The 69,870-nt window shown below is 58.7% G+C and overlaps 1 protein-coding gene across 1 annotated transcript; it reads right to left on the bottom strand.

Annotated features, from left to right (window-relative positions):
• Window positions 1-35,473: 35,473 nt before the first annotated feature.
• Window positions 35,474-39,444, bottom strand: HMX1 (H6 family homeobox 1). The gene is made up of 2 exons (XM_061145141.1): window positions 38,967-39,444; window positions 35,474-36,123 (listed from the first exon to the last, which is right to left on the bottom strand). Exons 1-2 carry the CDS (start codon window positions 39,358-39,360, stop codon window positions 35,474-35,476), a joined length of 1,044 nt encoding a protein of 347 aa, XP_061001124.1. The 5' UTR covers window positions 39,361-39,444.
• Between the last annotated feature and the right edge of the window lie 30,426 nt (window positions 39,445-69,870).

The following is a 69,870-nucleotide window of genomic DNA, read 5'->3' as shown; positions in this document are numbered from 1 at the left end:
GTCTGCTCTTCGGCTTCAGGGTCTGTGAAATGGTCTTACTAACCCAGCACCACCCTTAAAGTGAGCCTGCCACCCACAGCCCCGCCTGCCCGCCCTGACTTAATTCCTCCAGGGCCACCGTGTGTGTCTAGACCATTCCTCTGCTAAGCCGTGGGCGATGAGCTTGGCACAGTCTGCCCGGGGCACTCCCATTTCCCTTATGCGTCGGTCTCATCGGGGGCTCCATTAAGCCCAGCTTACAATTAAAGAAATGTGATCAGAAAATTAGCTGGCGTGTGAGACCTGGGTCTCGGTACAGTGACAAGAGACAGTGTCTTCTACACACTGATTAGCCCACTCAGCCCGCCGCGAGGTTAAGCGGAAGGACACCCGGATTAATCCAGATTGACAATTATGACCATTTTTTTCTCCACCATCGAGCTTTCTCTTGTGGCTCCCTGCCAGGAAGGTATTGTGTTCCGAGACGAAAATACTTTTCATTTTTTCTACAATTTCCGTTTAAAAAGTTCCAAATGTTCAGCCATATGATGTGAAAACTGAACTTCAAGAAAATCCTACGGGGGTTTTGACGGTGGAGAAAGCGTGGGGGTCTGCTCCCCTGACCCCCAGGCCGACAGAGGATACAGTTTCAGCCTTTCTTCTCCGCCCACCCCTGCCGCCCTAAGGAGACAGGCAAGCTGGATCCTCCTTGCAGAATATGGGAGCCTCGTGGGGAGGGGGGACTTGGGGTGGAATCCACCAAGATGCTCAGGCTTGGGAAACTGGCCCCCAGGGTGTGGGTTTCCAGGGCAGAGCCCTCGAGTCTGGGAGCCGGGAGACCTGGGTTCTGAGCTCTTGCCTCTGCTCACCTCGATTTCCTTGGCCCAGTTCAGTTCAGTACATCACTGTGTTGGGCAGTCTTCCAGAAGCACAATTAACTCGCTTAATCCTCTCAAAATTGCATACGGCAGAGTTCTTATTTCCACTTTATGGATGGGTAAACTGAGGCCCAGAGGGCTTAACAGCTTGTTCAGGGCCCACAACAAGCAAGAGAAGTCTGAATTCAACTCTAAGATGTGATTCTAGTGCATTGATTGTCCAGATGCTTGCAGGTGTCAGGGGTCGCTCCAGGCATCTCTGCAGCCCCACTGGGACCTAATGTCTGTCTCTATGGTTCAGTGTGCAAGGCCCCTTCATCTGAATTCTGTGAAGAGGAGAAGATGGGCAGTCACATATGACTCTGCAACACCATGGACTGCAGCATGCCAGGCTTCCCTGTCCTTCGCTATCACCTGGAGTTTGCTCAAACGCTTGTCTATTGAGTTGGTGTCAACCAACCATCTCATCCTCTGTCACCCACTTCTCCTCCTGCCCTCAATCTCTCCCAGCATCAGGGTCTTTTCCAATGAGTTGACTCTTCACATCAGGTGGCCAAAGTATTGGAGCTTCAGCTTCAGCATCAGTCCTTCCAGTGAATATTCAAGGTTGATTTCCTTTAGGATGGACTGGTTGGATCTCCTTGCAGTCCAAGGGGCTCTCAAGAGTCTTCTCCAGCACCACAGTTCAAAAGCATCAGCCCTTCAGTGCTCAGCCTTCTTTGTACAGGTCGCAAAAATCAGACAGCACTTAGTGACTGAACAGCAACAAAGGCGTGCGTTGCTCATTGTCAGTTTCTCTGAAGTGAGCTGGACAAGACAACATGTGTATTTTGCACCTACTGCTATAAAGGTGCAGATGCAGCTGACATGAGATAGAGCTTGTGGGTCCTGCAGGAACTAGGGCAAGACCCAGGAACCTCACCAGTTGTGAAGCCTTAGCCATTATTTCCAGCTCAACCATGATCAATCGCGTCAATTAACGTCAGGTACGGAGTCTGACTCAGAGGAGTGCTCAGTGTCTGCTGAGTGAACAAGTGAGTGAAGGGCCCATCATTTCTTCACCCCTAGAAACCGCCAGGGTCCACAGGGGGTCACAGGGCCATTGCTCTCCTCGAGGTCCCCAGGGCCTGGCACCTCCACGCTTCACCTGGGTCTCCTGTGTTTCCGTTTGTGTGTGTGTCAGTGTCCGAGCAACCCTGGACAACAGCGAGAGGACAGGAAGTGACCGCAGCACGGGGACCCCGCCAAGCGCCCTGAAGATACCCAGCTGAGCCCACGGAGCAGAAGGAAAGCCCCCTGGTCAGGCATGGCCTTGGCTGCACCCCAGGAAGTGGCCGGGCTGGCGCCCCTCGCCCCTAGGTACTTCCTCCTTGAGGGGGAACCCCGGGGGCATCACCACTGCACAGGGAAGGCAGGGGGGCTCAGGGGAGTTCGAGGACGGACCCCAGGGATGGAAGCAGCACTTGCGCTCCCAGTGTGACCCAGGCGTGCAGACGGCCTGTGGCTGGGTTTTCTCGTGGTGTCTCCTCCCCCAGGCTCACCCTGTGGGATCTATGCCCTCCGTGCCACCAGAGCCATGAGCTGCCGCCTGTTTAGACGCTCACAGGACGTCCTCCCCTACACCCGGACTCCCCACCCCAGCCGTGGCAGAATCCCCTCTGCTTTCATACCAGTCTGGGCCCCGGGGATTCCACTGGCGAGCGGTTCCCCTGCTCCCATCAAGGCTCGGGTCACCACTCAGCGGATCATTCAGGCTGAAGCCAGAATCTCCCCCTAAATGTCCCACTAATTCAGACCAGGCCTGAGCTGCTGAACTCTGTCTGGGGAGCCTCAAGGAGTCACGGATGCAATGCATCAAATGAGGAGCACGTTTGCACTGCTTGGCCCCGAACAGACAAATGGAATTCTAGACTCTCTGGGGTGGAAAGATCTTAAAAGGCATGCTATCAAGCCATCCCCATCTACCCCACCACCATCCAGGGCTTGGCATGCCCCACATGACCGAGAAAATTTAACACCGATGCCCAGCCTCTTACACACCTCCAGGGATGGGGAGCTCACTACGTCACGGAGCACCACTGTCAGCACCTGAGACCTGTATCTCCACTTGCAGTCCTCAGGGTGTGCGTATTCCCTCTTCCCAGACATGGAGCTGCCAGGGCCCGAAGTCCCCAAGGTGGCGAGACCCTGTTCCTAAAGTGTCTTCACTCCGCACCCTGGGAGCAGGGTGAGGACTGAGCGCCAGGCACAGCCCAATCACCCTCAACCTCTGAGCAACTTAGCTACCAAGAAGAACCTGTAACCGGCCTCTCACTGGGGCAGCGTGCCTGACCCGAGCCTGACTCTGACCCAGCTACAGACCACGCACGCTGCAAGTACTCTCGGGAATGCCCCTGCCGGGAGCTGACACTTTATCCACAGCGCCTGGGCTAAGCTCCACAGACAGATCTAGGAGTGACTACCTTTCTTCCCATTGCACGGGAGAGGAAACCAAGCCTCAGAGAGGGACAGCAACTTGCCTGAGGCCACCCAGCCGGCGGTGACAGACCCCCTTCTGCCAATGCTTAACCAGAGGGTGGGCTGAGTCTGTGTGGCCCGCTCAGCAGACCCCGAGTTCCCACTGTTGCAGCTGCCTCGGTGCCCTGGCTGCCAACTGCCAGCAGCTAGGTCCCTTTGCCTGGGGGCGCTCTCTCACTGCCCGATTTTCTCTGCCTGTGCGTGGCCAGAAGCACCAGGGCATCCATCACGTCCCCGCACCCCTCTGCCCCCTCCTGGGAACAGCCCTGACAGGAGTTGGCAGGAGTTGGTGGGTCCACGGGGACTCACCCCACCTGCCCGCCTGGAGGCCTATCTGACAGCGTAGGGCTTGCCGGGGTCCTCCCCACCCCCACCCCCATGCTTCCCGGGACCCCATCCCAGTAAGCACTTGTCCATCAGTTTGTATCTCAGTGTCCGCCTCTGAGAACCCAACCCAAGACACCAAAGGTCTGAGACTGAAGACTCTGAGATACCCCAAACTCCACATCAGTAACGTGAGCCTTGTGGGCTGTTTCTGCTTGCTTTGTGTGTGTGTACTCTGAAACTTCACATCGAAGCTTTGGGGTCTCACTTGACCTCTGGAAGTGAACAGAAATATCTTGAAAGGGAGTTTGGGGTGGAAGTGACCCGAAGGTGGTGGGTTGTCCCCAGTTCTAGGAGAGTTCCTCAAGTTCACCTCCAAAGTCAGAATGGGGCTTCCCTGGGGGTCCAGTGTTAAGAATCCACCTGCCAATGCAGAGGACACCGGTTCAATCCCTGGTCCTGGAAGATCCCTCGAGTCCCAGAGCAACTCAGCCCAGGAGCCACAGCTACTGAGCCTGTGCTCTAGAGCCTGGAAACCATGACTCACTGCAACCAGAGAAAAAGCCTGAGCGGCAACAAAGACCCGGGCAGCCAAAAATTAATAATTAATTACATCTTTCAAAAAGTAATAGTGGAAAGAAACCCTTGATGTCAGCGTCAATGGTTTATCACGTAAATGTCAGAAGATGTGGAATGTGCCCTGGTTCTGGGCTCTTCCAACAGAGACGAGACAGACAAGGGCCGGCGGGGCAGGGCCCTGCTTGTAGACGCTCCAGGACCCGGCCTTGGAGAATGAATGGGGGCCCTGGGGGCCCCAAGTGGAGCCCACGCGCCACAGATTTGCTCAAGGGGTCACACGGATTCCCAGGGCCCACTCAGCTGGCACCATCAGGGAACCTCAGCGGGCCACCTGACCTTCCGAAGTTGCAATTTCCTTGTAGGTTTGTCATGAGGGTAAGACAAACCTTGTAGCATCCTGCATCTAAATGGGGGAGAAAGAAAGAAAAGAAAGAAAGTGAAGTCACTCAGTCGTGTCCAACTCTTCGTGACCACATGGACTGTAGCCCGCCAGGCTCCTCTGTCCCTGGGATTTTCCAGGCAGAATACTGGAGCAGGTTGCCATTTCCTTCTCCAGGGGATCTTCCCAACCCAGGGATTGAACCCAGGTCTCCCACATTGCGAGCAGACACTTCACCGTCTGAGCCACCAGGGAAGGAAGTCCCAGAGGAGCGCAAAAGGGAGTGGACTAGATGAGGGTGGACTGGAAGCTTCTGGGGCCCCACGGAGCTCCCTGTCTGCAGAGAAGGGCTGGAACCCATCAGACCAGCCCTCACGGACCTCATGCAGGGGATGGAGCTGATGGCTTGGTTGGGAGCTCCTGGTCCCCGCGGTCATTTGTCGGTTTCTCAGGCTGGCCGCCCTCCCCGGCTCCCCTTCCAAGCACCTACTACGCGCCAGGCACGGTGCCCGCCGCGCACAGCCACGTACCCTCAGCTGACACTTCCCTGAGAGCATCTGCCAGAAGGGATTAAGAAGTTGCCGGAGGAAGCCCTGGCTTTGTTTGGGAACTTTCCCCCAGCTGAGAGGGAGAGGCAGGGGGAGGAAAGAATGACCAATTATGCGCTGTGCTGTCTTCAGATGAAAGGCCCTTTTTGTGGCCTTCCCCGTCTCCTGTTTGGGCTGTCAGCAGCAATTTGACGAGGAATGTTACTTGGCCTGACCTGTTTTTTCAAGACGGTAACCTATATTGTGTATCATCTCAGCCCGGGAGATAACCAACCAGCACCCGCCCTCACACAGTCCCCTCCGGTTGAACTTCAACTTCTAAAACCAGGAAAATTGATTGGAAAAAAATTGCAGGGAAATCTCCCACTAATGATATTTTGAGTTTAGAAGGGAGGGGGGGCAGGCGGGGGAATTAAAGTGGCTTTAATCTGATGCTCCCAACATGGATTTCAGTGCTGAATGGTCAATTGTTACTAAATTCTAATTGGTTCTGGGTCACTCCCTTTGAAATACTGGCTGCGTTCTGTTCATTTTTTCAATTAAATCTTAACAATTCACATCTGACAAAACTCAAAAATCTTGTCAAAAATTGTTCAGATTTGTGTAGTGAGAATGTGCAAGAGGCAAGATGGAGCTGGGACCAGGGGAAACTTTTATACCGAGGAACAATTTAAGGGCTAATTATGAGAATGCTGATTTTATTGTTTCCAGACTCCCATCCTTTTACGACATAAAATGAGTCTTTCTCATCAGCTTACTGAACAAAAACAAAAAACACTTTGGAGGAAACCGTAAAAGGCCACAAATACCATTGCCTAAGTGATGATTGTTGTCTGGATTTAGAAATTCAAGCGCTTTTCACATTTCATCTCTCCTTGTGAGAAAGTTTTATTTGATTACCTGAGGTAACACAGAAGTTGGTGAGATGCAGAAAAAAAAAAAAAAAACAAGGGCATTGCAGCAAGCAGACTCGGGTTCAAAGCTGGCTTAGCCCCGCTAAAAAGCTGGGTGAAAGTTTCCCGCAGAAGACCTTGCCTCTCTGGGCCTGAGTTTTCCCTTGCTTCCCAGGTGGTGTGGTAGTAAAGAATACACCTGCCCCAGGCAGGAGCTGCAGGAGATGCAAGTTCGATCCCTGGGTTGGGAAGATCCTCTGGAGGAGGAAATGGCAACCTGCTCCAGTAATCTTGCCTGGAAAGCCCCATGGACAAAGGAGCCTGGCCGGCTACAGTCCGAGGGGATTGCAAAGAGTTGGACACGAATGAGCACACACGTATGACTGAATCGCTTTGCTATATACCTGAAACTAACACAGCGATGTAAATCAACCATACTCCACTAAACTTTTTTTAAATAGCCCAGCCAGCTCTGAGAAGGCCTGGGCCCCCTCTGACCCCTGGGGTTGGGCGAGGCTTGAGCCCTGTGCCGAAGGACTGGGCAGCCCCAGAGAGGATGGCAACTCTTTGCCTGGGGGGGCGGGAACTGGTGCAGGAAACAACCCCCGGGCCAGCAGCTCTTAGCCAAGGACTGGAAGGCTAGGCTCAGACCCCGGCTCCCTGGCGCCTCGGAGGGGCAGCTCCAAGATGGCAGGAGGGCTCCTTGCCCAGGGGGTAACTGGCTGCCCCCCACTCCTGCCTCAACTCCCCACTCCCGATGCTGTTGTGCCCTGCACCCCTAAATCAACCCTTTACATTCAGCTCTTTCTGGGGAACCCAGCTTTTGGCTGCCCTTGCCCTCCCAACTGGAGAGGGAGGTGAGGCAGTCAGGGAGGTGCAGGGCGCTTTCCGAGATGTAAGAACAGAGGGTGGCGGGAGGCTGTGGAGCGTGTCTGCCGGGCGGGTTTGGGTTTGGAGGTGTTTCTGGGTGCCACATGGAGGACTGAGGTCAGGTGGGGGTCAGGGTGGAGAGGGGAAGGGGCAGGCAGAGAGATGACAGGGTGGCTGGGAGGAGGGAGAGGGCTGGAATTGGCAGGACCTGGGGACGGGGCGACAGAGGAGGAGGGCAGGAGGGTGCCAAGGTTGACTTTGCACTATTTACCCAGCTCTCATCATCTGGGCCAGTTTCAAATGCAAACATCATTAGGGACCTGTAAGTTAAATCAGTGATGAAATATGAACTATGCACCTAACAGAAGGGCTAAAATTCCGAACACTGGCAATACCAAATGCTGGCAAAGACATGGAGCAACAGGAACTCTCATCACTGGTGAGAATGCAACATGGTACATCCACTCGGGAAGAGCAGGGCGGGGGTTTCTTAGCAAACCAAACGTCCTCTTACCAGACGACCCAGCCCTGGCACTCAGTATTTACCCAAATGAATTGAAAATTTATATGCACATAAAAACCTGCTCACAGATGTTCACTGCACCTTTATTCCTAATCACCACAAATTGGAAGCAACCAAGATGCTCTTTAGGAGGTGAATGGATAAATAAACTGAGGTACCTCCAGACAACTGAAAAGAAATGAGCTATGGAGCCAAGAAAAGACATAAGGGGACCTTAAAGGCATGTCACCAAATGAAAGAAACCAATCTCAAATGGCTACAGAGTGTATGATTCCAACTCTGCGACATTCTGGAAAAGGGGAAAATTGTAGCAGGTTGCCCCGTGGGTGGGAGTAGGCGTGAACAGACCGGGTGCAGAGGAGCATTAGGGACGTGAACCAACTCTCTGTGGTCCTGCGACGGTGGCTGCACGCCAGGGGTACATTTGTCCAAACCCATTATATGTGCAGCCCTGAGTCAACCCTCAGGTACACTAAGGCCTTTGGCTAACAACGATGTATCAGTACTGGCTCATCAGTGTAACAGTGCACCGACGGTGAGGGTGTGGGGTAGGCAGAGGAGGGGGCAGAGGCTATCAACAGAGGAATCTGTGGAAAGCAGGAGGGAACTCCAGATTTCCTGTTCAATTGTTCTGTAAACCTAGTAGCCTTGTAGTACGCTAGCTGTTCAGTCGCGTCTGACTCTTCACGATCCCAAGGACACATAGCCCACCAGGCTCCTCTGTCCATGGGAATCTCCAGGCAGAAACACGGGAGTAGGCTGCTATGCCCTCCCTCCAGGGGATCTTTCCAGCCCAGGGGTTGCACCCAGGTCTTCTGCATTGCAGGCAGATTGTTTTACCATCTGAGTTACCAGGAAGCCCCTGTAAACTTAAAAGTTGCTCTAAAAGTAAAGTCTTATTATTATTATTATTTTAATTCCTTAGTTGGTTGCCCCAGAGCTGCTGCACGAGGAGGCCAGAGCTGGATGAAGCCCGCTCACAGACCAGGGCCCAGGAGCCCGCACTGTTCAGGGACCCTGAAGAAATCCCACCCAGCTAGGGGGTAGGGGGTGGTGCTGGGAAGTGAGGGGGCCCTGATGCCTGGAGCCCTGAGAAAGAGGGAGAGGCCACTGGGAAAACTGGGATGGGGACAGGGCAGGGGAGGTGATGAGGCCCCAGAGACAGGCAGTAGCAGAACTGGAAGGCTTCCTGGAGGAGGGGTGCTTTGGTTGAAACTCGAGGGCCAGTGAAGAGGCTGCCTTCGCTCAGACCAGTCCCAAGTGCTGACCGTAGTCCCAGCCAAGGTCTAGCACATTTGTGCCTCCTCCCCATCCCCCCACCACTACAGGCCAGGCTTAGGACCCCTCCCCACCCCCCACTGAGGCTTCTCCTGGCTCCCTCAACCTCTGAAGCATCCTCCTTCAGTGCTGCTATCCTACAGTACAGACCTTGCTGGGGCTTCCCATCACCCTCAGGGGAAAGCCCAGTGCCTGGCCTGTCTTCCAGCCCAGCGCCCACCACACACACCTTCCCCGGGACACAGCCAGGTACGTGCCAGCTGGATGAAGACACAGGAGCCTCTCCAGGCAGCTGGGAGCTGCCAGTCAGGGCCCACTGGCCACGGGCTTGAGCTGCCCCAGGCGGCATGTCCTGCTCTAGGACCTTCAGGGACACAAACCCCTCTCATCCTGGCAGAGATGCAAGGTGGGCAGGTGAGCTCCCCGTCTCCCCATCCTATCGAGGAAGGGACCGGGGTCTTCATGGAGGTCCCGCCTGACCGAGTGCTTCCTGGGGAGGGGGGCTTAAGCCCCCAGAGCTCAGCCCACTTGTGAGAAAAGGGCTTTTGTCCCAGGGGAATGGACTCCCAGGGTTTTACTCAAGGACCTGGGCCTCTGGTCTGGTGACCCGCTTTCCCCCAGGTTGTGGCCAGGTAGGCCCGGAGCCGTGTTTTCTCAGTCCTGGGAGGTGGCTGGGGGCACCAGGGCGGGGGGCGGCGGGGGGTGCAGAGCCTGGCAGGGCTGGGCTGCCCTGGGAGCGGAGGCATCCCCGGAGCACTTGGCCTTGACCCTGGGAGGTGGAGGCCACCTCTGCAGCAGCTGCAGCGCTCCGCTAATCAATTACTGAGCACCTCAGCTGGCCACCAGGCAATCAGCGTGGGGCCTCCATCCTGATGGCTAATTGCACTAATTGATGGGGTCGGCATGGTCCCCCCCCACCCTCCCCCTCATCCAGTATGGCTTCATGCCTGGGAGCCAGGCCTCCAGCCTCCCTGTCTCAGGGTTCTCTGGAGCATCTCCTCCTGGACGCCACAGTCCGCAGACCACTCGGCCAGCCCGCAGCTCTGGCCAGGACCCGACCCCAGCGGCCCCTCCCCTCTCTTCACCTCCGACACACTCGTCTCTGCGAGACGAGTCAGGGAACTTGACCAAGAATAAAGGCAGAGGCCAGAGGCCTGAGTGAAGTTTCCATGAGGCGCTGGGATGCGTAGGTGGCCGTGACTCTCCCAGCCTCAGGATACCTGCAGGGCACTTGGGTGCTTCAGTAGGTGGGAGTTGTGGAGCTCCAGGCATGGTCCCAAGTGAGGAGCTTGGCAGACTGTCTGGGAGCCTTGACAGTGATGATGGTGGTGGAGCGCCAAAGAACTGATGCTTTTGAACTGTGGTGCTGGAGAAGACTCTTGAGAGTCCCTTGGACAACAAGGTGATCCAACCAGCCCATCCTAAAGGTGATCAGTCCTGAATATTCATTGGAAGGACTGATACTGAAGCTGCAGCTCCAATACTTTGGCCACCTGATGCAAAGAACTGACTCGTTTGAAAAGACCCTGATGCTGGGAAAGATGGAAGGCATGAGGAGAAGGGGATGACAGAAGATGAGATAGTTGGATGGCATCACTGACTCGATGGACATGAATCTGAGTAAACTCTGGGAGCTGGTGATGGACAGGGAGGCCTGGCATGCTGCAGTCCATGGGGTTGCAAAGAATCGGACATGACTGAGCGACTGAACTGAACTGAACTGATGGTGGTGATGATGGTGGTGATGGTGGTGATGGTGAGGATGATGAGAATGAGTTTGGTGGTGTGGATGATCTCGGGGTGATGGTGGTGGTGGTGGTGGAGGGGATGGGGACGATGCTGGTGACAGGAGGCCAGTGATGGAGGGGATGGTGAGAACATCAGGGTAAGATGATGGCGATGGTGGCGAGGGTGAGAACATCAGGGTAAGATGATGCTGGGCATGGGGATGGGGGCGATGAAGATGAAGTTGATAATGCTGAGAACAAAGAGACACTGAGGGCGATGATGATGCTTCCCTGTCCATGGTAAAGGTTATAGAGAAGAGCCTCTCCTAAGCAGTGATTAAAAACCTGAGCTCTGGACAAAGCTGGCTTATTAAAACTCTGCCTCAGTCATGTAGTGGCCTCATGACTTTGAACCTCTTTCTTGATCTGTCTGTGCTTCTGTTCTCCCAACTATACCCAGAGGACAATGGCAGTCCTAACCTCACTGGTTGGTGTGAGTCAATAAATACCCTACTATGGCACATGGCAGCTGCCACTGTTTTTTATTATCTTAGATTTAAGAATCTCCTCACTAGCTACATCAGAGTTGAAAGATTTTTGCTACAAAGGACTCTATCAACAAAGTAAAAAGATAACACAAAGAATGGCAGAAAATATTTGCAGAACATTTATATGTCAAGAGACAAGTATCCAGAATTTATAAAGAGCTTTTGCAACTCAGAATAAAAAGGACAGGTAAACCAAATTAAAAATGGCCAAACGGTACAAATAGACATTTCTCCAAAGAAGTCATGCAAAATCAACAGATGTATGTGAAGAGCTCCCATGTCATTAGTCGTCAGGAAAATGCCAATCAAAACCACAATGAGGCATCACTTCCCACCCACTAGGGCGACTGTTAATAGAATCAAAAAGACAAATAATATTAAGTGTTGGTGAAGTTGTAGAGAAATTGGAACCCTCGTGCATTGCTGAAAGTAAAATGACGCAGTCGTTCTGGAAGAGTCCAGCAGTTCCTCAGACACGTTAGAGTTGCCACTGGATGCAGGAATCCACCTCTTAGGCACGTACCCAGGAGAACTGGAAGCGTACATCCACACAAAAGCTTATATACAAACGTTCACAGCAGCAATACTCATAATAGCTAAAAAGTAGAAGGCACCCAAATGTGCATATATTGATTGCTGAACAAACAAAATGGTATATCCAGGCAATAGAATATTATTTGGCCATAAAAAGGAATGAAGTTCTGATTCCTGTTCTGATTCTGATTCCAATATGAATGACTTTTGAAAACATTATGCTAAGTTACGGCAACCAGATAGACACAGCTGCACATTGTATGGTTCATGTCTATGAAATGTACAGGATTAGCAAGGATGCAGAGATAGAAAAATCAGTGGCTTTGGGGACTGGGGGCAAGGAGACTGGAGGGCTGGGTTTCTTTTGTTGTTCAGTCACTCAGTCATGTCCGACCCTCTTTGTGACCCCATGGACTGCAGCAAGGCAGGCTTCCCTGTCCTTCACTATCACTTGGAGTTTGCTCAAATGCATGTCTATGGAGCCGGTGATGCCATCCAACTGTCTCATCCTCTGTCACCCCCTTCTCCTGCCCTCAACCTTTCCCAGCATCAGAGTCTTTTCCAATGAGTCAACTCAGAAGGCCAAACTTTGCAGCTTCAGCATCAGTCCTTCCAGTTAATATTCGAGGTTGATTTCCTTTAGGATGGACTGGCTGGATCTTCTGGTTGTCCAAGGGACTCTCGAGAGTCTTCCCCAGCACCACAGTTCAAAAGCATCAATTCTTTAGCACTCAGCCTTTTTAACCTGGGTCTCTTTTAGGGGTAATAAAAGTGTTCTGAAATTTGAGATGAAAGAAAGTGAAAGTCACTCAGTCGTGTCCAACTCTTTGTGACCCCATGGACTATACAGTTCATGGAATTCTCCAGGTCAGAATACTGGAGTGGGTAGCCTTTCTCTTCTCCAGGGGATCTTGCCAACCCAGGATCAAACCCAGGTCTCCCACGTTGCAGGCAGATTCTTTACCAACTGACCCAGCAGAGAAGCCCAAGAATACTGGAGTGGGTAGCCTATCTCTTCTCCAGCAGGTCTTCCCGACCCAGGAATCAAACCGGGGTCTCCTGCATGGCAGGAGGATTCTTCACCAACTGAGCTACCTAAATCTAAATACATTAGCAACCACTGAACTGTACACTTTAAAATGGGGTGATTTTATGATACGTGACTTATATCTCAATAAAGCTGTTATTTTAAAAGAGTTCCCCAATACATCTTGACAGATTAAGGGGAAGGAATCTTTTTCCAAGTGAGAAACGAGGGCTCGCTGTGATTCTGTGCTGCGAAAGGGCTTCCTCAGCCTTGAGCCCTGCGGCTGGGTGGCTCCGCAGCACTCTCTGCCTTGCTTGTGGTCCAAGCTGGACCCTCACTGCAGTGTCTCCTTTCAGGGTTCTGATGCCAGCGACAGATGAACACAGCAGGTGGGAAGGGATATTGGAGAGGAATGTCCTTCTGCGGTGGAGACCCCAATGCCACAGAACCCCTCCCTCCTTTGAGAATCTTAAGGAACATACCCCTCACCAACAGCAAGATCCTGCTGAGCAGGAGAAAAGCATTCGGAAAGGTCTATCAGGTTTTTCTTTTCCCCAGTTCCCACCTCACCTTTTCCATCTACCTGCTGGAGATTTCCCAGGCCCGGAACTCAATGGTCTTTCTCTCCCCCTCCCCTCCCCTCTCCTCGTCTCTCCCAGTGTCCTCTGCTCCCCGCAGAGGAATGGTTGAGCCTCCCCATATGGTTGTGCGGGTCGTGCACTGCTCAAAGGTGCCTGGCCGAGGGGGCGGGTCAAGGCTGAAGTCCAGCTCGCTGTCTGCTCACTCTCACCAAGCCGAGCAGCCCAGACAGCAAGCCTTCTCGTAATTCTCACGAGGGTGCCATCCAGGCTAGCTGCCACTCTGGAGGGAGGGACAAGGAAGGAGGGAGGGGGTGTGAACCATCTTAACTGCTCAGAATCGAGTGCACACAAACATTTTGAAATGTGCCCCCTGGAGCGACTAGAAGCGGATGGATGTGTATTCATCGTAACAGGCTGAGTTACACAGCAATAACGAGCAGAATCTCAGGTAGGTTAGCACAACTAAGGCATATTTCTTGCTCACGCTGCATGGCCCATGTGGAGACACTGCTGCATGTGGTCACCCAGGGACCCGGGCTGATGAAGGCTCTACCCAGGGACCCGGGCTGATGGAGGCTCTACCCAGGGACCCGGGCTGATGGAGGCTCTACCCAGGGATGAAGGCTGATGGAGGCTCTACCCAGGGATGAAGGCTGATGGAGGCTCTACCCAGGGATGAAGGCTGATGGAGGCTCTACCCAGGGATGAAGGCTGATGGAGGCTCTACCCAGGGATGAAGGCTGATGGAGGCTCTACCTGGGGACCCAGGCTGATGGAGGCTCTACCCAGGGACCTGGGCTGATGGAGGCTCTACCATGCTGTAACTGCTCCATCTGGTACCTGCAGAGCCCTCAGCCTCCAGAGCCAGGGGAGAGAGGTCAGAGCATTGTCCAGAATTTTCCACCACTCCATTCTTTCCACTTCATATTCGTCAGGATCAGTCACCTGCTGCCCCCACTGAGAGATGCAATCGTCTATGTGTCTGTCAGGGAGAAAATCAGACACAGGGCCTGGAGTCCCCTGGGAGCTTGTCAGCATGCAGCTTCTCAGGCTGGGGAGTCCGGGTTTAGCAAACTCCCGGGGATTCCAGGGCAGGACCGTTCCCCCACCCACCCCGCCAGGGGAGCACTGACCCACACAGAGTGAGGGGTGAACCACGATGCCCTGCGTCCCAGGCAGCCTCTCACACTCCCCTACTGACACCTCACACACCTCTCTGGGCATCAGACCATGCACAGGGCTCCTCTGGGTCTTCAGGTGTCAGAAGTATCTTCCCCGTCCCTTACCCTATTCTTGGTAGGTTTACCCTTCAGGCTCAGTTCAGATGTCACCTCCTCCAGGCAGTCTTCCCTGATCTTCTAAGCAGAGGATCTGACCCTTCCCATGAGCTTTAATGTATCTTTGTTGTCGCTCTTCTCTTTAGCCCAATTTTTAAAAATATGTTTGTTTTTGGCTGTGCTGGGTCTGTGCTGTTGGGGGGGCTTTCTCTAGCTGCAGTGAGTGGGGGCTGCCCTCTGGTTGCGGTGTGTGGGCTTCTCTGTGGCAGAACACGGGCTCTGGAACACAGGCTCAGCAGTTGGGGCACACGGACTTAGTTACTTGGCAGCAGGTGGGATCCTGCTGGACCAGGGATCCAGCCGGCATCTTCCTGAATTGTCAAGTGGATTCTTAACCAATGGACCAGCAGGGAAGTCCTTTAGCCAGATTTTTTTTTTATTCATAACGACTGGTCTCTGCCAGGTCCCTGCTGTGGGTAGGGTATACCTAGGGGGCCACTCTGTGCCAAAGTGGCCTGGAGACACAGGGATAAGTTTGACTCAGTTCTTGCCTAAGAGTATCAGGCCCAGGGTTCTCAATGTGCTGGCCGCAAGGGGACTGCCTACCTCACTTACTTACAATTCTCATGGCCACATCAAAGGCTCTGAGAAGTCCTGCAATCAAAGCAAAAGCTGCTGAGTTTCATTTGACCAGACGTCTCCCAAGAAAGAGGCTTCCCAGGTGGTGCTAGTGGGAAAGAACCCACCTGCCAATGCCAGAGATGACGTAAGAGACAAGGGTTCAGTCCCTGGGTGGGGAAGACCCCCTGGAGGAGGGCACAGCAACCCACTCCAGTATTCTTGCCTGGAGAATCTCATGGACAGAGGAGCCTGGTGGGCTACAGTCCATAAGGTCTCAAAGAGTCGGACACGATCGAAGCGACTTAGCACACATGCTCCCAAGAAAATCTGATTCAAGTAGTGACTTGAGAACCACCTGTTCACACAACCGGGAACGTGGTTTGGAAGATGCTGTCCCAGGTGAGGCCACAGGTAACCCGCTGCTTCCATAGGGAACAGCACCAGTGGACCGGATGCACCAAGCCACACTTCCGGGAGGTGCTGTTCTGAGAGCCAGGGCGGGGCTGCTGGCCAAGTATTTCCAGTGAAATTTCCGCCTCTGAACTGAGATGTGCACAAGTGTGAAGCACATGTCAGATTCCAAAGATGGCACCAAGAATATAAACTGTCCCCAATCTTGATGTTGATTACACTCCGAAATGATAATGATCTAGAACTCATTAGAGGAAATGATGGTTTAATTATCTGCACCTGTGTCTTTTTACTTCTTTAGTGCAGCTACCAGAAAATTTAACTTGCGTATGTGACCTCATTATATTTTCTGTTGGACAGCGTTGCCTATGATACTTTAATAAAATGGAAGTGAAGAGTTTGTAGAAAGCTTCTACAATTTTTTTGGCATATCTGGAGAGAGACCTTGGAATGCCCTTGTTTAACAAAGGAGAAAACGCAGGCCCAGAGAGGGCCAGTCAGCATCCTGGGACCACATAGCTTGTTGTGGATGGAGCCAGGCCCAGAACTTAGCACTTGCTCCAGACTGGCTTGGAGGGGTCAACCACACTGGGACAAACCTAGACTGGGCTCCCCAGACACCCCAGGGGGACTCGGGTCTGCAGGCCACCAGAGACAAGGCAAGGATGACATCTGACCCTGGTCTAAAGATTACCCCAGGGCCATTAACAAGGCAGCCAGGAGACATCACTGGGCTTCCCTGGTGGCTCAGACGGTAAAGAATCTGCCTGCAATGCGGGAGACCTGGGTTCAATCCCTGGGTCAGGAAGACCCCCTGGAGAAGGAAATGACAACCCACTCCAGTATTCTTGCCTGGAGAATCCCATGGACAGAGGAGCCCGGCGGGCTGCAGTCCATAGGGTCGCAGAGAGTCAGGCATGACAGAGTGACTAACACACTGGCAGGAGACATCATCAGGGCTTTGGCAAGCCCTGCAGACCAAAGCCTGTGCCCAGAGAGGGGCCCAGGGCCCTTAGCACGCAGCCATCTGGCACACGGCCCCACCTTCCTGGTGAGCAGCAGGGGGCCTCTCACTACAAACAGAAAACTGTTCCCCTCTGTTACAGAGAGGCTCTTCCAAACGTGGGGTCTCCTGAGCAGCTCATGTTACACCAAGACAGAAATTCCTTTCCTCCAAACAGAACAGTCTGTGCCCCCCCACCCGCCGGGCATGGAGGTGCAGGGCCTGGAGGCAGGTGCCTTGACCCAGAAGTCACGAGGAGGGGCTGCCTCCTTGTGATGTGGGGTCTTGATTTTCCTGCTTCTGCAATGGGGACAACTGCCGTGTGAAGGCATGTGACAAGGGCGCATGCCCAGAACCACGGCAGCTGTGGAAGGCTGAACCGAGCCTCCACATTCACAGGCTGGAAGAGTCCTCACGCCCAGGACTTGGGAATGCGACCTGACGCTGAGAAAGGGCCTTTGCAGAGGGGATCAAGTTAAACTAAGGTCACTCGGGTGGGCCCTCAGCCCACAAGCCAGGGTGCTGATGAGAAGGGGAAATCTGGGCGCAGAGAGAGGATGACGTGCAGACCGGGGAGAAGACGGCTGCGGGACAGGCCCTGGGGAGCGCCAAGAGCGGGTGGGAGCCAGGAGGACTCTCTCCGGGAGCCTCGTGAGGGCGCAGGGCCTGGCTGACACTCTGACTTCCGACTTTGGCTCCCAGAGCCGTGACAGGTGAAATCTGGGTGTTCTAGCAGCCCCGGGACACTCACACATCAGCAGCGGTGGGCCCCAGGCCACAGCAAGCCCCCAGGTCAACCCCACCAGACCCACGTCCCCCACCCCGTGGCTTCCTCCAGCCCCCCAGCCCCTCCCGACTTGTCACTCGAAGCCCCCCACCCTGCGGGCCATGCAGGGGAAAACAGGGAGCTCAGAGGGGCTCCGAGTGTGAGCACCCCTTTTCCAGGGGCTGCGCTGGCCGTGGACCCAGCCTAGTCACCCTGTGTGGCCTGTGGCTTGTCCCCGACTCCGCTAGCAATGCCGGGTCGGGCCAGGTCCTCAGCCTTTGTTTCCGGCCACGTGGATTCCGTGGGGGGGCCATGCGGTGTGCGATATGTGGGTCCCCTGGGCCTGGCCCACCCCCTGGTCCCTCTGGGCCTCCTTGGTCCACGGCTCCCTCACTCCAGCCTCCCCTGTCCGACCACGTTCTGGAGATGACCCCGTGAGGGACCCCCGGGGCTGGCACCCACGGGGCAGGCCGTGAGAATGTCAGAGGCGTCAGCGGTGCCGACGGCACTGGCGGTGAGCGGCTGGAAGGGCGGGGCACCCACCCAGGGCGTGGAGGTCACAGCCCCTCAGGGCACGTGCTGCTCTGGAAGGGGGCAGGAGGGAGCCCCAAGCTGAGATGAACACTCACTCAATGCACTGGGCCCCCAGACCTCACACCTGAGCGCACACCCGTCCCCCCTCCACCGCGGGGAGCCCCTGCATGACTTGGGGAGTCCCAGACACCTCCTGGGCTGCTCAGCTCTGCCCTCTGACACCCTGTCTAACTTTGGAAATACTCCACCTCCTGGGTTTTCTGCATCCAGGGGCCCTGCTGACATGCCTCATGGCCCCTCAAGGCCAGAGGGATTCAAACCAAGGACTGCCCCCTCCCCTGACCTGTACTCTTGGAATGATGCCCAGACTCCTGGCCAGGGGTCAAGACCACGCTTTCCTGCAGGCCTGGCCCCAATGCCCAGCCATTCCCGCTGCACCCAAGCACCACCCACGCCTGCCCTCATTCACCCCCTGACCTTGGGTCCACCAGCTCCTCCGTCTGGAACATTCTACCAGCTCCCCGCCCCCAAATCTGGGTAATTCCCTGTCACCCTGGGTGCCGGCTCCACCTCCTCGGGAGCTCCCCCGCCCCTTCTCCCAGCATCTATCTACACCTGCGGCCACACTTACAGCCCCGTGGCCCCATCTGTGTTCCCTCCATCCGCCCTCTCTCCTGCTAGACTGAGACTCCCTATGGTGGGGACTGGGGTCCCTGTACGCAGTGGACGCCCAGAAAGTCACAACACCCGGTGGCAGGGTGGTAGGCTGCAGCCTTTAGGCTCATCCGACTCCGCGGCAGGACCAAGGGGCCCTCGAGTCCTGGGCTGACCCCCCGGTGTCCAGTCCCGACCCCGCGGCGGGCACTCTGGACATACAGAGGTCTGCGGATGCAGAAACCGCGTGGGGAGGGATAGTTCGCGCCCCCTCCCAGGGAGACACCGTTCCTGAGCAGGGAAACAGGGCCCGCGTGTATCTGATCCAGGCCCATGCACCACCCTCCCAGGTGGGAAGGACGGGAGGGACCAGGGTCTTCACGGGAAAGCAAATGACCTGGGGTGGCAGGGACCTGATTCTCTCATCCCGAGTCCTTTTCTCTGGAGCCTGGACGCAGGGACAGCCCGGGGTCCCCGGGCCAGGAAGGCAGGCCCTGCAGCCCTGCGGTCTCCACCCCACGTGGGACTCACCGGCCTGCTCGGCCCCAGTTCCTGGAAATCCACACGAAAGCTGCAATCTCTAGACCATCTGCAGGGGAGGTTGGGGAGCACCCCACCAGCCCCTGCCCTCACATCTCCCAGCCTCAGATTCGGACTTGGGGGAGCCCCCCGAGGAGCCCCAAGGCCAGGCCAGGAGCGGGCACTAGAACCCAGGCCCTGTCTCAAGGTGGCACCAACAAGAAACCCGGTCTCTGAAATCCTCGGGGGAACAGACAGAACCTTTACAAGGGGCTGGTCCCCCGGCCCTGGGAGAGAGTGACTCAGGCCCCCCGTGGGAGCTCCCTGGGGCCGTGGGTGACAAGCGTGGAAGGAGCATTGAGCCTGGGTTCGCAAGCAATCACTCAGGTTATTTGGGGTAACAGGCTTTGGGTTAAGCCAAGTGAGTGGCAATTTGTAATAAAAATGACAGATGGGCTCAGCCAGTGGGGCAGACGTCCAGCCCACATGGTTCAAGGGAGGAAATGAACCAGCCAGGATGCTGGAGAAGCGGCCTGCGTCTCAGGGTCTGCTCCTAGTGCTCGGCCAAGGAACAGGGGGGCGACGCTGCTGTGGCTTCTTGGGCACCCCACTGTGGCCCGGCGGCGAGGAGGTGTTTGCACTGCTTTTTTCCCTTATTTCCTGGGATCCCCTCAGTGCCGCAAGAGCTAAGGGAGGAAGGAATAGCTCAGAGAGGTTAAGGACTTTGTCCAAAGCCACACAGCCAGAGAACGGGGGTCCTGACTCCTCCTGGTCTGTCTGACAGTAGCCAGGCTCCCATCCCTGTACCACCCAGTCTCAAAGGAAGCTGCACCCCCTTTGGCACACGAGAGCTCTAGCCTGGCCTGGGTGTGGGGACTGAACACACCTCACCGCACTGGCTGAGTTCAGTGGAGCCGCTGGCGGGGCAGTGGCCAGGGGAGAACTGGGGAAGTTGGTTCCAACTGGAGGTCTTGGTCTTGTTGCTGATCTGCGGCTCTAGTTCACAACTTTCTCTGGACAAGGCTTCCTAGTTGCCTCCCAATACCCATTCCCCATTCTGCTGTAGTAACAAAGTTCTCTCTGAAATGTAGGTGTGGTGAAAGAGATAAAGGTGGAAGTCAGTGAAAGGAGCCTCTGGGAATTCCTAAAAGAGGGGAAGAAGCCCCTTTGCCTATTGCTTTTGCCCTTCTTCATGAATGGAACAAAGATGGGAGGGCTGGAGCATCAGCAGCTGTTTTGTGACCTGGAAGATGGAGCCCATGTATTAGGATGGCAGATCAGAAAGGCAGGAGTCCCTGGGTCCCTGGTGTCTTCACAGAACACCACCCAAGCCCACTACCTCCAGATCTGTTTTATGCTGCTGTGGCCAGTGCTCAGTCATCAGCAGCCAAGTGCAAATGCTGATCAGCCCAGCTGAGAAAGGCCTCCCGTATTAGTTAGGACACTGACTCAGTTTCCTAAGGAGATACCGAGTCATAGTGGCTTATGTAAGACAGAAGGTCTTATCTCACACAAAAATGCAAGCTGATAAATGGCCCAGGGGGAGGGGCAGCTCTGCTTTGCTCTGAGGGGCATGTCCCCACCAGACCTTCACAAGCCATCTCCCCCTCCTCAGGACGGGGAGAGGAGGGTGGCAAGGGTTGCCCACTTCCTAGCTAAGAGAAAGGTCTAGAGTTGCAGGCAGCACTGGTCAGAACCTTGTCAGCCAGCCAGGTGAAGACCTGAAAGGGTGACTGGGAGCCATGGCCTCGAGCTGAGTGATCGGCGACACTTGGTGAAAGGCGGAAGGGGAGAATCCGCACACCTCCCCTCACCTGGGATCAGGGGGAAACTTAGGAGCACTCTCGGTCTTTTTATGCCTTTTCATCTTACATTTGCATCTTGAATGGACCTGAAATAAACAAAACCTTCCTGGTGGCTCAGTGCTTAAGAATCCACCTGCAGTGCAGGAAACACAGGTTCAATCCCTGGGTCGGGTCGGGAAGATCCCCTGGAGAAGAGAATGGCACCCCCTCCAGTATTCTCGCCTGGAGAATCCCACGGACAGAGGGGCCTGGCGGGCTGCAGTCCATGGGGTCGCAAAAGAGTCAGACACGATTGAGCGACTAAACGACGACAGAGCACAAGTGTGGGCCTATCTCACGGCCCCTCCTCCCTCCTGCCCCCCTCCACGGCCGCCACCCAGATGACGAGAGAGAAACAGGCCCCCAGCCACACGCCCACTCTCCCTGGACCCGCCTTTGGTGGCTCCTGGTGACCCAGATGTGATGTGATGGACACACATCCCCGCCATCCAGAAGCTCACTGGACGGTCAGATGGCTGCCAAGCAGGCTGAGAAGCGCTGTAGCTGACCCCAAGGTGCGCGGGCCGTCCTACTCCCCGCACGGACAGCCTTGCACCCGGAAGACCCCACGTGGACTGAAGAGCCCTGCGGCGCACAGAGGCTGCTCGAATGCACCCACACACTCCCCTTATGCCACTGAAAGTACCAGCACAAGGGTGACCTCTCCCTTCCTGACCTGGAGGGAGGAGGTCAAAATTCAGACAGAGGCCGGACACCAGCGATGGTTAAGGCTCTGCATGAACCGGGCTGGGTGTGTGCGCCCTTCACACTCCAGCCTGGACGTCACGGTGAAGGCCTATTGCAGTAAGAGTCACGCTTAAATCAACAGATTTTTGAGGGAAGCAGATTACCTTCCACAGTGTGGGTGGGCCACATCCAACCAGTTGAAGGCCTTAAGGGCAAAGGGCAGCATATTAAAAAGGTAGAGATATCACTGAGCCGACAAAGGTCCGTCTAGTCAAAGCTATGGTTTTCCCGGTAGTCATGTACGGATGTGAGAGTTGGGCCATAAAGAAGGCTGAGAGCCACAGAACTGATGCTTTTGAATTGTGGTGATGGAGAAGGCGCTTGAGAGTCCCTTGGACAGTAAGGAGACCAAACCAGTCCATCCTAAAGGAAGTCAACCCTGAATATTCATTGGAAGGACTGATGCTGAAGCTCCAATATTTTGGCCACCTGATGCAAAAAGCTGACTCATTGGAAAAGACCCTGATGTGGGAAAGACTGAGGGCAGGAGAAGGAGGTGACAGGGGATGAGATGGTTGGATGGCATCACCGACTCAATGGACACGAGTTTGAGCAAACTCCAGGAGACAGTGGAGGACAGGGGAGCCTGGCGTGCTGCCATCCGTGGGGTCGCAGAGTCGGTCACGACTTAGCAACTGAACAACAGCGGTGCGAAGACTGAGGGCCCCTGAAGTAGCAGGGATTCCTGAGATCGCATCCTAGAAACACTGCCTGCGGTTCCAGCCTGCTGCCTCCAGGATTTGGGCGATATCCTCTCTTGAACAGATCTGCAGCCTGTCAGTTACCCTTCAGGACTCAGAGTTGCCAGCCCCACAGTCACATGCACCAACTTCTTAAAGTAAATTCCCTCTCTCCCCGTCACTCATATATACACACATGTGTGGTGTGCATATGCTGTTCTTGGTCGCTCAGTCGTGTCCAACTCCTTGCGACCCCATGGAGCCCACCAGGCTCCTCTCTCCACGGGAATTCTCCAGGCAAGAATACTGGAGTGGGTAGCCATGCTCTCCTCCAGGGGATCTTCCCAACCCAGGGATCAAACCCAGCTCTCCTGCATTGCAGGTGGATTCCTTACCAGCTGAGCTGCCCGGGAAGCCCATATATACATATATATATATATGTATATCCTATATTTTTCTATATGTACATTTCTTTTTCTCCTTCTTTTGTTTCTCTGGAGAACTCTAAGACCTAAGAACAATACGAAGAAAACTATGTATTGCTTCTCCTGCCAAGTTAAAAATCTTAAGAGTGTACGAAAACAAAAATAATCACAACACCATCCAGCAAACTTCAAACTCTTCCTGTAGATATAACCACAGTAAGAAATGCATTTTACATCCTGAAATAAATCTACACATACGGAAGTGGGAAAAGCAACTTCAGTCAACAATGCTGATCCTAAAAGCTGAGAAGCACTGGATTCCTTTTTCCCCTAGCATCTTTATTATTCACAGAACACACATGTGCAGGGCGGCACTGATACCCAGGCCGCCCCCGACTGTGAAAGCTGGACAGTGCCTGTGCCCCACCCCTGGGCTTTCTCCACCGCACCTGAATGTCTCTGCCCCCCAGTTCCACACAGATGTATTTGCCAGTCTCCACTGGCTCATGACAAACCAGAAGAACCAAAACAATTATTTGCTTTATAGATCTGGATTTCCTTCCCCAGCTTGCTGGCCACACAGACTTCATCCACATCACATGGCTGATAGGAGAATTAAACCACGATCTCATTCACTATTTATCCAACAACTATTGCTTAAGCGCCCATTGGGGACAGCCTCTAAGTGGCCTGATTGGATGGCAGAGCCCCAAAGAGCTCACAGCCTCATAAAGGAGTCAGATAAGAAGTAGCAGTGACCCCAGGGACTAAGTGAGGCTGCAGGGATGGAAGGGGTCATCTGGCCCAGTGGTGGGGGTGGGACAGGGTGGGAAGGGGTTGGGGAGCCAGGATAGGCTCATTGCATGGTGAACCCTGGTTGAAGGAGTCCCACTGGAGATAAGGAATGTTGGCTTTCCCTGGAACTGGGTGCCTGGCACCTTCATTAAACAGGGTTTTCCAGGGAGACCACTAGGGCATTCATGCTCACCCTTGGGGAACCAGCCCCAGTGAGAGGCCACATTCCAGTAGGACCCTTCAAAATTCAGAGTCCACGTTGGGCAAACCCACCTGCTCCTTGCAGATGGGAACCAGAGTGGAACAAGTCCCAGGGGCCGCAGGGAAAGACTGAAAAGCCTTTGGAGCTAAGACCCTGGGAATGATGCATCTGGACCCTCTAAAAACTCCTGGTGGGTGTTTGGAGAATGGGAGGGGCCAGGAGTGAGGGCAGCTGATTGGCCGGCAGAGCTGCCTAAAGCCTTGGGGATTGGAGCCAGGCTGGAAATCAAATGGTCTTGTGTAGAAGCCCCAGCCTGCATCTCCCACCCGTGGGTTGGAGGTCTCTGGGTGTTAATGCCCCCTAGAGCGGACTGGTCCTCTGGAAGGGAGTTTGGAGACAGATGAATGGCAAGTATAGAGAAAGCCAAGCAGAAACACTAGTAGGAAAGAAAAAGACCGATCCAAACTCACAGCCAGCTGTGGAGGGCATGTGTGGCAGGCGGCACTGGGAAGCCTTGGTCCCCGTCTCCCCACAGAGGTTGGCATTTTGAGGAGGGGGTAGGAAAGGGCTGTGACTACTGCACTGACTTGTGAGCAAATCACTTCCCATCCTCCAAACCCCAGAGGCCATAGGCACAAGGCAGATTTCTTCTCCTTTTTTAAAAATATTTATTTGGCTGTGCCAAGTCTTAGCTGTAGCATGTGGGATCCAGTTCCCCGACCAGGGACCAAACCCCGGCCCCTAGCACTGGGAGCTCTGAGCCCCAGCCACTGGGCCACCTGGGAAATCTCTAGATTTCTTTTTCAAAATGAAATCAAGAAATAGTGTAAGGGTGCCGTTTAGAAATGTGAGCAGGTTAGGAGCAGGAAGAGCTGGCAAGGTGAACAGCTGTGTCTTCTGCTGGGAGTTGCGGTGGGAACTCTTTTCTGGTTGGCGTTTTTTATTCTTTTTGTGGAAACAGAGGACATTTGAAATTGTGTGCATGCCTCACTGACAAATTTTAAAAAGAGAGAGAACAGTGGTTCTCCCAGTTTAAATCTTTCAGACATGTCTGTGTGTGCTTTCCTTTCTTTATAAAGAAAAGATTTGGATGATGGTACACGAGTGTGTACACGTGTCCAAGCTCATTTAACTGTACTCTGAAGACCTGTATTTTTCTCTGTAGGTAAATTTAGCTTCATTTTTAAAAAGGATGAGAGAAGGGAGAGTCCTCCTACAGCAAACTTGGTTCCATCTGGGACGTTCCCAGGTGACTCAGTGATAAAGAATCCCCTACCAACGCAGGAGACACCAGTTCCATCCCAGCGTGGGGGAGATCCCCTGGAAGAAGAAATGGCAACCCACTCCAGTGTTCTTGCCTGGGAAATCCTAGGGACAGAGGAGCCTGGCGGGCTACAGTCCATGGGGTCGCAAGAGTCCAACATGACTGAACACGCATGCACAATGTATTGCTTATAAATAATAAGGAAAAAAGCCCATACCATTGAAAACTATTTCTGGGTAGTTAACTAGGTTTGTGGTGCCCTAACCTTTTTTTTCTGGCCTATATATTTTGAATTTTCTACAACAAACGAATAAGAAACGAAGGGCGTTTCCTCGTGGTCCAGCCTGGAGGTGTCAGGGCAGATCGTGCTGGGAGCCTTTGGCGCAGGGCTGGGGCCGCAGGGCCTAGCGGGCTCCCGGTTTCGCCCTGGAAGGCAGGGCCATCTGGAATCGGCCCGTCGCGAAGGTTGGGGCCCTCCTGAGCCGGCGCAGGTCGAAGGCGGTCCCTGGCCTCCCCTTGTCCAGGCCGTGCGCGTCCTCGGTTTTGCGCTCAGGCCCAGCTCCGTTCCCGTGTGACAGCCGACCTGGAGCCCGTCGGCGGACCTCGGCCTCCCCGCTGATGGAATGGGCAACGGAGGCGCCGCGAGGGTGCGGGACTTAGTTTCTGGATCCTTCTACGGTTCTTCCTAAGTCCGAGTCTGGAAGGCCGAGGATCTGACCTCGTAAGTGTCCGGATGACCGCGATCTAAGCTCCGCATTTTACGCGCCAGGGAGCGCAGGGTCCCCAAGGGTCCCCAGACCGCCGCAGGCCCTCCGCCCACCCCGCCCTCGCCCCTGCCGGCGGGGAGCGGGCTCCTCTTGAGGCATCTACGCGCCCTGGGCGACGGACCCGGGTTGCAGGAACCGCGTCTCTACCGGCCAAGAAAGCTCTGGGCGGGCGCGCCGCCGAGGGGCCCGCGGCCGGCAGAGGCGGAGGCAGGGGAGCGGTGAGGACCGAGGGGCGGCTTTTAACGAAAAAGTTGAATCATCAGCAAAACCATTAGGACTAATGCGATGTGTACAGGCTGCGGGATCAATGCCAGGCCTCGAGGGTCGCGCTGGGGGTGGGGAGGGGGAGGCCGGGGCGACCGCCCCTGGACGAAGCGAGGCTCAGCTCCTGCCCGTTTGGAGAAATGGATTTTCACGATTTAAGAAAACTCGGAACTCGAGCGGGCGAGGCCCGGATGTGCTGACGCTGCGGTTCCGGGAGCTGGAGCCCCGAGAGCGGCTCCGGGAAGGGGGGCGGCCTGAGGCCGAGAAGCGGAGACGAGGCAGGGGGCGCGGCGGGCGGGGAATCAGAGCGGCGCGCGGTGACCTTGGGCAGAACCAACCGGGCAGTGAGACTGAGGCTGCGCTCCTGGGCCAGTGTCGGTAGGGCCCGGGCAGTCCCTGGGCCCAGGTCCTCGGCGCCCGCCGGCTCGAGCCCCTGTGCGGCCCCGGAGTAGCCGAGGCAGCCCCCTCGCGCGGCGACAGCAGGACTTGAGAGGCTCGGTGGGGACGCACCCTGAGTTCACCACCTCCTCCAGCCGCCGGGTCAAGCCTCCCTCTCTGCGGCTGGGAGAGGTCTGCAGACACACACACACAGACGCACACACAGATACACACAGAGGCACGCGTACCCAGATGCACACACACACACACAGAGGCACGCACACCCAATCCCCTGGTCTTTTTTCAGCACTGCCAGCCCCAGGCTCAGATCATTGGCTGGGGGTCCTGCAGGAGGATGACTTCCAGGGAAGCGACTCTCGGGACGTCCCGGAGGAAAGCCGGATGAGAGCAAAGGGCACCAGCATGGTCATGGGCTGCTTCTGAGATGCATCCACCAGGGCCTCCCGGCCCCCTCCTCTCTTCCACTCCTGGGATGGGGCCTGCCCCCTGGCCCTGCAGGGAGACATGGCCGCAGGCTCCCGGGGTGCCGGCCTCCGCCTTTCTTGGGGCCGCATTGGGTGTATCTGTGAAATGGGCACAGGAAATGAGATTGAGACTAGCAAGGGTCCCTTGCAGGAAGCTGGAGATTTTCTGGGAAAGAGGCCCAGAGGCTGTCACCAACCGCTCCCCCAACAGAGCAGTGGAACATTTTTAAGGGGCCCCTGTCTACATAAACAATTTGAATCATCACGAATCACTGTGGCAGCATCAGTCCGGCGGCCCAACCTCTCCCATCCTGCAGCTGGCCGGGCTGCCCCCAGGAGTCCTCCCCCACGCAGGACCCCGAGGGGCTGGGGCTCTCCTCTCAGACCCCACTAAAACCCTGGTGGGTCCCCACCATTCCAAAGGGGCTTAGAAAATCCCAAGGTGGGCGCTCCACCGTGTGGGGCCTTCCCTGGGGCAGCCTGGGTACAGAGGCACCGCCCCCAACCCACGTGGGGGACAGAGGTAGGGAAAGGAAGTCCACTGGAATAGGGAGAGGTGGGCTGTTGGGGGGGCGAGGTGGGCTGTTGGGGGGAGCAGCGAGGAGGGCTGGGGTGGGAGGAACTGAACCACGGAAGCCATCTCTCTTCTGAGCGGGCTGGCTGCCCTCACCCCGCATCTTCCCAGAGCCCCACCAAGGCAGCCGGCCAGGCACAGGGCTGAGCTCTGGAGCACACGCAATGGCTTGTGTCATTTCCTCACTGGAAAGAGTGCTGGACCCAGCTCTGTCTTCCCCCACGCTCTGGTCTGCGTGACCTGGAGTCGGGTGGGGCCTGAATCCTCATTCATAAACCTGGGACACTGCTCACCAGCCAGGTGTTATGGGGATGCCCTGAGACAATTTGGGTAAAGAGCTAGATCAGCTCCCAGCTCCAAGAAAGCCCCAAGGTAACGTGGATGAGAGCAAGGGCCATCCACCACGAGCTCCTGAAAGAAACAGCGGAGCAGGGCCCCTTGGCCCAATGCTCTGGGCCAGGGTCTGTGTCCACCTCTGGAGGTCAAATCTCTGAGGCCAGTTGGGCGGGCCAGTTGGAAAGGAAGAGGACCTGGGAGGCTCAGGCAGCTCCCCAGCTCCAGCCCCAGCCCCAGCCCCTTGGCTATAGCTCGCAGTTGCCTGTGGTGGGTGTGGCGGACCAGGCGTGGGGGACACAGGCGCGTGGACAGCCTGGGTCTCCGCTGGGAAGGAGGCAAAGGTCAGACGATTTATGGGTGCGGGAGTGTGGGAGCTTGGGCCCTGGAGGGGCAGACAGTGCTGGCTTTTGGGGTGCAGCTGTCGTTCCCGGGCCTGTTGCTCATACAATGCACCCTCCTGCGGGGCCAGGGTGGGCGGGCAGGTGGGCTCTGGTGTCCCTGGAGCCCCAGTGCGATCATGACTAGGCCCGCCAATGGGGGTGGGAGCGACTGGACTCGCGCTCAGGACCCAGCCGGAACCACGTGGCCTGCCCTGCACAGGCGAAGGAAAGGGAACCTGTGAGTTGACCTGTGAGTTGAGCGGGTGGGCGGTAGGCGGCCCGCCTTGCTGTCGGTGCAGAAGGCTGTGTGCCCAGCAGCAAGCCTTGAGCCCGCGCTCTTGCCATTAGGCCGCACGACCTTCACCACTGCCGCCCACCCACTCCACAGATGGGCAAGGTGAGCTCAGAAAGGGGAAATGACTTTCCTGAATCCACGCAGACGGCCGGCGAAGGCTGAGCACGGTTGGGCACTCTTAAATCCGCACCCCATCTTTCCGGGAGAGAAGAGTGCTTGGGGGGGGTGGGGCGGGAGGCGACCCGAGGGCCAGCGGCACAGAGCGGAGGGTGGAGGGGAGATGCCCACAACAAGGTCCAAGACTCGAGGCGAACTGCCGTCTCCACCTGCGCACGGCCGCCCGCAGCTCCTCCCCTCTCTGCGGGTTTAATACTGCCTCCTCCGAGAAGCCTTCAGGGACCCGGGAGGGCTCAGGCACCTCCCTCCTCCCCGGCCCCAGCCCCAGGCCTCTGGGCTAGAGCTTGGCGTCAGAGGTGCCGGCTCGGGGACCGCGTGGACGCGCGCGCGGAGCCCGAGGGGGGAGGGGAGCGGGAAGGGGCGAGGTGAGAACCGAGGGGCGGGGCGCGAAGGCCGAGCCAGACTCCGAGACGCCAAGGCGACGCCAGGTGAGCCGGGCGGGGGGCGGGGGGCGCCTGCGGGAAGCGGGGAGGCGGGGCCGGAAGGATTGCGGGGAGGGGGCGCCCCCCCTCCGCCCGACAAGGCCGCGGGCTCGGAGGGTCCACAGCGAGGCCGGCCTAGCGCTCCGAAGCCCGGCGGCCCGGGAGCAGAAGGCGGCCGCTCCGCGCCAGCCGCCCGCCGGTTCCCGGGAGCCGCGGAGCTGGCGCCACTGCCCGTGACTCTCCTTTAAGCTCGGTCAGCCCGGGGCGGGGAAGGGGGACACTCGGGCCAGGCGAGGGGAGAACCTGGATCGAGAGCCCCCAGAGGGGCAGGCGCGGGGTCCGGACTCGAGGCGGCGACCCCGACTCCCAGCAGCCCGATCGAGGCGACGCGGGGGTCCTTGCGCCGCCGCGTCCGAGGGGCGCGCTCTTCCGCCCTTTCAAGGCGGGGGTCCCAGCCTCCCAGACTCCTACCTGGGGCCGTTCGAATGGGGAGGTAATCGTGTCCCGGAGAGGGGGGCGACGGAGCCCAGGAGACCGCGCGACAGCAGAGACGACGCACCGGCCGACTCCCGAGCCCCGGAGGAGGAAAACGCGCGGAGAAGAATGGAGACGAGAGACGCAGAGGCGGAGGGGACCGAAGCAGAGACGCGGAGCGGGCAGGGAAGCGCGCGGCCGGCCGGGCGGGGCCGAGGTCCTGCGGGTTGGGCTAGTCGGACCCCGCTCCGGGGGCGGGGGCAGCGAGACCCCGGAGAGTCCTGCAATTAGGGGCTTGGTCGCCCGCATCCCAGAAGCCCCCCGCCCCGCCAGGGGCTTCGCGGGCCGACGCCGAGAGCGCACCGCGTCTCCCAGGGATGGAGAGCGCCCTTCTAACCGGTCTGTCTCTCCAGACGGAGCTCAGAGCACGTGAGCCTCTCCCCCACACGTCCTCCAGGGATCTGCCCCCGCCCCCCCAGCCTTAGTCACACACACACACCCCGCCCCCCAGTTTACACTTAGTCTCGGCGCCGCGGACCCAGGCGCCGAGAGCGTCAAGGAGGCTCCAAGACACCGCACACGCGAACCCAGGGCCAGAGGGGCGGCCGCGGGGCTTAGTCTCCCGAACCGGCAGCGGGGTCGGACCTGGGACCTGCGCTGCACGGGCTGCGGGGGACCCCGGTCCGCGGGCGACTCCCACCGCGAGGGCCGGGAGGCGGCGCCAGCGACCCCCGGCAGCGCAGACCAGTCCTCCGCGGCTCTCGGAGGCCTCCCGGGCGGAGGAGATGGCGGCCCCGGCCTTCCGGACCCAGAGGGGCGGCAGGGCCAGTGGGGGAGAGATGTGCGCAGGGACAGGTTCCGGGAGAGAGAGAGGTTGAAGACTTAATGAAGCATGTCTGCGGAGACCGAATTAATGGGTTTTAATGCGCACTTCGAAGTAAGGATGGGGAGAAAAAAAAAAAGCAAGCGGGGTGCAAACAAGGTCAGATGGCGATCTGATGAAAATAAACCTGTAACGAAAACGGCCCAGGGCGGAGAATCCGCCGCTAGGAGTACACACCGGTGACGTTTCTGCGAAGTCAGGTGTTAAAGCATTTTTATTCTGGAAGCTTTCAAATATAAAACAAAATAGAGGAAGCCTTGAAATGAACCCCCCCCCCCACCATGTACCCACCTCTGTTCAACAATGATCAATGCCTGGCTAATCCTGTGTGTCTCCCTCCTATTTACTATTCAATTACTTTGTTTTTGTTGCAGTACTCTTCAAACAAACGCAGACATCACATCATTTTACTGATAAATAGTTGAGTGCATCTTCAACTGACAAGAATTTTAAAATTAACAATACAACTATAAATTGCCTCACAATAAATCCACAGCTTCATCTCACACTTGGAAGCAGTTGACTTTTGATGGTGGAAATGCAGGGAAATTATTTTTGTTTTGACTTTTCTGCAGTTGCCAGATAATAATAAGCAATATCACTTTTATAGCAAAACAAACAAACATACACTGAAGCCAACAGCTGCGGGATCTGGCCAGGGATGAGCCCTCCACTCACCTGGTTGCTCTCCAAGTGGTGAACCCAGAGACTAACTCTTCCAGATCTTTCTCTCTGCATCTTTGGCCCAAGTGTCTGGATCCAAAGTTCAGTGCTATCAGAACAAGGGTGGCCCCCTTTCCAATCCATCCGTATAGAAGAGTCTCTCTCCCCTCAAGAGCAGCTGGTCTTTGTATGCAGTTGTGGGGTGAGCCGCCTTGGGGACCCGCCTTGGAACCCTGGGTTCAGGCATCATAGCTAACGCATGCAGGGGGCTAGGGACCCTTCTCTTGTGGACGCCTGCAGTGAGGGTGGCCACAGGATATGATCCAGTTGATTCCGGTTGGCCCTGGGAAGAGTGACCCCCGGACAGGGCACCCGGCCTCCATAGTAGCAGTGCCAGGTGCAGGAAAGGGCATCTGGGCCTGAGCGGCCGAGTGACTTACTTCATGGAGTCCCTGCCTCAGGGTCTCTGGCCTCAAAGCCCCAGTTTCCCTTTGGGAGAATCTCCAGGTGAGGCCAGAAGGCCTTAAAGGATGGTTGGGAGACACCTGCAGACGGGAGCTGGCCCGGCCCTGGTGTCTCCCTCTCGGGCCCCAGCTGACCACTCTCAGCCCCTTCCTTCTCGCCCAGGTGGGTCCCCTTCTTCTGGGTAGGTTCAGAGTGCCAAGACTCTGGGGAATCTTCTCCTCCTGAAGCCAAGCTAAGCTTTTGGGGAGGAGGTTGGGGGTGGGGCATGGACAGCCCCTGACCTGTACCTGATGAGGAAGGGAGACCCTGGTTGGGTAGGAGTCGGTGGATCCCCACGGGCAGAGTGCGGGTGGGAAACTGCCAGCTAGGGGAAGGGCAATTCCTGGAGAATTCATCAGCCCCTCACCAGGGCTTTGGACGAGGTGGGTGGAGGTGAGCTCAGGTGCTGCCTGCTAGCTCTCAACCAGGATCTGGAGTGGCCGGGTGGGGGGGGGGGGGGGCGGCGCACAGAGCAACAGTTGGGGGAGGGGGATGGGGGAGGGCGGTGGGGTGGAAAACGGGACCTGCCTGTCCCTTTCAGCAGGTCTGATTCTGCGCGAACTCAGTAAGGAAACTTGCAGGTCTGCCCAGGTGTTCAAAGCCTGGTAGACCCAGCCGGGCTCGGGGACTCTGCAGTAGAAGCCCCTAGGCAACCCACGGTGGCTGGAATCAGGCTTCCTGTAAGGAGAAGCTAGAGTTGGAGGGCTGGAGAGAGCCAGGGCACGCGGGGCAGAAACAGACCAAAGTCATTCATCCCTCACCAGGAGCGGAGCCAACATGCACTTGGGTGAGGCCGAGGGGCGCTGATGGCGCTGGAGCTTGGAGCCCAGCTCGTCCCCAGCCTGGCCCCCGACCCCGCTCGGGCTGCCTGTTCCGCTCCGGCTTCGCTGTGGTTTGTGCGGCCCCTGGTGGGACACTCCGCACGCTGGGTAATTACGGGGTAAAACCAGCTTCCCGGAGTCCCGCTGGCCCGATCCCCGTTTGGATCCACTTTCTGTACTTCAGCGTTAGACTTCTAGCTCCCGACCCTTCCCTCAAAGAGGGAACAAGCCTCCCTTCCACCTCCCGCTTCCTTCCCACCCAGCGGAGCTTGGAGCTGGCGGGCAAGGAAGCGGCTCCCCGGCCCACCTTGTCTCTGCCTCCGCGGAACCAGGCAGTCCTTCAGCCGCGCAGAAACCTCCTCTCTGACCCCGGCGGCAGTCCCAGGCCGGGCGGCCAGGTTCGCTCCTTCCGGGTGGACAGATCCGAGGGTCTGGACACGGGGCCCACAGCCCCTCGCTGCCTGTGGCCCCGGCGCCACGCGGCTCCCCAGCCGGCCTGGAGCCATGATTGGTGCGGACCGACCCGCCGCGGCGGGCGAGCCGCCCTGGGACGTGGGCGCCACACCGTGCTCCGCTGCGCCCTGCGGTCGGTCTGGTCGCCACGACCTGGGGACCGCGCCAGCATGAGCCACCAAAGAGTCCAACGGTTGCATCGCTGGCAACACGTCTTTAACCTGCGTTTTAACGATCCCATTCGTGGTCCTTGTGCCCGGGATACCGGAAGTAGCCGAATCCCCCCCACCCCCACCCCGCCGCTGCTGCAGTGTATCCGCGGGTGTGCGGTGCCGCGGGCCAGGAGCAGAGCCGCGACACCGCCCGGCTGCCCGCCTCGCGCGCAGCTGGGGACCTGCGCTGGCCCGTGCGGCCCGCTCTGCACAGGCATGCTGGTGCACACCTCTCGGAGAGCCGGCAGCGGTATGTCTGCTGACCGTGTGAGGCCACCCCCAGAGAGTCAGAGGGCCAGGGTCCCACGTGGAGCCCCAGCCAAGGTGCGCAGAGGCCCAGTGGGAGAGAGAGAGGGAGGAAGGAGAGATGCCACTGCTGCTGAGAGGTCTTCTTGGCACACACTTCCGCCCGTGGCCTCTGGTCTGGACCAAAGGCTTCTGGAGATAGCTAGGAGCCAGTTCACTGTAGGGAAACAGATGGTAAGTCCCTCCTGACAAAGTCCAGTGAAAGCGATGGGGAAAGGGCAGCTCTTCCCTTCTCCGGGAAGAGCAGACCCCACCCTCAAAGGGAGGAACTGCAGCAATGGGAGGGGCAGGTTGGAGGTGAGTTGTGAGGCTCTCAGGGGCCTGCTGTGGTTGGGCCTTGGGAGCCTGAAGGTGGGGACCACCTAGGCCCCGGGCTGCCAACTCCCACCGTCCCCCTAGAGGAACCCCACCCCCCAGCTTGCCCCCAGCCTCAGGGCACAGGGAACCAACTGGAAGGCTGGGGCAGGGGATGATTCTGGGTCAGGGAGCTGGGCCGCAGGGGCAGACAGATGGACCTCCTTCCCCCCACCCCGGGGCAGTGGGGGCGGGGAAACCCCCGTGGCGCCTTCTCCTGGGCTGTCTGGCGCCACCGCTGAAAACTGCACGGGCCAGACCTAGGGACCGAGCTGTACATCTCAGCCCGAATCTCAGCCCAGGAGTGTCTGCTCCACCCGAAGACCCCGAAGCCAGCGGGGTGGAGACAAGTTTGGGGGGGGGTTCCATTCTGTCTCAGGAGTGACCCTTTCAAGCAACTGAATGGCTTCTTTCCCCAGGCTTGAGCAGCACACCCCATAAAGCATCTTTCCCTCACGCAGGAGACCACTATCTCCACCCTGCAACAGGCTGGCTGCAGAGATGCAGCCAGGGCAACGAGCTAAGCAATAAGCATTCGCTCAGAGCCCGTAAACTCAGGACCTTGCCCAGGGTCTGAGTCCCTCAGTTCAAGAGAGACTGCTGATGGTCCAGGGGGTGAGGCCCCGGCCAGAGAACCCTGCTCCTAGCCGCGCCCCCCCCCCCCCCCCCCCCGCCGCCATGTCAGAGATGACTTTCAGCTCCAGGGCAGGAAGGAGCTGTGGGTGCAGGGGCTCACGTAGCTGGCAGCCCCCTGGGCCAAGTGCTAGGTTCTGCCTTCGCCCGACTCCTGACTTCTGGTTGTACTGAAGGTCCCAGAACTGAGCGACACGGGATTGGGGGGCGTCCCTTCTTCCACTCTAGGTCCCTCTCCCCAACCCTGACTTCCCCTAAGGCCTCGCTGGGCCCCCCTGTCCAGGGAAAGTGGGGGCTTGCCCTGCCCACCTACCCACCTGCCCCCAGCCAGTATCGGAACGTGCTCCGGAAGGCTGGGGATGGCGCCCACCACAGTGCATCACCAGAGAGGAGCTCAGCCCCAGGGATCAGAAAGCAGCAGCAACTGTCCAGAAAATGTCCCTTTTTATTCCATACGCAAATAAGTAGATTCGTTTAAAAAAAAAAAAAAAGTCTTCACCGGGATAATCAGGGACCGAAGCCCAGGAGAGGAGCCCTGCCTTCAGGATGGACGATCTGATCTGACGGAAGAACCACCTGGCAGGATCTTCATCCCCTCCCCTCACCAGGACTCGCTCCCTGGGAATCTCTCTCTCTCTCTCTCTGCCGGGAGGCAAGGTCAAGGCCATTAGGCTGATCACAGTGCTCCCCAGGTCGTGGGTGCATAGTCCGGGGCAAGGTAGTTGAGCCTGGAAGAGTGGGCCCTTCCACAAAGCATCCTGGACAGCCTGGATTTGCCGCGGATGCGCCCAGCTGCTGACTCCGGAGGGGCGGGAGCTGGGTTTGCTCAGAGGTTGAGGCCTGTCCCCGGGAGCGGGGGACCCTGGGCTGCAAGGCCGACTGTCTGTGAGGCTGTCTTCCCAGCGGGGAGCCAGCCTGGCGACTGTCTGTGGAGCCACAATCACCTGCGTCTCTGGTACATTCTGGCCGATCCTCGGATAGGCGTAGAGCATGGCCCGGAGGCGGCAGCCTGCGCTCCGGAGGCTCAGGGGGTGCACCGGAGCGCCCCCTAACCCCCGATCGACCGAAGGCCCCCAGGCTCCACCGCTGCCGCCACGCCCCCGGCGGGCGCTTCCGCACAAGTCCCAATTGGCCTCCGGGCGTGGGCCCGGCGGGCCGGGGATGCTCACACCAGGCCGGGCATCTGCGCCCGCAGGAAGGGCGCGGAGGCGGCAGCCGGGAAGGCGGCCAGCGGGTAGGCGAGGGCCCCGGAGAAGCCGAGCAGCGGCGGCGGCGGCGCGGGCGCGGCGGGGGCCAGCGGGAAGGGCAGAGCGGCGGCGGCGGCCCCGGCGGCCGGGGGGCTTTCATGGTAGAGCACCGGCACGCGGACCAGGCGCTGCGTGCCCGGCGGGGACAGGCTGGCCGCCTCCAGCTCGGCTGCCAGCTGCCGCTTCCACTTGTTGCGTCGGTTCTGGAACCAGATCTTGACCTGCGTCTCGGTGAGCTGCAGGGACGCGGCCAGGCCAGCGCGCTCGGCGCTGCTCAGGTAGCGCTTCAGGTCGAAGGTGGACTCAAGCTGGAAGACCTGGCTGCGCGAGAAGACGGTGCGCGTCTTCTTCTTGCGGCCGCCGACCCCGCCGCGGGCCTCCCCGGCCGCCGCCGCCGCCGCCGCAGGGGCCTCGGCCAGCTCCGCCGCCTCCTCCGCGCCGGCCGCCGGTCCCCGCGCCGCCAGCTCCGCCGCCTCTCGCTGCACTGCTCGCGGCCCGGAGCCCCTCGGCCAGGCGCCCTCTGCGCGGCCCATCTCCTCGCCCGTCTCCGGTGAGTCCCGGTCGCTGGCTGCAGGGGGGAAAGGAGAAGGAACACGGGTTGGTTCTGGAGGCTGATTCCCAGCGCCACCCCCGCCCCCCAGCCCGAACCTGTCGCTGAAGCCAGCTGCTCCCCGCACCCCGTGAGGTCTCCCACGACCACAGCAAGGGAACAGTCCCCAGACAGCTCCACCGATGGCGGCGGTCGTCCTCCACCACGCTCGGTAGATCTCACCCCCCCAGAACCAAGAGAGGCTGGACATCCAGAGGTGAACTTGAAGACCTGAGTTAGGCTCCAAACCAACACGCTGGGAACATGCTCCAGGCGCATCCACAGAGGGAAGAAAAAAGGGAAGAAAAGAAACACCAAAACACAAACAGAAACACACGAAAAAGACTGGCTCCCATAATCACTGGCTTCGAATCAAAACAACACTCAACAGCCCCAGGGGTTCACCTCACAGAGGAAAGAAAGGTCCTTCTGAGAAATATACACCTGGAAAACCAGCAGAGAGACCACCTCACCCCTGGCACTCAGCCCTCTGCCAAGACCCCCAGACCCAGAAATAAAGACTTGCCATGATCCCTCCCCACTCACTCCTAGGAGAAGATGCAGAATTCCCGCTTGCATGGAAACATTCCCATCAATGGAGAATAAGCGGATGCAGATGACCGGCCAATAAAACTCCCTGGTGACACGGGTGGTCTGTTCACCCCCGTTTCCTGTGCCCCTAATCCAGATGTCCACAGAGGTGTGCCCTCTCTGCCCACAGTCAGCTCAGAAGGCTCTGGCTGTGCAGAAACACTCAGCTCCCACACACCACCCGAAGCCCATGAGGCCTTGATTGAACCTGAGTGTGTGGGGTACAGAAGCCCACAGAATCCCCCCCACCCCAGCTCATGCAAGAACCAAGCTCCACCTCCAGAAGTGAGGTGATGCCTCGCCCCCCCCCCCACCCCTAGGGCTGGCAAAGGATGATGGTTCAGGTGACAGAGCCTGCCCAGGACCCAGATGCTGGTCCAGACTCCAAGCCCAGCTTGAAAGGGGGCAGCTGCCTGACTTCCGGGCTTGTGAGGCCGACTCAGGCCAGCGTCCCTTCCGCCTCTGCATGAGCACAGGCCTTGGGCCGGCATTCCTACAGTCAACAAGTCTGGCCAGGCCGGCCCACCGAAAGCAGCGGTGTGCCCCCAGAGTGAGTGCCTGACTGACACTGGTGAGCTGCTGTGAGCAGCTTGGTGCATACACCCCACACTCAGCAGCCGCGCAGGTGCCAGGGGTGTGAGCCCTCACTGTGTCCAAAGAGGGGTCAGGTTCCAGGCTGGCATGTGCACCATTGAGCGGGTAGTCCCCAAATTCAGAGACCCTTGCTTTGCCAGAGGAAGCCGAGCCGGGCCTGCCAGCTCTGATACAAAACAGGGACCCCCAACCCGCATTATACGAACTAGGAAGGAGCTTGTCTCTGAGGGCTGCGCCTGGGGCTGGGGCTGCGCCTGGGGCTGGGGCAAAACTCCAGGGGCAGGAGGGGAACACATTTCACCCTGTGAGACCCTTTCAGAAACACCCCCAGAAGGTCACTACATTTGATCACTCAATTTCAGGGCAAATAACCAAAGAGGCCTGCTCAAGTTTCCTGGAAGCGAAATGAAGAGGGTAGGGGGTCCTGGACCTTCTGGGCATAGGTTCTGAGAGGTGGGTCCCTTTGCAAAGTGCTCACTCCTACACCAAGGAGAGGGTTATCCCAGAGGTGACAGGGGTCTGACCCCCACCCCCACCCACAGCACTCTTTTTGTGCTAACTTTTGCTAGGAGCTGAAAGCATTACAGAGCAGGGGCCTGAGTCCTCCGCTGGCCTCGAAGGGCACACTCTGGGGTGCATGGGGCGGGGGCCGGCAAAGCCCAGGGCTGAGGTTAGCATAGTTTCCTAGTCCTGCTCCTGGGGGTCATCCTCCAAGGGGCAGGGCCCCAAGGGAGGCAGCCACCCTGGGGAGGGGGAGAGCAGAACGCACCTACAGAATGCCCGGGCAAGAGGGGTGAGTGGTTTCTGGGGCTGCAAACCGCCACCCCCAGCCTGGGAGCTCTCAGCAGGGAACAAAGGCAAGGGAGGGGGAGGGGCAGAGAAAGGAGAGAGAGGGGGGCTTCGGAACACAGCCTCCTAGCCTGCCACAGCCATGGCCAGGGGGCCGTGGAGATCCAACAGGGAAATCTAGGCCCCTGCCCCAGGCCCGGTCTGTGGCTTCAAGAGGAGACGGAGCTTTGCAGACACAGATTCTGTGGAAGACCACCGTCCCCTACCCGGAGCTCCCCCCCCCCACCCGCCCCCGCACCGTGCCCCCTTCATTTTGCTGAGTTTGACTCTACCGCGTCTTCTGGTCCCCTGTCCTTCCGCCCTTTATCTTTTCTCTGTCTCCCCATCACTTAGGGCTTTCTTTTCGGTTTTCTATTTTTCATCTTCTCTTTCCCCACGTCTCCTTCCTCCTCTCCCAACATCTTTCTTCTGTTCTTCCCTCTTCGCTTCTGCCTCTCCCCACCGTTCCCCACCCCCCAACGTGTCCTGTTGTTGTTGGTTCTATTTCACCCTCCCTTTCTTTCCTCTTCTTAGCTGTTGTCCCCTGTCCCCAGATTGCTCTCCCAAGGCTGTGGGCGAAACCCAGACCCTGCCAAAGCTTCTCCCTGCGTGGGGGACCTTGCCCTGGAGAATGGGCCTCCAAACCTGCTCAACCAGGGGCTCTCCCCACACGACCCCAGAGCCCACCACAGACACAGGAGGAGGGCGGCCCAGAAAGGGCGCCAACGAACCCAAAGTCCCCGGAGCAAATGCGACGGGAGGAAGCCGGGCCCCACCACCCGGGCCACCCTTCCCCACGCCCCACTCACTGTCAGGGCTGAGGCCGCCTCCGTAGCCTCCGTGCGACCGCGAGTACCAGCGCGCGGCGCCGCCGCAGCCCAGCGCGTACGGCGGCCCGGGACCCGGGGGCGGCCGGGGACCGAGGCCCAGCGCGCCCGGCCCAAGCAGCGCGCGGGTCCGCGCCTCCCCGCTCGGCCCGGAGCCCGCGCGCAGCTGTCTCCGCCGCTGCAGCCGCCGCCGCCTCGCCCGCTCCGCGTCCTCGTCCTCCGGATCATCGTCGTCGTCCTCTTCCTCCTCGCGGCCGCCGCCGCCCTGGGCCCCGCGCCCGGCGCCCTTGGCCTCGGCCGCCAGCAGGTTCTCGATGAGGAAGGAAGAGGCGCGGGCCGGCGTGGCGCGCCCGGGCTCCGTCAGCTCGTCCGGCATCGCGGCCGCGGGTCCGTCGGACTCTGCCGGACTCTTTGGGGTTCTGGGGGCCCGGGGCGCGGCCTCTCCTGGTTCCCTCTGGGGACCGTGGCGCGCGACTTTCTGGCGCACGCGCGGGCCGGCCCTAGAGCCGCGGCCCGGAGCGCTGGCGTCGGGCCCCGCGGGGCAGACAGCGGCCTCCTTGCCGGACTGCAATCGGCCGGGAGCGGGTGCGTGCCGACAGCCGGCCGGGCAGCCGCCTCGCTCGCCTTTCCCGTCGCCGCGCTGGTCGCCGCCCGGGCCGGCCCCGCTGGGGGCGGGGAGCGGAGGGGAGGGGCCAGCAGGGGCGGGGCGGCGCGGGCCCGGCGGCCGCCGACTCAGCTCGAGGACGCAGCGCAAGCCCCGCGCGCCGCCACTGCCCGGAGACACCGCCCGGACCTGGGCGCGCAGGCAGTCTTGCGGCCGAGGGCAGGCGGCCTGAGGCCCAGGCGTGGGGTCACGGCCAGTCCGGCCCCGCGTGATGCATTCCCCGGGCCCGAGCCACCCGCGCCGGGCGGGGAGCGGGGGGGGGCGGAATAGGGGGGAGCGGGGCGGGGCCTCGGCCGGGGGTCCACCCATTGGCTGCGGGGCCCCGATGAGAAACAGACTGGCCAATCACCGTCCGGCAAGGACCGTAATTACCTCGTCGCGGGGAGATTGTTGGACGAAGCGTGAGGAACTCTGTGTGTGTGTGTGTGTGTGTGTGTGTGTGTGTGTGTGTGTGTGTGTGTGTGTGTGTGTGTGTGTGTGTGTGTGTGTGTGTGTGTGTGTGCGCGCGCGCGCGCGGGAGCGTGTGTGGTATGTGTATGTGTGCACGTGTGTGTGTGTGTGCGTGCGCTTGTATGTGTATTTGTGCTTGCATATACCCGGGCAGGAAGACCCGGGGCCTTCCTAGAAACCGCAAGAGAATGGGCTGGTCACTGTTGTTTTTTTTTTTTTAAAGATCCCGGGTGTCAAAGCTGCACAATTAAGGCATATCTTAATATTTACACTTAATGAAATATGCTTTTAATTCCAAAAGTAGGGCTGTACGACAGAACTCTGCGGTTCTCAGATTCAGAGTCAAAATGTAAGAAAATGCTCCCCCCACCCCAATCCCATTCCGCAGGGCCACGCGTCCGGGGTCACACCCGAGTCACGCTGAGTTGCGGGGGAGGGGGCGCGTCTCCAGCTCCTCCTGAGGCCCCAGCCTTAGTAGAGAAGCGACAGCCACCACCCCTGGCCGCAGAGGTGTTGGGGGCAGGCCCGAATGTCAGCAGCGGGGAGTCCCCTCCCACTTCTGCCGCGGGGAGCGCGGCGACGACAGTGCATCGCGGCCCACGCCGTTGCCCTCGGCGCTGTGGCCGCTCAGGAGTAAATCTTCTGACGGACTCACCGGGACGCAGCGCGGACGCGCGCGGGCGCAGCCGGCTTCACCCGATGAGGGTTATCGCGGAGAGATACAGCCGCCTCCCAGGGCCAGCCCGCGGCCGCGTGCAACTGAGGGCAGCCCGCAGCCTGGATTTAGTTTTCAGAACAACCACGGTGGAGGGAGCATCAACCCCATTTTCCAGAGGGGAAAACGGAGGCGAGGAGAGACTGTCCCAGATGGTAAGTGGTTCTGGCCAGCCTGGGATTCCGACACTCAGGGCCTAAGACCCTTCTGGTACCGACACTCCCCCCGAAGTCGAACCGGAGCGAAGAGCAGCGGGTCAGGAGGCCGGGCGGGGCTGAGGCCTAGCAGAGGGAGGCAGCCGGCCTGTGGCTGGGAAACAAAACAGCGAGTACCGGAAAGGACCTCTGGTGCCCTGCGGCCTGGAGACCTCGCTTCTTTTATGCAGACTCCAGGGCCGGCTCCCCGACCTTCACGTCCCGCCGCCGCAGGAGGGCCTGAAATGACCAACCACAGGCACTTACTGCTTTGTTTAACTCCATTGCCTGGGTGAGGACCCGGAGACAAAGCTGGCGAGCCTGGGTCTCAGGGAAGAGCTGTGGTCCCCCACGCCCTGCTCCCTGGGGCGCCCGTGGTCTGGGAGACGCCAGGGTAGAGGTCCCCAGCCAGGGGAGGGTGGCCAAGGGGAGAAACGACTGCCCCGTCTGTTTGAGAGAGACGCACTATTCTCCTTCTAACCCCACCATCGAATTCGAGGGGCTTCTGAGAGATGGAGAAACTGAGGCCAAAGAGAGACCTGGAGGAAGCGACACGGGCGAGGAAGATGCCCTCCAGGTGCCCGCCTGCCCTACGCGGGTTTCCCTGGGCCTGGCTGTCAGTGGCGCCGAAGCGCACAGATTTTCAGACCAAGAGCCAGCTGTCACTTCCGCGGTTTCCTAGCACCTTCAGAAGGGCGGGGGCGCGGGGGCGGGGAGAGCGTTCCTCAGAGTCTGGATTTCAATTCTTTGACGCCAGGGCTGAGTGGCCCTGGGCAGGGTGCCTCGCCTCTCTGATCCTGTTTCCTCTCCTGTAAACCTCCGGTGGTAAGCGTCCCGTCCCTGCCTGTGCCAGGCTGTGGGGAGTGGGGCCGGGGCGGCTCGGGCCACATATTGGGGGGAGGCTGCCTGATTTCTTTCCACCGCCTCTGGGGAGCACGTGCACAGGGGCGGAGTGAGGGGAACCGGATGGAAGAGAGCCGGCCTTTCTCCCAAGCACTGGCCTTCGGGGGCTTGAAGCACGCATCCCCTCCGCGGGCCTGGGCGCTGGGTCCCGGCACTGCGGATGCTCCTCCTGGCGGCAGAGCGGGGGTCTCGCGGGGCCTCCGCGGCGAGTGGAGTCGCCGGGTCGGGTAGGGAGGCGTGAAACAGCCGCCGAGGCGCTAACCCAGGCCGTAGCCTCTGTGCTCCATGCGGTCCCGGAGCGGATCCTGCCCCACTTGGAGGGGAGAGGAGCCCGAGCTCGGCGGCGGGGCTTGTGGGCAGAGGCTTGGCGCGCAGGGGCAGACCCGGCTGGCGGCTCCGGTTGATCACACTCAACCCAGGAGGGTATCTTGCAGTGGGGTGCTCGCCGGAGATGGGCTCCGAAGTCTCACAGCCCTGAGCAGGTTTCTGACGCTCCCAGGGAAGTTTCTGGTCACCTTCAGGCAGCGCGCAGAACGGCAGGTGAGTGGAGACTCCTCCGGCCCGCAGGTTGGCACCTCTGGGCGGCGTGTCTCTGAGGCACCCCGCACCCCCGAGCCACGGCCGCCCTCCCTTACTGCCCGGTCCACTCTCATCTTTCCTTATCCTCCGTCCACCACCAGGTCCCCGCTCTGCGGTGGGACCACCGGAAAGCCCTCAGCGACACAGCCTAAGGGGCTCTCTTCTTAACTGGGCACCGAGAACCTGTCACCTCCCACCCCAGCCCTAGTGTTCAAAGGTGCCGCCTGAACCAGGGGGAGGGAGCTGGTGGGCATAACCCCAAGAACATAAATCAGAAGTCAGCAAGCTGCAGCAGCCACTGCCTGTCATGTATTGTTTTTCTCTCTTTTTTAAAAATTTTTTTATTTTTTCATTTATTTTTATTAGTTGGAGGCTAATTACTTTACAATATTGTAGTGGTTTTTGCCATACATTGACGTGAATCAGCCATGGATTTACATGTGTTCCCCATCCTGATCCCCCCTCCCATGTCGTGTATTTTTTTAATAAACTTTTTCCTTTCAGAATAATTTTAGAGAATGCCCGCTTACAATTCAGATTTCACCTTGCTTTTGCTTCCTTTCATCCCTCATCTGAATTCCAATTGTCCTCACCTCACTGCATGCCACCCCACATCCCTGCTGTTGGCGATAAATCTACAGAAGCAGTATCTACTGTATACCCCCTCCATCTCGCAGTTTTATCACCTGAAACTAGGAATTTGATACTGATAAATGTAGCAGTGATTTTCTAACCACTGCGTACTAACCCCGCAGTCAGAGATGCCTTTGTTCCAGTCACCACGGACCAATCACACATCTCCCCTCAACTCAGGGTGTAAAGCAACCATTTACCAGCGTGTTCATGGCGTATATGGATTGGAGTGGGTTGTCTCTGCTGCATGGGGTCTGGGCCCCAGCTTAGGGGGAGGGGGACTTTCCTGAAGGCTCCTTTATCTGGGAGCTTATGCTGGTGTCAGAGAAGGGACCCCTCTGCCTGGGCTTTGTCACACCGGTTCTCAGTACCCTGGGTGCGGAGGGCAGGGTGTGTGTGGGAGGGGCATGGAATGTCTTGGGAATTCCGAGCCCTACTCTGCTTTCACGTCACAGCTCCCACGGGGTGCAAGGGGAGGGGCTTACACCCCATCTCTCTGGCCGGTGGATGGATGGTCAGATCATAGGATAAAAAATCCAGGAAGAGACGTGCCCCCAGGATAGTGGGCCCCCTATTAGGGGACTTCGGGGTTGCTGCCAGCTCTCCACTGCTGCGGATCATGTCAGGATGAACAGGACTGTGGGCTGGAGAGTCGTCTGGGGGTGCGTGTCCCCCTGAGCAGCACTCCCGGGGTACGGATCTACACAGACTCTGGATCCCGAGCACTTCAGAAAGACTCTCCAGACTGGCTGTGTCAGTTTCCCTTTTCTCACCTCTTGTGGGCACCTGGTCTTTCTGGACCTTCGTCTGGCTGACTGGCTCGGTGAAGAGTATAAGAAGGAAACCAGGGTGTTTTGGGTCTTGATTCTCTGGCTGCGAACAGGGTGAGGCTGCTTCGCTCTGCGGCCAGAGTCACGGAGATGAGGGGACGGTGAGGGAGGTCCCGTGCGGCCCCTGATGGGAGGACCTGGGCGGGGTGGAGGGCTGGAGAACAGGGACGCAGTTTGTGCTGGGAAGCTGAAGGACAGGGTTCTTAGTTTGCAAAGTGATGGGGAACCACTGAGGCTGCTGAGCTGGGGAAGGGCCAGGGCTGGAGCTGGGCGTCAGGACCAGTACCTGAATGCACCAGCTTGTGCAGGACGCAGGGAGACAGTAAGGTCCAAGGGGGTCTTGCCACTGTCCTAGCGGCAAGCAGTGAAGCCTCAGGAGGGCAGTGGCCATGGAAAGGAGCCACACTCGTCTCAGGTGTCCACACGGTGGCCCACAGGCTGGACAGGGGCGGGCAGGGTGGCGGAGCCTCTGGACGTGCTTATGGGCTTGTCCAAGGGTCCGCTCCCCACATCCCAGCCACAGACCGCGGCCTTGCAGCTGTGCAGGTGTGCCCGCAGGCTCCGGCTCCAGTCCAGGACTCCAGCTGCTGAGTCCCACTGTGGTCACGAGCAAGTCACCACCTTCTGCGGACCTCAGCGTCCTAAGTGGCAAAGTGGGAATAACAGACCTGCCCGGTGCAGGGGCTGACCCGGGGTTGAGTGGAGATAACAATGCCGGCGAGCCAGCATGTGAAAATGCTTTCTTTGAAAAAGACCAAATGTTTGAGCATGATTTTGGCTGCCTTTTGAGGTCGACCCACCTCCTTCTGAGTGAGTCTCCCTTTAAACACTGAAAAGGGGAGGAAGGTGCTCACAAAGTGTCAAGTGGATGCTTCCCAGAGTTTCCAGTCCCTGGGAGGTTGGGGGGCAGGGTTGGGATGCAGGGGAGGGGAGGGGCGGGGAGGCGGAGGGGCGGGGCGGGAAGGGGGAGGAGAGGGGGAGGGGCCGGGGAGTGGGGGAAGGCTGACGACTCGGCCGGCATCCGCCCAGCGCGGCGGGGCGGGCGCACAGGAGGGAGGACTGGAGCCGGTGGGAGCCCTTGGTTCCGCCCGGCGGTTCTCAAGGACTCGGCCCAGAGCCTCGTGTGTGCGCGGCCAGAACCGCTTTTCCCGAAGCGCAGGTGACCCCTCCCCAGGCAGAACTGCGGGGCCAGCCGAGAAGTCCCCTACCCTGCGGGAGGACCCCGGAAGGGTCCCAGCTTAGAGCCGCCCCGCGGGAGGCTCGGCAGAGGAGGAGACCTGCCAACGCCGGGACAAAACCGCCCCCAGGAGCGAGCGGGAAGCTGGACCAAGGAGGCCGCCCCCTCCCGCCCTCGGGGCCTTTGCCAGGAGCCCCAGTCTGGGCCAAAACAGCCTCTCGCCCCCTGCTCACCCCCTGCTCACTCCCTCCCCGGCCTCGATCGCCGTGTCCGTCTTATCCCTGCTTGGGGCAGGCACTCACCAAATCTCTGTGCCCAGGTGCTCAGCAAACCGTGGACCCTGCCGGGAGCGCTCACTGGTAGAGGGACCCTTTCTTCCTCTGCAGGTATATTTTGAAGGGACTGGCCAGAGAACACCCACACACCCACCATCTAGATTCCCCCAGGAGCATGTTATTTTCCTTGCTTTATCACATCCGTATCACATCACAGTAGTCCCTGAATTTGGGTCCCAGCCCAGCCACTGACCAGCAATGAGACGCAAGGCTGTTTGCTGTCCCCAAGCGCCACCTCCTCTTCTGGAAAAGGAAGGGAAGGACTGGGCCCAAGAAAACCACGCCATGGACGGGCATTCTCAAGCTTATCCTTTAATGTGATGATACAATCATGCACGATTCCTTTGTGGAGCTGTGGTCGCTGAGACTTGGGGTCCGGGGATGTCTGGCTGGAATGTGAAGGGCACCTCGAGGTGGGGGGCGTTCAACCCCTGGGGGTTTCCACAGCGGAACACAGATTTATGCGCGGAGTTATCCAAACCCAAACCGCTGGGGACCCTCAGACAGCTCGGGCGGCCAGTGACCTTGATGGCAAGTGACTTGGGGTTGGAGAAATGAGGCCGGAACAAAGAGCTGGTCTGACCACGGGGCAGGGAATCTCTTCCCAGGCGCCTGAGGGAAGTTTCTGGAAACCTCGTCTGGGCCTAACGGGAGCCCCGCCAGTCTGACCCGGCTGACCCGTCTAGGTTTTGGAGTGAAAGCCTGTGGACTATCCCGGCGTGTTTGGGGCGGGGGGAGGTGCCCAGCTCGTGGTGCTGGCAGAAATCTTTGGCGCAGAACGCTAGTTACAAGCTTCTTTATCCCTGCCGTGGGCGGTGCGCGTGGGGGCGGGGCTCGTGGGCGGGGCTCGGAAACCCCACCCTCCTCCCCCAGAAGCCCAGAGCCCAGAGTCCAGCTTGTTAGGCCGCCCTCCCATCCCGGCGTGCACCCGTGAGCTCCCCGCACTAGAAGCCCCGCAAGGCCTTGTGGGCAGGGATGACTCGGAGCGCATCTCTGCGGCAGGACCCCTGACCTCCAAGAACCGCGCTTCCCGCACGCAGAGGGGAGCGGGTTGTGTAAACAGTGACCCGTCTTCACACCTCCACACGCTGCTGGGGAAAGAATGGGCGCTCTGGATGGAGGGGGGGCCTCCCCAGGACTGAGGATGGACTGGGGGAGGCAAACTAACGGGGTACAGGATGTGTACCAAAAGTGCAGGGAAGTGAATATAAACAGGAGTCATTACACAGGCACGCGGTATAATAGTTCATTCATTTATGGTCGTCTCTGTAAACGCCTGCGATGGGCTGAACGGTGTCTCCCCAAAATTCATATGCTGAAGCCCTAACCTCCAGAGCCTCAGAGTGTGATCTTATCTGGAAATTGGGTCACTGAAGAGGTAATGAGTTACTTCAGTGGGGTCACCCTGGCATTCAGTTCAGTTCAGTCGCTCAGTTGTGTCCGACTCTGCGACCCCATGGACTGCAGCACGCACGCCAGGCCTCCCTGTCCATCACCAAACTCATGTCCATCCAGTCGGTGATGCCATCCAACCATCTCATCCTCTGTCGTCCACTTTTCCTGCTGCCTTCAATCTTTCTCAGCATCAGGGTCTTTTCAAATGAGTCAGCTTTTCACATCAGGTGGCCAAAGTATTGGAGTTTCAGCTTCAGCATCAGTCCTTCCAATGACTATTCAGGACTGATCTCCTTTAGGATGGACTGGTTGGATCTCCTTGTGTCCAAGGGACTCTCAAGAGTCTTCTCCAACACCATAGTTCAAAAGCATCAATTCTTTGGTGCTCAGCTTTCTTTATAGTCCAACTCTCACATCCATACATGACTACTGGAAAAACCATAGCCTTGACTAACAGACCTTTGTTGGCAAAGTAACGTCTCTGCTTTTTAATATGTTGTCTAGTTTGGTCATAACTTTTCTTCCAAGCAGCAAGCATCTTTTAATTTCATGGCTGCAGTTACCATCTGCAGTGATTTTGGAGCCCCCCAAAGTAGTCTGTCACTGTCTATTTGCCATGAAGTGATGGGACCGAAGGCCATGATCTTAGTTTTCTGAATGTCGAGTTTTAAGCCACTCTCCTCTTTCATTTTCATCAAGAGTCTCTTTAGTTCTTCGCTTTCTGCCATAAGGGTGGTGTCATCTGCACATCTGAGGTTATTGATATTTCTCCCGGCAATCTTGATTCCAGCTTGTGCTTCCTCCAGCCCAGCATTTTTCATGATGTACTCTGCATATAAGTTAAATATGCAAGGTGACAGTATATAGCCTTGACATACTCCTTTCCCTGTTTGGAACCAGTCTGTTGTTCCATGTCCAGTTCTAACTGTTGCTTCCTAACCTGCATACAGGTTTCTCAAGAGGCAGGTCAGGTAGTCTGGTATTCCCATCTCTTTCAGAATTTTCCACAGTTTATTGTGATCCACACAATCAAAGGCTTTGGCATAGTCAATAAATCAGATGTTTTTCTGGAACTTTCTTCCTTTTTCGATGATCCAGCAGATGTTGGCAATATGATCTCTGTTTCCTCTGCCTTTTCTAAAACCAGTTTGAACATCTGGTAGTTCATAGTTCATGTACTGTTGAAGCCTGGCTTAGAGAATTTTGATCATTACTCTCCTAGCGTGTAAGATGAGTGCAATTGTGTGGTAGTTTGAGCATTCTTTGGCATTGCCTTTCTTAGGGATTGGAATGGAAACTGACCTTTTCCAGTCCTGTGGCCACTGCTGAGTTTTCCAAATTTGCTGGCATATTGAGTGCAGCACTTTCATAGCATCATCTTTTAGGATTTGAAATAGCTCAACTGGAATTCCATCACTGGTAATTCCATCACCCTGGCGTGGGTACACCCTAATCCACTATGACTGGTGTCCTTATAAAAGAAACAGCATCACTGGGTAGGGACCCCACAGGCTGGAGCTGATCCAGATGCACTGGGAGAGCGCCTGCGAGGGGAGAACGGCCCCGGCCGCACCTCTGTCGTGAAAGTGAAAGTCGTTGTCCTACCTGACTCTTTGCGACCCCATGAACTATACAGTCCATAGAATTCTCCAGGCCAGAACACTGGAGTGGGTAGCCTTTCCCTTCTCCAGTGGATCTTCCTGACCCAGGGATCAAACCGGGGTCTCCTGCATTGCAGGTGGATTTTTTTTACCAATTAGCTTCTGCTGTTGGGAATCCCATCTCCCCCCGCCCCCTCCCCCTGCAGCCATGGGACACAGTGCAGCTTCCCCCGCTGTGGGAGGAGGCCTGGGGCTGGAGGGATGCTCCCACCCTGGAGAGCTGGGCGCTGGGATAGGGTAGAAGGATGTCAGAGGTCCACACTGTCTGCTCTGTTCGAGTTTTGCACCAGGTGGGAGCACTCCTAGATTTTACAAAATGAATGGACAAAGTTAAAATCCTCAGAGATGCCTTGGCAGAGGAGAACGTTAAGGGGCATTCGGCAGAGAGCTGACGAGGTTGGGGGACCCAAGGCTGCCAGGCTGTGGAATGAGCGCAGAAGATTCACGAGCAAGTTTGGGGATCCTGGCGGGCCTGGGGTCCTCCTGCGCTCAGCTGTGCCTGTGATCGAGGTGGGGGTGGGGACAGCAGGTATAGAAGGCCTGGGGGGGCGGTCAGGAACCATCTCAGTGGGCAAAGCCCCAGACCAACCAACCGACACTCTCAAGTGGGGACAGAGGGGAGGTCCACGTGGGGGGTGGACCCCCCAGGCCCCCCAGGCTGGCGTGAGGTTCTGGGGTTGCCTCCTTCCTTACTAGAGGCCCTGGGGGGTGCTGGGCTCTGCCTCGGGCCCACCCGCAGCCCCTGGACCACTCTCGGCCTGACTCCCTCACCTGATGGAGGAATAAACTGCGCCCAGATGGTGAAAATGATGTTTGCGGATGATGCTGGTGACAGGCACCCCCAAGGTCACCCCCGGCCTGCAGAGGCACCCCTGGCTCTCTGCTGGCCTCCCAGGGCCTCTGCCCTCAACCCAGCTTTTCATCCACAACAAATCAGCTTGCTTATTATATGAATAATGCATGCTCAACACAGAGATTCTGACAAATGCCTGATGATGGAACAAATAATGCAGGCCATCTGGGTACCACCACCCGAGACCCCACCACTGACATCCTAGGACCCTCCTTGCCCCACCGTGTTGAGAGCGGACGCAGCCTGGGACCAGAGACCCCCCACCCACACCTCACTCACTAATGTACACACAGATACACTCGCTTGTACACACATACCTGTATACTCACAGACATACACTTATACACACACACAGATATACTCACTTATGTACACAAACCCTCACTTTTATACACAAATATATACACACACCCACTTATGTATACACACACATACTGATACACACTCATACACACCCACCCACTTACGTATACACACACATACTGATACACACTCACTGATACACACACACCCATATACACAGACATATCCCCCACACCCTCACACAAATGTCACACATCCCCACCGGCATATACTCACCCTCCATACTCCTCACACACACCCACACCTCCCCACACTCCTACATACACAACCGCACACATAAGCATCCTACACACACATTCACACACACCATCTACATCTACAAGCAAACGCAGCCCCTCACACACACGCATTACATCCCTCCCGCCCCGACACTTACACGCAGACACACCCCTCTCAGCACCCACAGGTCCACACACACAGGCAGCCGTGCACACTGTCGCACGTCCGCACACCCTTGACCTCGCCCCCACACACAGGTGAACACGCCAAATGTGTCCTGGTGCAGGTCACACCCGAGGGCTTCTGTTCCATCACGGACCGCCCATCAGCACCCTGCCGCTTCCGTCTCGTCCCCCTGAGAACCCCCGTGGCCAGCTTCACGTGCGTCTTTATATATTCTCCATACGCACTTTATCTGTGTGAACACAAAGGTATACAGCATGGCAACCAATGGAGGAGCCTCCATCAGCTTCCACTGGAGCTTCTGCCCCTCTTTTCTCCCTGGCCTGCACGCTAAGTCGCTTCAGTCCTGTCCGACTCTTTGTGACCCCATGGACGTAGCCCACCAGGCTCCTCTGTCCATGGGGATTCTCCAGGCCAGAATACTGGAGTGGGTTGCCGTGCCCTCCTCCAGGGGATCTTCCTGACCCAGGGATCAAACCTGTGTCTCCAGTAGCTCCTGCATCTCAGGCAGATTCTTTCCCGCTGAGCCCCCGGAAACGCCCTTCTCACTGGCACTGGGCTACAGAAGCCCTCTCAGTCCCAGTTCAGCCCCATTCATCCGGTCTCCTCTGTGCATTTACTGGGGGAGGGGCCACACGTCCCCACCACCTGCCTATTAACGGTATCTCCACAAAGGAAATCAACCCTGGATATTCAGTGGAAGGACTGATGCTGAAGCTGAAGCTGCAATACTCTGGCCACCTGATGCCAAGAGCCAGCTCATGGGAAAAGACCCTGATGCTGAGTAAGACTGAAGGCGGGAGGAGGAGACAGAGGATGAGATGGTTGGATGGCATCACCGACTCGATGGACATGAGTTTGAGCAAGCTCCGGGAGTTGGTGATGGACAGGGAAGTCTGATGTGCTGCAGTCCATGGGGTTGCAAAGAGTCGGACACGACTGAGCAACTGGGCAATGACAAGCTGTCCTCCAGCCTCAGATCATCTCAGCAGGTAGCCCTGTACCTGTGTCCACTCCCCCAGGAGCTGGTCCTTCGGTTCACGTGGGAGAGATTCCTGGAATACGTCGGTGTGCTGACAGCCTGAGTGTGTGTGCGATGCATGTGCACACGTGTGTGTGTGTGAGAGATGCATTGCTCCAGGTTGCTCTTTTGAAAGGCCTCACGTTCACATCAGCGCTGGCTGGGGACGCCTTTCCTCCGTCCTCTTCCAACAGGTAGCGTGGCTCCCTTTAATTCTTTTTGCCAGACTCGTGGGAGCAAAGCGGCTTTGACTCTGAGTCAGGGGACATTTGGTGAGGCTGTGCCCTCCTTCAGTCGTCCCACCCTGGCCCCACTGCGGATGGGGCACACTCTGGGGAGGGCGGGGGGCGCTGCGTTGGGAGTCCCCCGCTACACTGCCCAGGTCCAGCCTCTCTTCCTCCTCCTCCTTGGGCGTCTCTGAACACCTCTGAGCATCCGCCTCTCCCTGCCGCGCAAAGCTCCATCCACGGGCTCCCGGACCAGGAAGCTTCTGCACCCACCCGGCCCCCAGCCCAGGGCACAGCTCAGATCATGGAAAGGCCACCAGCACCCTGCGGACCTCGTGGGGACCGTCAGCTCCCTGCCCCTGGAGCCGGCTGGCCCAAACCACAGTGAGCCTCTCACAGGTCCTGGAAGGAGAGCGTTATTTGCCTGACGGAGGGCTGAACTGGAAGCACCAGATCGTCACTGGGCACAGAGCCTGTCTCCGGAGCTGCTCGGCCGTGGGGGGCTGACTGGGGACAGACCCTCCCGTCGAAGGCATTCCGCTGTTTCTTATCACAGGCCCTGCAGAGAGCACCCGCCTCTGGCATTTGCAGGATAAATCTGATGACATGTGAGAAGGATTTTGAAGAGGACTAGGTGGGGTGCAGTATTTAGCTTCCTCCCTGCCCCCACGTTTGTGTATGGACCCCAGGGAAGGGGGCTTTCCCCAGGGAGCCCCCCGCCCAGACACCAGCAGGGAGTGAGCAGCATCAGAACAAAGGCCCTTCTCCTGGGTCCCCCGCAGCTGCGGCTGGGCTCCCAGAGTCTGCAGGACTCGGAGTTTGGTCTGCAAGACCCCAGGGACCAGTCCCTGGATGCCTGGCCTTAGCAGTAACGAAGCAGCACACACTGGGGGCTCAAAACCACGGAAATGCAATCTCTCACAGCTCTGGAGGCCAGGAGTGTGAAATCAGCGTGGCTGGGCTGAAATCAGCGTGGCTAGGTTGAAATCCAGGGTCAGCAGGGCCGGCTCCGTCTGGAGGCTCTGCGGGAAGACCCTCTCAGTGACCAGTCTCCCTCCATCTCCAGCTGTCAGCGGACCTGTGATGGCAGGTGGGCCCCTTGGAGACTCTTCTCAAGATCCTTAACTGATCCCATCCACGGAGCCCCTCTTCCCAGGTCAGGTCACGTTTCTAGATTCCAGGGACTAGGACCTGGGGATTCCTCTGGGGACATGATCCAGCCCATGACACCACTTAAGGCCTCACCAACCTCCACTGCAGTAGCTCAGGCCTGGTCCCTCTGTACCTGTCGGGGCATCAGCAGTGAGTTCTTTGGGTGAGGCTACCCCGTGTCTATAGAAAGTGGGGTTTTCAGTCTCCAATTCACCTATTTCCCTATTTTGGCTGAGCTTGGTCTCCATCGCTACCCACGAGCTTTTCTCTAGCTGTGGTGGTGGAGGTGGGGAGGATCTGCTCTCCAGCTGTGGTGTTCAGACTTCTCGGGGTGGTGGCCTCTCTTGCGGCAGAGCGCAGGCTCTAGGGGTCACAGTCTCCGGAGTCCAGGCTCCCTGGTTGGGGCACATGGACCCACTTGTCCCCACGGCATGTGGGACCTTCCCAGACCAGAGCTCAAAGCTGTGTCCCCTGCGTGGGCAGGCAGATTCTTAACCACTTGGTCCACCAGGGAAGCCCAGAAAGTGGGATTTTTTTAAGTTAATCTGGGAAATCAATTCAAAGGGAGGGTCCCAAACAATGGCTCAGTATAGAAACCTCCTTTCGGGGGTTGTCGAGTTGCTGCTTGCACACCTCTCCTAACAGGGAGCTCATTCTCACACCGGGAGCTCACGCTGTCTTTTCCTGCTCCCACCCCCACCTTTACTTATGCATGTGATGATGTGCAGAGAGACTGCACTTCTGAGAAGCTGGTGAGATTCCAGCTGTGGGAGGGGCTAGCCAGAGCTTCATCTGTGTGGTCAGGGACAGTCAGGGGCCAGCAGGGAGCGGACCTTTAGTGGGGGAGGAAACTGGATCTCACGCCTTTGTCACCCAACTCCATAAGCACTCCAAATGTATGTCATCGAAGGAAGTGGGTGATGGCAGCTCTTCGGAATGCTCTATGCCTGGGGGCGGGGGGGTGGTGGTAGCCTCATGGCCAGGTTCCAGGATGCCTGAACCCCTCAGGGAGGCCTCTCTCTACACACACCCCTTTGCATGGACAACAAGCCAATAACCTCCCCCTGCGTGCTGCTGTTGGCCCCGGCCATGGTGCAGCCCCTGACGGAGCCACTCCTGACTCCCGGCCGGGGCTCTGACTCGTGGCCTGCGTGGCCTCTAGGCCTGTGATTCTCAGCCACGGGGTTGCTCTCTCTTCTCACTCACCAGGCTGTTCTAAGCTCCCCTGAAGGACTCATCCAGCCGGAGTCACAGGATGGGGGACGCGATCGCCTGTCCTGTGTCGTCATAAGCCAAAAATCCCTGGAAACGGTTTGCAAGATGGGGCCTGGTTCTCAGCGCGCGAGCCCCCAGCCAGCCCCCAGCTTGGAGACGGTGAATACAGACAGCAGCGTGAAAGTCACTCTTGAGTTAACTGTCCAAACACATTTAATGTTTGAGACGTCCAGCGCCCCATCCTTGGGACCAGGGGAGGATGGGCTAAAGCAAAACATCTTCTTGGACCTGAATCTATAAATAAGCCGGATTTCGCTGGAACGCGCTCGCCTCTGTGGCTGGGTGCACAGTGGACGTATTCATCTAAGGCTGATTCATTCTGAAGGCTTGAAAAAGCAAAAGCTTCGCGAGGCCTGGAGGACTGGGCCTGTCCCAAGAGCACCACTGTGTGGAGGCTTCCGGAACTGACGCAAAGTAATAACCCAATACCAGCCTTGGGCAGTTCAGTTCAGTTCAGTCGCTCAGTCGTGTCTGACTCTTTGCGACCCCATGAATCACAGCACGCCAGGCCTCCCTGTCCATCACCAACTCCCAGAGCTTACTCAAACTCATGCCCATAGAGTTGGTGATGCCATCCAACCATCTCATCCTCTGTCGTCCCCTTCTCCTCCTGCCTTCAATCTTTCCCAGCATCAGGGTCTTTTCCAATGAGTCAGCTCTTCGCATCAAGTGGCCAAAGTTGGAGTTTCAGCTTCAAAATCAGTCCTTCCAATGAACACCCAGGACTGATCTCCTTTAGGATGGACTGGTTGGATCTCCTTGTAGTCCAAGGAACTCTCAAGAGTCTTCTCCAACACTACTGTTCAAAAGCATCAATTCTTCGGCGCTCAGTTTTCTTTATAGTCTCTCACATCCATACATGACTACTGGAAAAACCATAGCCTTGACCAGACGGACTTTTGTCAGCCAAGTAATGTCTCTGCTTTTTAACGTCTCTGCTTTCTTGGGCAGCGAAGAAAAAATACGGGTTTGGACCTGCTCCCCCACATCCCGCACATTTCGTTCCACAAACGTGTCGTCCTAAACTAGTATCCAGTGCGGTTTTAGGCCTCTACCACGAGGCAGAGCTGAAGTGAGATTGAAGACACCTCTCCCCCATTCCCCAAAACGCTTGTCTGACTGTCTCTGGGAGAATTCTACACTCCCAGCCTGTCCCCAGGATGGGCCACCAAGGCTGGACGACGGTGACGCAGGAAGGGCAGTGGGGGGTGGGGGGCAGTGCTGCTGCCGACGCCCACCATGTCCCCCCCAGGCCTCCTCCCCACCTGGGCCTCTTCCCCACCCGGGCCTCCCCTCACCCAGACCTTCCCTCCACCAAGGCCTGGTCGTCCTCCACGCACAGACTGTGGACCCAGGCTGCAGACAGGCACTTCGTCTGTTCACTCCATCATTTGCTCGGCATCCGTTGACAGGATGCAGTTGAGCGTCCAGGCCCCGTTCTGGGAGAGAGGCCAGGCCGAGCCAGACCAGTCCTCACCCACAGCGGAGGCCAGGACAGACCCTCGGCCACGCGTCCCGTGGAACTGTACCCACATGAAGGCTTCTGTGGACAGGCGCAGGGCACAGGAGACCCACCCCACGTCTCCTTCCGGCCCCCGCGTCATGGTCCTGCCGAAGACCACAGGGGAGGAGGAGGGCGCCCGAGCTGCCAGGAGCTGAGGTGACCTTGAGGATCCATTGAGGATGATAAGCTTTTGCCACGTGAGACCCAGGTTCAAGGGACCATGCCCAGCCTGGCCACTCACATAGACGACAGGTGGATTGGCTCACCCCGCCCCCATTTCTATAGCTGGCATATTTCCCTGATGCCCTCATGGGTCTGAGGATAAACTGGGCCCCACAGTCAGGGTCCATAGGAAGAAAGTGGGGGGGGAGGGGTACAGACAAGTACTGTCCTCCTAAAACAAGAACCACTTGCAGAGGCCAGAGGGCGAAAATGCTTTCTCACCAGGTCCTAACTAGCCAGGAGTCATCTGCTGGCCCTGGAGCGCCAGTTTCCTGAACTCCACTCTTTCCCCTTCATACGTAAGAGAAGTGTTGTGTGTGTGTGTGTGTGGCTTAGTCACGTCTGACTCTGGGACCCCATGGACTGCAGCCCGCCAGACTCCTCTGTCCGTGGGATTCTCCAGGCAAGAATACTGGAGTGAGTTGCCAATCCCTTCTCCAGGGGATCTTCCCAACCCAGGGATTGAACCCAGGTCTCCTGCATTGCAGGCAGATTCTTTACCATCTGAGCCACCAGGGAAGCCCTCACTTAATGAAATGACCATTGAGAAGGCAGGGCTGAGAGAGACTCAGAACCAGCAGCGTGGGAGGTGTGAGGGTCGCTGAGACTCAAGCCCAGCACAGTCCCGCTCCGGGAGGGAAAGCGGGTCGGGGGGAGCAGAGGTGACCTGCCCGCGCCTTGGGGGGCAGACTCCCTGTCCCGGCTGGGAAGCAGCCCGCACTCTGTCTTGGACATCGTGGGCCCTCACGGGACGGTTCTTACCTTCACTGAATCCTTTGTTAAAGTGGAATTCCCCTCGCAACATCGTAAATCAAATCATTGTGTTCAGTGAAAAATATTTAAATAAGTGTTACTCCCAGACCCGGAATGTGATCGGACTCCTGTCTCCTGGACGCCCCCTTCCGGTCTGTGGGCCGGCGGACGGGGCTTCCACGTGCAGGACGTTTCCCTGCGTCTTCATTCAATGCCCCAGGTCGACACCAAGAGGTCGGTGTCCTGGGGGATCTGCCAGAGGATCACAGCCCACGCAGCATCGTGAGGCCAACTCAAGGTCTCTGACAGCAACTCAGGTCCCTGCCCCTGACTGCACAAGGGCTCTGTCCTTGACGGGAGAGTCGATGCCAGAGATATCACACTGCTGTCGGCTCGGCCCCTGCGGCCCAGACTGTGTCCGCCTCTGGCTTTGGGATACCCCCCCCCGGTTGGTAGATTCCACATCCCATAAATCTCAGTGCTCTCAATGGAGAAATGGACATGATAAACACTGTAAATCAACGATACCCCCAATAGTAAAATAAAATAAAAATGGACATGCTAACAGAACTGACATAGCCATGGTGTTGTGAGATGGTAGCTTGGGGTGCAGGGGGGACCTGAACCCCAAGAGGAACCAGGATGAGGACGGAGGGCCATTGTTCCCTCCCCAGCAGCAAGAAGGTCCTGGATCACCCACCAGCCGCGGGCGGCACACCTCCACTCCCCCTGCAGCTCAGGTGACCCCGCCAGGTGACCCCGCCACTCTTGAGACGTCAGTCTGATCCGTGTGGCTGAAAAGTCGTTTCCCAAGGAAAGCAGGCCACCCCCTTTCCAAAGGGAGAGAGGACAGAACCTGGGGCGGTGGGCCTCCGCACATCCCAGTTCTGAGCCGCCTGCAGAGGCCAGTGAGCCAGGACCGCTTCCTCCCCAACCCGGGGACACTCGGGACCCCCGACTCCTCCCCGCATCTTCTCCTGGCCAGGCTGACATCAACGGCTCAGGCCTGTCACAGCCGCTGCCATCTCCAGAAAGCAGCTGGAGAGCTGGCTTCTCTGAGAGGTGGACCATGGGCAGGGAAATGCCCGCGCCCGGCCCAGCCACCTGGCCCCTCAGTCTGAGTCCCAGGCACCCTCCTCCTGTAGCCCCTCAGGGGAGAGCCGAGCTCCCTGGAGGAGGCAGCGCTGGGCTCACCTCCCTCAGCTGCAGGAGTGCCTGGAGCAAGGTGCAACCCCCAGCCTCTCCCTGTGGGTTTTCATTCAGCATTTCAAAGGAGACAGCTGGCCAAGCTGAGTGCATCAGAAGGGGAAGAAGCCCCGAGAGGCCAGCCCAGAAGCAACCCCTTGTCTGGGGACGGGCAGCAGCCACTTCCTAGGTTCTGAGGGCCCCGTTCCACCCTGCCTGAGGGAACAGAGGTGATTCGATTCCTAGGAACACTCCAGGCTTGTAAGGGATCTGTCTGGGAGCCCTGCTTCATCGCTTCTCAAATGTGCTTCGCTTTTGCAGCTGTGGGGTCTGCACCCCACCCCCCCAAACTTGCCTCTGTTCTGAACCTTGCAGTGCAAAGCTGGTGTGGGAAGTGGGCTGTGGCGGCAGCCCCTGCCCGCAGGACCCAGAGTCCCCAGCATCCTGGTGAACACCTGCCTACTGGCGTCACAGCCCTGGGGCTCCTGCTAAGCTCAGTTGTCCTAGAATGCTCTGTCGGGTCCAGGGGGAGGCAGGGGTCCGCCCTACTGTCTCCCTCCCTGCCTCCTAGCCACCCTTCCCCCCTCCCCCCCTGCCTGCTGAAGCTGAAGCTCCAACGCTTTGGCCACCTTGCAAGGAGCCCACTCACTGGGAAAAAAAAACAAAACCTGATGCTGGGCAAGATTGAGGGCAAGAGGAGATGGGGGCAACAGAGAATGTGATGCTTGGATGGCATCACCGATGGACATGAGTTGGAGAAAACTCAGGGAGACAGCGGAGGACAAGGAAGCCTGGCGTGCTGCCGTCTCCAGGGTCACAAAGAGTCAGGCACAACTCAGGGACTGAAAACCAGCAAAGGGTTCTTCCCGTTCCCTCCTCCCCTGCCTTCCTCCCTCCGTCCCTTCCTTCTTTCCCAGCTTGTCTGAGCTGGGCCAAGTGTAAGCTTTCGCTGCGTACAAGGCAGAACAGTCTGCAGACCTGAAATGAGAGAAGACAGGCAGGACGGGTCTACCTGTGGCCACGGCAGAGTCTTGAACCAGGCCCGCGCTGGTCCAGGCTTTGCTGCAGAAGTCTGGGAGGTGATGACACTCGCTCCCCCAGGGCCGCCCGCTAGAGGTGGCAGAGCTGGGATTTCCCCCCAGGGGAATCTGAGGCCACCCTCCTCCCCCCAGCTTCCAGGGCCAGAGGGTGCATCCCCCTTAAAAGTAAAGGCTGAGCGCCACCCCCTGGGGGAAAGGGGGCCATGGGAACCAGGGGGACAGGGCCAGCTGGCCCCCCAGAATGGGAGGGGGCGGTGAGCACACCCCGAGAAGCGCCCTCACTGCCTGGGCCGCCCCACAGGACCTAGTTGGTTAGAGGGCCCGACAGCATCCCTCCCCATATACATGCTATCGCTGCCCCCGAGTTACAGGGTGAAGGCAGGTGAGGGGCTCACTGAACACCCAGGCAGGTTACCTGGAATGCCACAGTTCACACCGTTTTAATTCAACAGGGTTTGCCTGCTCCAAACTCTGCACCTCACCACTTTCCGCTGCAGCTCGGCTCAGGCCAGGCAGTTCCATCAGGTGCCCTGACGCTCCCCTCCCTGGACACGGCCATTAAGCCGGCCAGTAGACTGTGTGGACCCGGGTGTCCCCGGCCACCCTAGTGCCAGGTTCCAGGGTCTTGCCCAGGGCTGTGCCCAGCCGTGAGCAACCGTCCACACCTCCCCTTCCCTCCCCGTCCCTCCACATGCTGCCAGGCTGTGCCAGAGCAGAGGCCAGTCTCGAGCTTGCTTTGGGCAGATGCTAACCCTGGGTGGGCTTCAGTTTCCCTCGTGTTAAGCTGTCCCTTGAACCGGAAAGCCCGTCCCAAATGATTCTGACCTCCAGTCGACCCAAGCTGGGCGCACCCCCTTCCACTGTGTTTAACGGTGTTTTGCTAAGTGACTCTTGGAGCCTCAGTTTCTGCATTGGAAAATGGGTACAGCCATGGTCCTAACTTCTCAGGGCTGTTCTGGGGACCACCCTGCACCCGCACTAACCCGGGAGGCTGGATCAGCGGAGGGGCAAGGCCTGGCTGCCGGGAAGCCCCAGCTATACCAGCATCTGGTGAGGCTGGGGGGCAGTCAGGGCCTTGTCTTATTGAGAAGACTCTGCAGCAGAGGAATTCCAGAATCTAAGTTTTGACCTGCCCCCTGAAGCCTGGCACTCACACGCCCCAGCCACAGGGACCGCTGGCTGCCTCTTCTAGGCACGATGACCCCAAATCCGGCCCTCTTCAACTCCAGTTCCACAAACCCCACCTCCCTGGGTGCTGGACGGTCCTGTCTCTCCTCCCCGAACCCAAGCAAGGAGAAGGTGGTTTTCTTGCCACTCAGTCCCAGCCTGAATGCCTCCCAGCCACCCTCCCTAACCTCAGAGGGTACAGCATCCACTCACTAAATTACTCCCTGCCCACCCAGCCCATCCCTGGGGTTTCCCCGGCTACCACCACCTACCCCCAGGGGCCTAGAACCCTGCCCGGCACAGATAAGACACTTAGAAACTATCTGCTGATGGAGGGAGTGAATCCCAGTTCCACTGGGACCCCACAAAGCCATTTTCCACTGGGGGACACAGCAGAGGGGGGACGACAGGAGGACACTGTCAGCACAGCCCCTGACCTCCACGGCGCACGCAGCCTGTGTCCACCTCCTCCGTGCGGCCCTCCCCACTGAGCCCCCTGTCTAGCTCTTCCTTCCCAGGGTCTTTGTCGCCCTGCCCTGGGCTCTGCCCTCCCGCATCCGGCGGAGCTGTCCCCGCAAGGCCCCGCGCGGAGAGCGCGGGCCTGTCTGAGTGAGCTAGCTGGGGAGACTGCGACCCGCGAAGCTACGGGTGTGGGTCTCGGGCCCTCTGGGAGCTGCGGGTGGCTGGTCAAGAAGCCCAGCGAAGCCTCTGCGCCCCGCGGGCGACCTGGGTTATCGCCCGGGAGACTGAGGCTTGGCAGGTGCGCCGGGGCCGCGGTCACCCCGCAAACGCAGGCGCCTTCCAAAGGCGCACTCCCTTTCACCGCAACTCCCGAAGCGGGGCTATCGCGTGCCCCTGCCCTCCCCTGATTCCCGCCTGCTCGAGGAGGCAGCAAGGGGGCGGCGGGCAGCCCCGGGACTCGTGGAGGCCCGCGAGGGAAGTCAGGCGGAGCAGGCCCTCGCTAGCCTCCCATGACCTCTTGGGCCTGGGTCCCGCGCGGGGCGCCACGGCCTGGGTGCCAAGCGCAGCGGTGGTCCCAAGGCACGGCTCCGAGGGCGGGCTCATCCCCTTGCGGGGCATCCGCTCACCTCATCCCTCTAGCCGTCTGGCCCACCACCTCTGGGCATTTTAAGCCGGACAAAGAGCCTCCCTCTGGGTGGTCGTGTTTCTTGCCAGGTTTCCCTGGGCTTCGGTTTGATCTCTCCAGAGAGGCGCCTCCCACTTCCCCGACGCCACGGGCACGCGGCTGCAGGCTCCTCAGGGCCGGCGACCCAAGAACTAACCCCTGACTCCGTAGAAAATGCCTCCCCCCGACTTTGAGCAGAAGGTTAGCCAGGGGAGTCCACAGGCTTCTGATGGGCGCATCCTTCTGAAGGGCTGCGGTCACGCACGGCGGTGGAGAGCTCCCGGGGCACCCAGCGCCTGTCCTGAGAGCGGCCAAAGCCCCCAGCCCCACCGGCTGGGAAGAGAGGGCACTGGACCAAGCGAGTAGTGCCCGCAGCGGGCACAGGGCGCAAGGGGACTTCCAAGCGGTTAGAAGGAAGCCCCGAGAGCCGGGTCTGGCTCCTTGGTTGCCGCCGTCTCTCTGCAGGGCCGCTGGTTTCTCGGTCTCTGCATCCCCGGAAGGTCTCCTGCCACTGGCGCCCGCCCCCTGCCCCCGACCCCCAGCACAGGAAAACCCGCTGCCCCCAGCGAGGGCCCCCGTGGCCCCAGGCCTGGCCCGCAGCAGCCCAGCCCCAGGAACCCCAACGCTAAGCTTCGGGTTTGGCGAAGGGCTTCCAGAGTAGGGATTCCCGTTGGAGAATGGGGCTCCCCGAGCATCTTGGGCCTTTAAAGCTGGGGGTGGAGGGTCAGAGCCACTGTTGACATGAGACATTAGCACTCTCGCTCTTCCCCACCGCCCTCCACCCCATGGCCTCTGTTAGGAGCCGCCGTGGGTCTCCACTTTCCCAACGGAGAAACTGGATCCAGTGACCTCTGCAAGGCTGAGTGTGCGGATCACCGGCCTCCGTTTCCCCCAAGCCCGCAGGCAGTAACGCCCTCTCTAAAAATGAGCCCAGAGCACGTCGCCCATCCACCATAGCCTGTGCCCCCCGTCAGAACCGGAGCGCCATGGATGAACCCGCAAAGGTGCCCCAAAGCCCAGGAGCCCGGGCCTCCCCGACGCGGAAAACCTGCGCGACCCTAGCCCCCGGCGCGGAACCTGCGGAGCCTGGCTGCGCTCGTCCTACGAGCTGCCCTATCGGCCGAGCCGAACGCGTTCCCAGGGACCCAGGTCTGACCTTGACCCCCGCAAGCCCTGCCTGTGGCCTTGGGTCGAGGCTGTGGACGCTGCGTTCGGGGGCTTCTGCGTCTCCCCTAGGTTTTAAACTCCCCAAACGAAGCCGCAGCCTCTCACCCCAACGATCCCCGCAGCCGCTCCGCGCCATCCCCGCTCCGCTCCGCGGACCCCGAGCCCATTCCGGCCTGGCCGGAATCCTGCGGCCGCCGCCTCCCGCCCCGGGCCCGGGTCGGCCTGGTTCGGGTGACCCAGTTCTTACCGCTGCCGGCCCGGCCCTGCGCTCCTGCGGCTCCGCGCTCCCCGGATCTGCGCTCATCAGCCCGGTGCCCCGGGGCAGGCGGCAGACCGACCGGGAACTTGGGACGGGAGGTGCTTCCGTCCAGAAGGCTGACCTCCCCACCCCCACCAGGCTCCGGCGTGGGGCGGGGAGCCGACTCGCCCCCACAGACGGGAACTGGGCCTCCCCCACCAGCGTCGCTCATCTGCCGCAGCGTCTGCTTGCTTAACCTTCCCACCGAGCGCTGACCCCGCACCCCGCCGGGCGCTGCCAGCCGGGTCAGGCAGGGGGCGCTTGGGGCCAGGGAGGCCGAGACCCCGCAGTGAGTGACAGACCCTCCGGTCCTCCATCCTGGAAGCGCAGGGATGCCTGCGAGGCCTGGGGGGGACCGAGGCCCCCCGCACCTGCCGCAGGAGGGCAGCTGTCTGCTTCAACATCTTCCTGGGAACCGAGTATCCCTCTGCTCACTGCCCACGGGGTGCCCAGGGCCCCGCAGCTCGGGCTACACAGTCCTGAGGCCCAGTCAAGGCAAAAACGTGGCCTCTTATTTACAAATTGAGAGGCCTAAAGACTTCAAGGCAGCGCCAGCCAAAAGCCTTGCTGAGCATTGGGCCCAGCGTGACTAGACAGGTCCCCACAAACTCATGGGCCTCTCTCCAGGCCTTTCCCTCTCTTTCTTCAAGAGTTCGGGCCTGGGGCCCTCTGCTCTGGGAAGTAGGGGGACCGGGGAAGCAGGGCAGGCGGGTGGGCTGGACAGCAGCTGGGAGACCAGGCCCACAAGTGGGCCTGCAAGCTCGTTCTCAGGCCCCTGGCATTGGGTCACGGCCAAGCCACCCCCAAGCCAGAGCAGCTTGGCTGAGCGCAGGCTGGGGAGTTCAGTCTTGAGGAACAATCCGATACACAGAAGCCGGGGGGCACCGGGCCGGGCTGGGGACCCTGGGTCTGCGGGCCACGGCCAGCCCTAGAGCCCTGGGCAACACGGGGTCCAGCCTGCTTGCTCCGAAGCCCCGGTGACCTCAGCGTGCAGAAGGCTCATCAGGCGGGGTCTGGCCACCTGGATTTTAGGGTAGATGCACCCTGGGCCCCAAAGCTCTGGGGGGGCCCAAGACCGGTGTTCAGCGGGGCTTAAGGTGTGTCCAAAAAAGTGTTATATTGCTATGCTTTTCAAGCGAAAGCCCAGTGATGATATTAATTTTAGGTCCACAGAGTCCATCAGTGAATTAACGGAAGTAAGTCTGAGCAACTCCGGGAGACAGTGAAGGACAGGGAGCCTGGCGGGCTGCAGTCCACGGGGTCTCAGAGGGTCGGACACGACTGAGCGACGGAACAGCGGGGCCCACCCGCTCCTCTGCACCTCTGGGCGTGTTTCTCCCACGCTAAGAGTTTTGCTCCCTGGACAGCGGGGAGGGTAAGTGGCCTCCGGGTGTGGAGGGCTGGGAGGGGCTGGGAACACCTGGACCTCACATCCCCAGGGGAAGCCCGTGCTCAAGGGCATCTTCATTTTCCTGTTTTAGCCTCAAAGGACTATCATGTCCTTTCAGGAGACCGGGAAATGGAGGCCCAGAGGAGCTGGGTAACTCGCCTCAAATCATCAGGCTGATACTGGGCTCTGGCCCTCACTCGATGGTCCACACCAGTGGGTGGGCACTGGGTTCCATTCAGGAGCAATGTCCTAGCTCTGGGGACCCAGTAGGGCTGGAGAAGCCAGAGGGACCCAGGGCAGGGTCTGTGGAGACCCCCGGGTAGACGAGGCACGGCCCCCACCCCAGCTCGCCCCGATCCCCGCGTCTCTAGCACCCAGAGACACTCCTCTTCTCCGGCCTGGGGGTGGAGCCCCACCTCTTCAGGGAACACCTGGCCCAGGCGTCGGCTCCTCTTGGGCCTTGGTTTCCCTCCCTGTAAAGGAGTGGACGCTCTGCTGTCACTCAAGTTGGGGCAGCCGCCAGAGGCTTCCAGAGCACCCCCACCCCCAGGGAAGGGGCGTCTGTGTGGGGTGAACCTAGCACACCCCTCACCCGGCACAAGCTGCTCCCCTGATGGGTGCGGACCCGGAAAGGGCCTCCAGGCCCATGGCGGTTCCAGGAAGCATGAGAGCCCCTTGACGGGTGTGTGTCGGGGGCTGACAGAGCCTGGGATCCTGGAGACCCAGCCTGACACTCCATCCTTGCTGCCAGGAGCTTTGGGGGGAAATGCTGGGTCCCCGCTGGTGACCGGCCCCTGACCCACCCGGCTGGGCTGCAGGGGGTTGATGGGACAGGAGGCTGGGGCCACGCCACGTGGGCGCCTGGACAAGGACTCCGTGGGGACCCCGGGCCCTCTTACCCTTGACCTTTGCACCTGGTGTGGGTTAGGGACGGAGCGTCCCGGGATTGACCTCCAGGATGAGCGGGCCTTTTCCCACTCCCCAGGGGGAGCTGGAATGGGGTGGGGGTGGAAGTGGGTGGTGGTGGGGGTTTGGGCGATGTGGGAGTGGAGGGTGAGGAGGATGGGGTGAGGATTTCAAAGCCGGTGCCGAGTTCTGTCAACAATCTTGGGAGGTAACCGGCTGCCCAGGAAACAGGCAGCGAGAGGTTAGGGAGCTTGCTGAGGCCACACAGCACCAGGGAGGGTGGATCTAAATCCCGGACACGGGACTGCTGCCTGTGGCCAGCCTTGCATGCAGAAACTGTGGGGGTGTGGGCAGAAACCTGCCCCGAAGATGCGAACTGCAAACCCACTTCCTCCAGGCTTTGATCGATCTGCCTTCCAGAGCGCCTGCTTTGCAAAGCCCGACTCTTCAGGGCATCAATTTACATGAAAATAAGTCCCGAAAAACAAATCCCCAGGACCCCAGGTTTTTCAGCCCATCACAGGATCTGATTAAGTTAGGCTCGATAGGACTGACCAGTTTAGAGACAACTCTGCCAAGCCCTTCAGAGGGCTCAGCTTCGGAAGAAGTCTTCTCAGGCATGCCCCATCCTTCATGAGATCACATCCCAGCCCAGATTAAAGCAGGTGTTACCTGGGAAGCTGGAGGGTTTTCAACGTTTCCCCCTAAGGAGTCTGATTTTTTTTCTCAAGTGAACACTTTTAGGGATAGTTCACCCAGAAATGGCTCTGGAGTTTGGAATCGAGACAGCAGTTTCCAAGTAGCTCAATATTCTATGCAAAAAGCAACACATACGACCCCTCCCCCGTCCATAAGTGTCTTCCTCCTCGCTTCCGCCTTCCCTCCTTTCCTCCTCCCCTCTGTGCCTCCTTCCTTCTCGCAAAGAGTCTTTCCAGGTGCCTAGGATGCACCAAGCATCCGTCTAGTTTCTGGACCAAGAGGAAGTAACCAGGGTCCCGCCCACGCGGAACTCCTGGCCTTGATATCATTCGTTCACCTCCGCTGGCCTGTGAGGCAGCTCGTTCGCCAAATTCATTTTAGAAACACAGACGCTGAGGCCCAGGGAGGTGAAGTGACTTGCCTAAGGTCGCCCAGCAAATGGGTAGGTTCCTTAACCCACGCTGAGCGCGTGTGCGTCCTCGGTGCGCGGAGGCTGTCCCGCCCCTGCGCTGTCCGTCACGGCCTTTGCCCCGCCCACTGACCCGCCCGCAGTCTGAGCGCTGACCCGCGCTGGGCTGGACCCCGGCGCCCGGCCTGGACCCCGGCGCCCGGCCTGGACCACAGCGCCGGGCTCGCACGGCAGTTGGCTGGCTGAGCAAGGAAGGGCCCCAGGAGCCAAAGACAGAGTCTAAGCAGAAGAATGCCATTCCCCTCGCCCGGCATCATCACCCCACCGTGGTTTTAATTAGAGTCTGGCGCTTCCCGCAGCCTTGTCGGAGCTAAAAGCACTTTGGCTTACATCTGTTGATCAAACATGGGAGGAAACCCAGAAAAAGGAAAAAAAAAATAACATCCATAATGTTGTCAGAGCACGTTTTTGGCTCTCGATTTGAGATTAGCATAATATTTGTCTAACGCTCACAACAGTAAATTTTTTCCTGTCTGGAAACGTGATAATGATCTTTAGGAGAAAGTATCTTTTGATGGAGGCCAAGCTGATTCCTGAGTGAAGCTTCGGCATGCTCAGAGCAATTGTGTTTTCATGTGTTTCCTTGGAGGAATCACAGAGATACATCTGGGTAATGTTTATCATCATTTTTTATGTTTTAAATATATGTACCCCACCCCCTACTCCCAGAGCTGCTGAGTTATGAGGGTCGTATCAAGCTAGCACCTTGAGGGCTGCTGGCGTCTCTCTTATCGTGGGTCCTTGAAATCCGGCACTCCATGGCTTAGTTCTTCACTTTCCCAGAGTAATTCCTCAATCACCGAGACCATTTCACAGCTGGGAAGACCACGCCTGAGGCAGAGTGGCCGGTGGGGCCCAGGAACGGGACCCAGGTCCCTGCTGTGTCTTGACTTTATTTCCCAAACCAGTGTTGAGGATTTCCCGTCTCTGCTGGAAGGGAGGATTTCCCATCTCTGCTGGAAGGGGGCCCGGCCCCGCTGTTGCTGGTGGGCTGGTCCGGCTAACAGACAGCTGCGGTGAAGGGGCTGATGTCCAGCTCTTCTGAGCCTCACCGTTTTCTCTTGGAAATCTTGCCCACTCTGGTTCAGGAAGGAGGGCTGGGGAGGCCAGTCTGACAGTAGCAGACTGTCCTCCTTGTTTGCCCCAGAAGCAGCTGTGGGCTGGGGGGGCAGTGGGGGCCCGGTCCCCCCCTCACCTCTCTCTCCCCCCACCCACCGTGGTGGGCCTCAGCTCTCACAGCCTCAAACAGACTCATCATCCAAGGGATGAAAAGATGTCTTCAGAGATACTGGTCTCCTGAGCATCCAGCCTGTGAGTCCCTGGGCGGCGCTGGTCCAGGCTCTGCTCAGCTGAACAGAGGTCTCTGACAGAAGCCCCTGAGCGGCCTCTCCCCTGAGATGTTAGGTGGGGGTAGATCGAGTGACCCCTGCAGGATTCAAGGCTGAACCCTCAGAGCTGAGTGTCCCGTCACTTCCCAGTACACCCCAAGCCCTCAGCGGCCCCCTCGACACCCCAAGTCTCGCTTTGAAGAGCCTTGTTCCACAGGGCTCCTCGGAGAAGGGTCTGGCTGGTGCGGGACGCTGGCTCCCGCTTTCCCCCCAACCCCTGACCCCACAGAGCACCCATGTGATGTCAGCTAAGCAGGCACCTCCCCTCTCCCCGTGCACGGAGAGCCCTTGTCCTGACCTCTGTGGGGCCCACTCAGGGGACCGGAACCACCCCCGGTCATTCAATAGAGGCCTTCATATAGAGACCAGCCGACCAGGGGTCAGAGAACTGAAAGGGGCAGAAAGAGACCCAAGATGCAGCTGCACCCCTGGGGCTGGGGAGACGGGGCAGAGGAGGAGGGGGGTGCAGGCCACGAGCCCCCCACCCCGGAGGTGGGGAGACTGCTAGCTGGACTTGGGGTGCAGCAGCAGGAGGAGCTTCAGATCAGGGATGCGGAGCCCAGTGGCAACAAGGAGCGTGTCTCCCCTGCAAATCCCACCTCAAAGCTTCCATCACACCGTGAGCTCCCTCAGCACGGACCAGCATTCACCAGGCGTGTTCTGCTCCTGAGGTTATGGTCACAGGTGACCCCAGAGTGAGTGTCTGAAACGACAGAGGTTTCTTCTGTCCCAGCCCTGGAGTCAGACGGCCGGAATGGGGTGTGGCAGGAGCGAACCCCCTCCAGCAGCCCTGGGGGGAGGGAGAAGCCTTCCTGCCTCTTCCAGCCCCTGGGGATGCCAGGTGTGCCTGGGCTCGTGGCCACATCACTCCTGTCTCTGCTTCCATCACACGGCTCCTCCCCGTGGGCCTGCATCCAAATCTCCCTTTCTTCTGGTTCTCTTGGAAGGACACCAGCCACCAAAGGCGTGCAGAGGGACCAGTTCACGACTGCTGCTGAACGTGAGATGCAGCTGAGAAGTCACCTCCACTGTGAGGGCGTCCCTCACTCCCACTGACATCAGACCCTTCTCTGCGCTTCTTAGAGCCCTACACGCACCTCTATGTTGATGTCGGTTTATCCACCCACCCTTCCTTCCATCCTTCTATCCATCCTTCCTTCCTTCCATCCACCTATCCATCTACCCACCCATCCATCCATCCACCCTTCCATTCAGTCATGCAGCAGCCTCCATCCCCCACTTATTAAGCACCATCTGCCCAGTGCCCAGCTGCTGCTGGCATGAACGGGGAGCCAGTGAGGCAGGTCCCTCGGAACCTGCGGTCAACAGCAGTGCTGGCCGGATCTCTGGCTGTTGGCTGTAGAGGGGCCCAGAGCGTTCTCCCCTCCCCGCCTCCCAGCCTTCATCACTCAGCCTCTCCGGGCTTTCTGGAAATGTGTTGATAACGCCAGCCCCCCTGGGCACTGGTGACCCTCAGGCAGTGGGGGTAGTGGCTGGTCGCAGGTGCTCAGCAGGTCAGCAGCTGGGGGCCTCTGTTTCCCTGCCAGCCCCTGTGTTCACCTCACCCGAGCCCCGCCGTCTTTCCCCCTACAGCGCACCCTGGGCTGGTGCCCGTGTGCTGGGGGGGCTTCCGGGATGCTCCCGCTGGGAGCTGCGGCCAGAGAAGGGAGGACCGGGAGGGCTGAGAGTGGCCGATCCTCTGGGACCTAATGAAAACTCTCAGACGCCTCGACGTTTCTATCTCAACTTCAAAAGGCATCAGGGCTTTAGGCCTCGGCGGCCACTTCGGGGCCCACCACCCCTCCCTTCCCTGGGGCTTCGGGAGAGGGCCTCCCCTCTCGGGGACAGGCGGGCTGGGCCATTCAGAAACAAACGGCCCGGAGCAGCCGCCCCGCTGTCCCTGTCGCAGGGCTTCAGGGATCAGCAGAAGCGATGCCCAGTCACGGAGCCTGAGGGGCCAGGCGGGCCAGCCTCCGGCCAGCACCCCGCTCCACCCAGTGACCTCACGGGGGAGGGGGTGAGCCAGGGGCCGCTGGAAGGCTCTGGGGGCAGGAGGGGAGGGCCGCCCACTGAACTCTGCTCCAGCTTTCTTTCCCAAAGGCCCGGCGGGGCCTGCTGATGGATGGCTAGGTAATCTGTCCTGAACGGAGCGGAGGGGACCCAGTGGGCCGTGAAGAGCCCCTTTCCGCAACCCCTCCTCCCAACCCTCCCCGGAGTTTGCTTTACAAATTAGAGAAGGGCGCTGGGGTCACATCCGAGAAGCCAGCTCGGGGTCAGAGCAGCCCATGGGAGCGGGACGCGGGGTCCTGTCCCTGGCAGGGTGACCTCGGCCGGCTAGGACCCACCCAGGCCCCTGCAGAAGGAGGTGAGAGTGGGGGCATGGTGGGGAGGCTGGGGGTGCAAACCCGGGGTGGGGGTGGGTCTGAGCCTGGGTCTGGACAAGAGGGGCTGGAGAGCAGGCTGGTCTGACCCCAAGGCCCGGGGCCCCTCCTCCTCACACTAACTAAAGATGGGAGGCTGTAGACGCTCGAACTCGGATGCAGACTCGGCCTAGATGCGGACATGCCTGCCGTCTCTGCACCGCCCCTGCACGCGCCCCTCTGGCCTCTTTGCCTGGTGGCGTGGCCTCTCACGCGCGGGAGGCGAGCCGTCTCCTTGAATCTGGCCTTGTGACTTGCTTTGGCCCCAGAGGCTGTGACGGTGTGGGGTTCCGGCACTTGTGGGCCCCGAAACCGCCGTGTGC

The sequence above is a fragment of the Dama dama genome, chromosome 6 (genome assembly GCF_033118175.1).
Source record: "Dama dama isolate Ldn47 chromosome 6, ASM3311817v1, whole genome shotgun sequence".
NCBI classification, from domain to species: domain Eukaryota; kingdom Metazoa; phylum Chordata; class Mammalia; order Artiodactyla; family Cervidae; genus Dama; species Dama dama.
The sequence above is the reverse complement of the archived record's forward strand: the minus strand, read 5'-3'. Positions and strand labels throughout refer to the sequence as shown.

What these genes read in the sequence shown, in the direction of transcription:
- HMX1 (XM_061145141.1), bottom strand. Translation starts at nt 39,360, where the DNA reads ATGCCGGACGAGCTGACGGAGCCCGGGCGCGCCACGCCGGCCCGCGCC. An exon ending in AGGCGGCCTCAGCCCTGACA is followed by an intron (nt 36,124 to 38,966) that starts GTGAGTGGGGCG and finishes TCCCCCCTGCAG; the next exon opens with CCAGCGACCGGGACTCACCG.